Here is a 67,853-nt window from a genome sequence, read left to right as displayed (position 1 = left end):
ACTTAGTTAAACAGGTTCACAAAAAGGCTAAGGAAAATCTTGAGGCCCGGACGAAGCTGTATGAGAAGTATGCGAACAAAGGGCGTAAAGAGGTCATCTTCAATGAGGGTGATCAAGTGTGGGTTCATCTTAGGAAGGAGCGTTTCCCGGAGGAGCGAGCATCCAAACTAATGCCAAGGATTGATGGACCGTTCAAAGTGCTCAAAAGAATCAACAACAATGCCTACCAACCTCGACCTCCAAGGTAAGTACAAAGTTAGTGGCAGTTTCAACGTTTTTGATCTTCTTCCTTATTGTGCAGATAATTCGGATTTGAGGTCAAATCCTTTTCAAGTGGGAGAGGATGATGAGACAATGGAAAGCTCTACCAAAGAACATGGACATGAGGAGCAGCTTGAACCAGAGGAAGCATTGGAGGAGCAGCTTGAACCAAAGGAAGCACCGGAGGAGCAGCTTGTACCAGCGGAAGCAGCGGAGGAAGCATTGATCGTCCCGGCGGGTCCTCTAACAAGGTCACGGTCCAAGAGGTTCAACCAAGCTATCAATGGACTTCTCAAGGAGTTGGACAAGAAGCAGGACGATGTGGTTCAAACTATTTGGACGTTGCTCACAGCTCAAGGTGTTCGGTAAAGGGTTAAGTGTTACTTATGCACTCTTTTTCCCTTGTCCNATGGTCAAACTGAAGTTGTCAATAGAACCTTGTCTACATTATTGCGTGTGCTCATTAAAAAGAATCTTAAGACTTGGGAAGATTGCTTGCCGCATGTTGAATTTGCTTATAATCATTCTATGCATTCTGCGACTAAGTTTTCTCCTTTTAAAATTGTTTATGGGTTCAACCCCACATCTCCTTTGGATCTAATGCCTTTACCTTTGATTGAGAGATCAAGTCTTCATGGCAAGAAAAAAGCCGATATAGTAAAGCAGGTTCACAAAAAGGCTAAGGAAAATCTTGAGGCCCGGATGAAGCTTTATGAGAAGTATGCGAACAAAGGACGAAAAAAAGTCATCTTCAATGAGGGTGATCAAGTGTGGGTTCATCTTTGGAAGGAACGTTTCCCGGAGGAGCGAGCATCCAAACTAATGCCGAGGATTGATGGACCATTCAAAGTGCTCAAAATAATCAACAACAATGTCTACCAACTCGATCACCAAGGTAAGTACAAAGTTAGTGGCAGTTTCAATGTTTCTGATCTTCTTCCTTATTGTGCAGATAATTCGGATTTGAGGTCAAATCCTTTTCAAGTGGGAGAGGATGATGAGACCATGGAAAGCTCAACCAAAGAACATGGACATAAGGAGCATCTTGAACCAGAGGAAACAATGGAGGAGCAGCTTGAACCAGAGGAAGCATTGGAGGAGCAGCTTGTACCAGCGGACGCATTGGAGGAGGCATTGATCGTTCCGGCGGGTCCTCTTACCAGATCAAAATCCAGGAGGTTCAACCAAGCTATCAATGGACTAATCAAGGAGCTGGACAAGAAGCAGGAAGATGTGGTTCAAACCATTTGGACGTTGCTCACAGCTCAAGGTGTTCGGTAAAGGGTTAAGTGTTACTTATGCACTCTTTTTCCCTTGTCCAGTTTTGTCCCAATGGGTTTTCTTGACAAGGTTTTTAATGAGACATAAGTAGCACTTCCCTTTGCCAACCCAATTCGTGGTCCAAGGCCCATCTCTTTGTCTTGGCCCATTTTCTATCTTTTCTCTCTTATTCAAACTAGCATTTATTGCTTTGTAATTTCCTAGACATTATGCATGAGCTTGACCTTGTTAAAGCTCTTGCATGATTTCCTAGGCTTTTAATTCTCTTCTCCTTTGTCCCCCTTCTCCTATATAAAGACAATGTAGTTCTCATTTTCTAATCATCAAACATTTTTCATCAAAAACCTTTTTTTTACCTTTTTGATCATAGAAGTGTGTAGTATCTTCTCAACTTGTTTACTTCTTAGTGTGTCATATCTAAGTTGTAATCAAGACTGTAGTCTAAGAGATCTCCATCTCTCTTAGAAGTACACTTCCTTCTCCCCTTCAATCCGCTGCAAATCCACCTCTTCACCCTTTCCGCCGTTCATCTCTCCATTCCGCTGCATCTTTCACCCATCCTTCATCATCATTTCGTTCATCCCTCTTCAAGACCTTGCAAAGTGTGTCCTTGGGCATAAATCCTCATCCAGGAGTCTATCAGTTTCCTTGCTTGTTGGGGTAGTCGGGGCGGGGATAGTTAGAATGCATGTCTAGGAAAAGGGGGTACCCAGGCTCACTGAGTAATCTTAGATTACTCATGATAAATTTTTGTCTTGCAGGAAGTCTAGGAAGAGTCTAGAGCTGGAGCAAACTTTAGGGTACCAGATAGGGATTTTCTGTGTTGTTGTAAAATCCTATATTTTCCTATGATGTATTCTATGAAAGTATCCGACTATTTATGTATATTCCTTTGATAACTTATTTTTCAATGTAATAATTTATTAAAGTAATATATTCGGTTTTGGGGTAACATGGCAAGTTGCATTTGATACATTGGCCTTGTCCAGGCCAACACAACGCGCCAGGCGACGCGAGGATTGCAAAGCCTAAGCAAAACCTCGGCCGCGGGCAGATTCGCGTCCAGGGACGACTGTTCGGGAGGCTGCAGCTTCTGTCCCTCGGCCAGATCACCCGGGTGTGCAATTCCCACAGTAACGCTTCCTGCGGCTGTCCTTTTCCCTTGTCTGGGGCCTAAGGCGGTTCGGGGACATTACAACGATGGTATCAGAGCGGTGTTTAGAACCCGCGGGCACTTGTGCTTTTCAATGTTTTATCGAGTAAATGCATCGCAAAAACACAATTTGATTCCAGTTGTTTTCTTGTCTAGTTTTGAGTGTAAACCTTAGAACTGTCTAGGAACTTACCTACCCTTGTGTACGTTTAGATGTCTTCAGGTGAATCAGATTGCGGGGATGGTTCAGGAGGAGGGTGTCCGAGACATGGGGATGGTTCACGAGGAGAGTGGCCGAGACATGGGGATCACGACAATCATAACGGTTATTTGTCGACCGAGTCAGAGAGCAGTAACAAGCCTATTGACCCAGAAACTTGGAGCATATACGGATTACTGGGTGAAGATGACGCGAACCCTTCAGTTGAAACTGATCCATCAGAATGGTTAGAGGAGATGGAGGTGAACCAGGACGATCAGTCAGTGGTGTTAGAGATTGGCAAACCGAGTCGTATCCAAGTCAGGATGGACGCAAAAGGAAACTTTCAAACTGTCCCACTTGGAGACCATGGGGAAGAGGACGTGGAGATCGCTGATAAGTTGCAACATCTGCTGTTGGACCTTGAAGAAGATCATATTGACGACACCAATGCCTTGCACTATATGAGAGAACACCCAGAGGCGATCGATAGAATTCTCAACTTTTTGTCCGAGGTATACCCAACAAACGAAGCTGGTAGTGACGAAGTGGTACCAGAGACCGAGAATGAAAGACACTCAAACGATGGGTACTCTAAGTCCTATGAACCAACGTCGTCAGAGGAGGAACACGTGGAGGTGATCGAAGTGTCATCGGAGGAAGAACATGTGGAGGTGATTGTAGTATCGTCGGATGATGAGGATGGCATACCGACCTTAGTGGTCGAAGTGAGGAGTAACCAAGACAGGATGCCGCGAGACCAAGAACAAGGAACTGAAGAGAGTAGGGAACCAAGGGAGAACGCTAATCCAAGGAGCAGTCCAGACCAAGTTTTGCCGAGTCCAAACAGTCCGATTCGAGCCATACCATTGCGGATGGTTGCCGCAGCCAGAAACCGATCAAGAGGAAGGAGAGCTGCCGAGACGTGGAAGGTGGGATCCGAAGATGTTGAAGGCGGAACTAAGCAATGAGACGTCGCTGAACCTCTTGAGGGAGGTAGAGGAGGTACCAAGGGACCCGATGATGGAGATGATCGATCGATTGGATGAAGAAAGGAAGCTGATGAAACTTGCTATTTTGTGGTGATGATAATGAAAGAGATGGAATGATATGATGAATGATGATCAGATGGAAGAGGTTTCAATAACTTTTATGCAGATGTAGTATAAGAGATGTCAATCCTAAATGAGTGTGTTGCAAGCAGATTGGATGTGAATACTTGTCTAAGTTAAGCCAATTATGAAGGATGTTTGTCACTAACAACCTAATGATGATTATGAAATGCAGAATGTAAAGCTACCTAAACAGGACACTAAATGCAAGGTAAACTAAATGATCACAGCAGTAATGAAATGAGACAAGAACAGGAACTATAGTAAAGCAAACTAAGCAATGACACAGGATTAACAGAAACTAAATGAAATGCAGCAGGACAATGCAACTATAATGAAACAGGGAATGAAACAAGAAGATGCAGAACATAAAACAGGAACTCTGGAAGGAGCTCGAGCAAGCACTCGATCGGATGCTCGATCAAGTGGATGGTCGAGTTGATGAGCGAATGTCAGAAACAGAGCAAATATTGAAACAGAGCAAGCAGCAATCAATTAACAATACTTAAATAGGAAATCAATAAACAAGGAAAGGTCTTAAGGATGGATTCATGGGATGGACTCAAGCTATGGCTATCTAAATTGGCCAACAAACCTCAATCAACAATGAGCTATCTCTAGACAATGATCTTCTAATACATGTTAATCCATTCTCATAACAATAACAATCAAGCCAAGATACTTCTTAGACCTAGTTCTCACTAGCTATTACATATCAAAGCAGGCATTAAACAACCAGATCATTAATGTCAAAAATCAAAAAAACATCTAATCTCTTAGCATGCTTCATGATAATCTCTAGTATTAGCTTTATCTAACAACTTAGACATTGGTGTGATGCTAAGAAGCTTAAGATCTACCCTTACCCTCTCAGTATAAGAATAGCATAGAGCATATCTAACCCAGAAGAGATATTAAGCAATCAATCTTGACCAATCCAAACAACCATAACCTTTATCCACCCTAATCCATCCTCAAGATCCTAAGCCACTACTCACAATCACAAAACATGATGAACAAAGTCATAAACCCAAAAATCAATGAAACTTTCATGATTATAAAGATAATATGAAGATCTACAATATTGAAGAAGAAATCAAACTCAAATTCTTAATACTTTGAAAGTTATAGAACCAACAAGTACCAAAGATTTCTTAAAAATAAGCAAAAGTGGCTAAAAGATCTAAGCAATCAAAAGCAAAAACAGGAATAATTCCCAAAAAGGTAAATACTAGGTCTAGGATTGTACTCTAAAAAGTCTCTCTTTTTGGTGGCTGCACGTACAAGGCCTTTTATAGGAAAAGGAAGGGAAGCCCTAGAAATGCTAAAAGACAAAATAAGTGGGCGGCTCGGTCAACTCGACCAGGTGCTCGGTCGAGTGCTGGTCGAGTGACCCCTTCCTCTGCTTCTCCCATCCGGTCGAGTCCTTCTCCGTACACGGTCGAGTGTCTGGTCGAGTGGGCGATCGAGTGGACTTCCGGACCTTGATTCTTCAGCTCCAAACCCCTTGTTTCCTTCTCTTGACAGCCCCAATCTTCCTCAGCATCACTTCCATGCTCCTTAGGATCCAAAATCACCTGTTTATGCAAGAAACTATGCAAATGCAATGCAAATCTACTCTAATGCATAAACAGTTCTAAAACTATGCAATAATGGACAAATGAGATAGAAAATTATGCAAAAGATGTGAATATACTAAGGGAAAACAAGGTAAAATATATGAACATCAGCTGAGAAGGGAGTTGGTTAAGTTCGAAGAAGGAGAAAGCAGTACTAAGAAGCCAAGGACGACCGACCAAGAGGCGCAGTCTAGAGCGCAGCCGGACGCGCAGTTCGTGACTCTGCAACCGAGAGGCCGACTAAGGACCAGGGCCACTGCTCGGAAGAGGGTGACTTACCCAGATCGCGTTCACTTCAGGAACCGATCTTACTATGACTTGTGCGAAGGAATAGGACACCAAACCAAGGATTGCTGGAGAACATCACTTCAACGAATGTTATCCCCGGAACATGCCGTGTGTATTGAGTGTCGGACACCTGGACACTGTGCTTATCGATGTCCAAACCGAGTTGTCCAAGCGGAAGTGAATCCGTTAGACCAAGTCGTGCGTACGGGAGAGGACCCGTCAGGTCAGGATGTTAGAGCCAAGAACCAGTCGAACCAAGCCGGAACCTATCATCTGCTGCCCCTGCCTCAACCGAATCTCCCGCTGAACCGCAACCTGAGGAGCTGGCTAGGATGTGTGTGTTTCCTTGTGAGGAGTGTAGGAAGCATCGCAGCCAGTAAGATAGTTGGGGAAAAAGGTAAGTATTTCTTTTGGGTTATGTGTAAGGGTCGGATAGGTTTTTCTTTTTGGTTTAACCTCTAGACTTAACCTCTTCGAGTTGTATTTTGGCTAGGTAGATCTGAACCCTGTAAGGTAGATATAAGGCTAGGTGGAGGAAGAACTCATCTATTTTCCCTTTTGGTGTAAAATATTTGTGTTATTTTCTAGTCGCGGTTATCTGCTTGTCTATGTGTTGCTTGCTAATCTTTGCTTGTTTAATTGCTTGCTTTGATTGCTTTAGCATCTTGTAGGTTTGCATAGTTAATTTTTAGAATTAGCTTGCAATGGATTAGCATGATTGATTGAGGATTCATGTAAGACACCAAAGACAAAGTGCGATCAGACAAGTGAAGAAGCTCGAGGAAATTTGACCAGGGAGAGGCGAACCAGTTCAGTTTGAGAAAGAGCAAGTGAGAGCAACGATGAAAAGGATTAGGGCAAATCCTTAGAAAAATTAAACAAAGGGCGAGATCAAACAAAAAGGAGCATTGCAAATCAATCAAAAATAGCAAAGCGAGTTGTGAAGAAAATCCAACAAAGTGCGAGCAAGAGAGTGCAAGAAGATAATGCATGGCCAAAGAAATCCACTAAGAATGGACAAAGAGGGTGCAAGAAAATAATGGTTGGCAAAGAAGATAAAGCATTTGTATGCTAAGTGGCCAAATGATACTAGGATTTTTGTATGTCATAGTAGGTTCAATTAACCTTATGCAGTTGTAATACTTGAGGTATCAATCCAGTTGGGAAACTCTACTAACAATTGAGATGCAATCAAAGTATCATAAGTTAAGCCAATTCAAAAAGAGTGTTTTTCTAACAATCCTAAAATGGTCAGAATGCAAAACGAAAATGGGCTACAGGACTGTATGAAAAGAAGCGAAAATGAATGAAAACAGAAAACGAGTCTAAGCAAGAATTAAATAGCAAGAAGCGAAACAGTCTCAAGAATGGAATAAAAATCAGAAAGATAGAAGTCCTAAGGATGGGAGTAATTGATGTCGGTGGAGTATCCTAGTCTACAAAGTGTTTAACATGCCACAAGCAAACTATCCCTAAACAATGAACATCACAACCTAGCTCTCGCTAGAGAAACATGATCAAGCATGGCATGACAAACAAGTTCATTCATGTCAACAAACATCCTAGACAACTAATCTCTTAGGCTAGGAATGTAAGTCTCTGGCACTAGTTGGTTAGACATTTCATCGAACACCTTTTGGGTGTCGAAATGTCTAAGACCTAGTTCCAATTGATCAGAGAGAAACTAGTATTTCTAACCCTAGTCCAGAAGTAATCATATGAATCTAAGCTTAAACACCCTACATACTAAGATCCTCCACCTAATCTATCCCATCCTCAAGAACAATCACACTACTCAGATCCAAAAATCATCATCAAAGATACAAATTCGGAAAACATTGAATCAAGCATAGTAAGATAGATAAAAATGAGATGAACAACTTTGCAGAAAAAATCAAATGCAAAAACTCAATAAACTAAAAGATATTGGGATACAAAGGTTGAGAATGTTTTAGGTCGCTAGATAAAGCCTTAAGAACACAAACGAGAAATAAGATGTCTTCAGCCAAGACTTAACAAAATGTATTTATAGTAAAAACATGTAAATCCCTAAAACATAAAACGACAAGGTGAAGAGTCGGTTTGGGAATCTCCTGAAGCGTGTAAGACAGAACGTCTTCCTGACATGTGCGAACGAGTCGGTGTGCGTCCAGTGGCTCGACCCAGATGGCTCGAGTGAGGTCGAGTGATGCGTGGTGAGTCTGGCTCGAGTGAGGTCGACTGGGTGGAGTGGAGGGGTGTTGCTCGAACCAGAGTGGTTTTGGCTCGAGCTGGGTGTATATGCATCCACTAAAACAATGATAACTCTTTAACCACACCTCCGATTGGCTTGAAATAAATGGCGTTGGAAAGATGACTCAATTACCTATACTTTTTATGTAGACGTCGAAAGCTAAATCCCACTCGAGTGGAACGGCTCGAACGGGGTGGCTCGATCGAGCGGATGAGACTGGCTCGAGAGAGTGGCTCGATCGGGGTTGTGAGATTGGCTTGAGAGACGGTTCCGGGAGTGTTATGCAGCGGATGGGTCAAGTGATGCGTTCCCAATGTCTCCTAGATACCTGAAATACTCCGAAATGCACAATGTGGCTCGATCGAGCGGATGAGACTGGCTCGAGAGAGTGGCTCGATTGGGGTTGTGAGATTGGCTCGAGAGACAGTTCCGGGAGTGTTATGCAGCGGATGGGTCAAGTGATGCGTTTCCGATGTCTCCTAGATACCTGAAATACTCCGAAATGCACAATGTATGCAAGGATGATGCAAGAACTACCTAGACATGCAAAGTGTATAGAAAGGACTAGAAAATGATGCAAAACAATGGGTTATCCTAGCTAAATGCATGATAAATATATGCTAGGGAGATGTATGCAAGGATGTATGCAATTATGATGCAAGAACTACCTAGACATGCAAAGTGTATAGAAAGGACTAGAAAATGATGCAAAACAATGGGTTATCCTAGCTAAATGCATGATAAATATATACTAGGGAGAGACAAAATATAGACATATCACCAAACTAGTGAGGTTCTATCGGACCAAACTAGTAGGTGGACGAAGGAGTTAGACAAAGTCTAGAGAAGGACCAAGGAGCTCAGAGGTGGAGACAAACGATGAAGAAGAAGAAGTCGTTGACTTCTACCAAGATCATTTGATCAAGTCCAAGATAAAGTTAATCAAGGACATGGAGGTTATAAAGTGAGGAGATGGAGATCAAGTAGACCGAAGGAGACAAGTTATCGGACAAGGACATAAAAGCTAAAGGAGCCGGAGAAGGTAAGTCGTATGGAGTACAAAATTAAAGGAGCCGGAGAAGTAGTTATATGGAGTGCGGAGCCAATAAACCAGAGAATGCAAAATCGCATGTTGAACGTACCAAGAAGTCGGAGTGAACCAAGTTATACGAGAAAGAAAAGAAGTCAAGAACAAGCTGAAGAAAGAGAAGGATTGATACAAGGAGTTTAAGGAAGTAGACGAGTCGCGGTACATCAAGAGAGCAATCTTAGTACCAAAGAAGCTAGAATGTGGAGAACCAAGCGCTAGCCTTTTCAGAGCGCTAGCCAATGGCGCGAAATGATCAAGTACATGACACAATGAGCAGAAGCCAAAGAAGTCGACGAAGTCAAATAGCGGTATGAGAAGTAGCAAAGACTAGTAGCAAGTCAAGGAGATTATTAAAGACCAAAGAAAGGAGAAGAAGTTCAAGTTTTCCTGGAGCTTTGCAGAGAAAGGAATGATATAACGATGATAACGGTGGTAGTAATATAAAAACGCAGATGACAAGAAGCATCAACACCATACCAAGAGGAGGAGAAGAATTTAGAATTCGGGGACGAATTTTTATAAGGGGGGGTGAATGTAGTAACCCTGGGGTGAATGTAGTAACCCTCACTAAGGGTAAAAATCCAAATAAAAATTTTGGAGATAAAAACCCGGAAAGGACTTAGCAAGAAGAAGAAGAGAAAACTAAGAAGAACGACCGAAGGAAGTCCGAAGGAAAAATCAACAAGTCGGAAGATGGCCAATGGCCGGTGGTCAAGAGACTAAGTCCCATAGGAAGTTGAAGAAGAAGAATGGCCAAGTCAAAAACCACCAAAAGGTCAAGGTACGGACACATCAGACGTACACAGACGGAGACGGTACGCACAGGTCGGACGTACACGGACAAAGACGTCATGGACCGAGTAAATACGGAAAGGTCGGACGCATGCGGAATGAGACGGCATGGACGAGAAGTTGCGGTACTGACGGAGAGTTGCGGTACAGACAGAGAAGCTACAGAAGAGATCGAGAATTTGTGGACGTAGCGGACGGGGCGCACGGCAAAACGCAATAATTGCGCGGAACCGCGGTATTGACCAGACAGCGGTCCGGATTTTGCGGAGCGATTGTCTGTCGGCGCAAACGAGAATTTTTCTCATGAAATCAACCAATAGAATTTCATGCAACCTTGAGGATTAATCATTGTGTTGTTAAAACACAAAGAAGGAACATAATCATTATTTCCTAAGGAGTTGGCAAATAAGAATTCATGCACCAAAAGTAGGAGACAAGAGAAGATTTTCTCTTAGGAATCAACCAATCCGAACTCATGCAAGAGAAAAGGAGATTCCTTGGACTAGAGTGACTTGCGCGCCAAATGTTCGCCCAAAGGAGTTGAGAGGAAGCAAGGCATGTGCCCGCCATGCATTGGCGAGTGGCACCGCCCAAAAGCCCTATATAAGGAAGCTTAATCTCTCATTTTCGACACACCTTGCTCAAGAGAGAAAAACAACAAAAACTCTCTAAGTGTTGCTCTCTCTCGAAGACGAAGAGAGACACAGTTTGAAGACGAAGAGAGACGTTGTTCAAAGACGAAGAGAGGCGCTGTTTGGAAGCAGTTGGAAGCTGTTGGACGTGAGATCGACGTTGTCTGATCCGTGGTGTCGTGAAGTCCGATCATCAATCTGCTGAATCACTGTGAGTTCTGTGGTAGTTTGTGTGGGGTGCTGCATGGATCCTATGGACCATGTATGTACCCATTGCTTGCTGCATTTAGACTAGGATTCATGCTAGAATCAGTTAAATGTTGCACGCGTAAATTGGTAGGATTCATGCTAGAATTCATGTTAATCACATAGAATTATGCTAGGAATCACCATGCATGTTGAAAATTGGAGAATTGAACCGCATATTTTCATGATGAACTTGATGCATTTTTTTTAGCAATTCTGCTTACTTAAAATTTGGACCATGGACTTGTATGCATGATTAAATTGCTAGATTTTTATTTGCAATATTAACTTGCTTAAAAATCGAATAGGTTGGTTGCATGCATGTAGAACAATCTAGGTTGCTTGAATTTTTATTCTTGTTGCCTGTTGATTGTTGCTTGATTTCTTGCTTGCTTTGCTTGATTTTCTTGCTTGAATTGCTTGTGTTGTAGTACTAGATTCTTAGAGTTATTTATACTAACACTTTGAATTTGTAGTACTTATTTTTAGCTAGTCTCTTGAATTATATTTGTTATCTTTCTCGAGTCGTTGCTAGAATAGAGTAGTCGATCTTCTCTTCCACGTGTAGAAGGATTGTCTAGTGGGAAGTTCCCAACGACCACTTACACGGAACAAAGTCGGCGTCTAGCTAGCGACTAGAGCGACAGCTACAAGATGTTGTAGCATTTGTTGGCTCATGCTGGTTAACATTGTGGTTTTAGCATGGGAAGTAGTTTGGAACATAACAGATTATCGAGGGCCCATAGGTGAAAGAGTCTAGGGTAGTCGAGTAATCCTTGATTATTCTAGTCGTCTTTGTTTGTCGCGTAGGCGAAAGAGTCTAGAGTATCCAAGTTACCCTTGTTGTATTCTAGTCGTCTTTGTTTGTCGCGTAGGAGTAAAAAGTCTAGGTTAATTGAGTCAAGTCTTGATTGAACAAACCTTCTTTGCTTGCTTGCTTGTTTATTGCTTCCGCTATTGTTCCCGTTGCGTACCTTTGATTGCTTGCTTGTTTGTTTCCTTGCTTGTTGGGGTAGTCGGGTGGGGATAGTTAGAATGCATGTCTAGGAAAAGGGGGTTCCCAGGCTCACTAAGTAATCTTAGATTACTCATGATAAATTTTTGTCTTGCAGGAAGTCTAGGAAGAGTCTAGAGCTGGAGCAAACTTTAGGGTACTGGATAGGGATTTTCTGTGTTTTTATAAAACCCTATATTTTCCTAAGATGTATTCTATGAAAGTATCCGACAATTTATGTATATTGCTTTGATAACTTATTTTTCAATATAATAATTTATTAAAGTAATATATTCGGTTTTGGGGAAACATGGCAAGTTGCATTTGATACATTGGCCTTGTGTGGGCCAACACAACGCGCCAGGCGACGCAAGGGTCGCAAATCCTAAGCGAAACCTCGGCCACGGGCGGAGTCGCGTCCAGGGAGGACAGGTCGGGAAGCTGCAGCTTCCGTCCCTCGGCCGGACCACCCGGGTGTGTGATTCCCATAGTAACGCTTCTCGCAGCTGTCCTTGTCCCTCGTCCGGGGCCTAGGGCGATTCGGGGGCGTTACAATGTACCCAAGCAGATATAGGGAGTTTTGATTTCATTAGTAATGGTCTAGCAATCAGCTGAAGGCGCTTGATTAGTGATTCTGCTAAGCCATTCTGTGTGTGAACATGTGCTACAGGATGTTCAACACTTATCCCAATAGACATGCAATAGTCATTAAAAGCTTGAGATGTGAATTCACCAGCATTATCAAGACGAATTGTTTTCAAAGGAAAATCTGGAAAGTGTACTCCTAGTATAACCAACTAGGCAAGTAATCTTGCAAATGCTAGGTTTCGAGTTGATAACAAGGATACATGTGACCGTCGACTAGATGTGTCAATTAAGACCATAAAATACCTAAAGGTTCCACATGATGGGTGAATCGGCCCACATATATATCCATGTATGCGTTCCAGAAATTTAATTTGTTCTAAATTTATCTTTGCTGGCGAAGGTCGTATAATCAACTTGCCTTGTGAACAAGCAACACATGAAAAATCATTAGGAAGAATCTTCGGGTTCTTCAATGAATGACCACATGAATTCGTGATTATCTTTTGCATCATTGTTGTGCCCGGGTGACCTAACCGGTCATGCCAAACTTTTAAAGTTTCCGTGGATTTCTGGTTTACTATAGCATTTGCTTCAATTATATTAATTGTAGTGTAGTAAAACCCAGTGGAAAATGCATGCAGTCTTTCTACAATATTTTTAGAGCCTTGGGTATTATTTGTGATTTGAAGGTATTCAGTGCTACCTTTGCTCATTGTCTCAATATGATATCAATTTTTGTGGATATCTTTGAAACTTAATAAGTTTATTTGAGACTTAAGGGAGTATAATGCATCAACAATTTCTAATTGTGTTACCATAGGCAATGATATATTAGCTCTTCCAGAGCCTTCAATTATCTTTGCACTACCAGTTAAGGTACTTACACTTGCTTCTTTCATTGTTAAACAGGAGAAATAACTTCTATTTTTTAAAAATGGTATGACTAGTTGCACTGTCGGCCAAACATAAATCTCCACTATTCATTATTTTCTTAGCTTATAGAGCGTGCTGATAACGTGTTATAGATAGATAAAAGGGAGGAAGATATTGGTGTCTTATTCCAATAAATGAAAGGTCCTTTATATAGGAGTACAAAGAGAGGGTTTTGCTTGATGAAAAAAGTAATTCTAGAAGATGGGCCTTATAATGGGCATCCATCTATTATTCCTAACATTATGGTTATATTAAAGAAAATACTACTAGAGTTACAAATTTATAATGCTTTGGACTATTAATATACATAGAAACAGAGCAATATCAAATTTCATTTTATGTATAACAAAAGAAAAATAAAAAGATGGTAATCTCTTTGCTCTGTCTTTTTATCATCACCTAAATATTTATTTTTTTTCTTTGAGGAGTAATCGTCCAAATAACAACAGTACCTCATAAAAGTGTAGGTAAGGGTGACTTCGCCTCCCCTGTTCGAGGTATGTCAACCAAGGGGGTTGTATATAAGTCTGTGGCCTCGACATGTGCTTGATGTAAGGCTATCGCCTCACTTTCTGCAAACCTTACAACCTCGAGAGTACTCTCAACCAAATTTATGAAAACTTTTAATTGATAATCTTCCATATATACCATATTATCTAAGGAAATAATGTATGTTGGGCACCGAGTGATGTTTCACATAGGAACAAATCTACATTCTCAAACAAGGACTTTAAGAAATAATGTATGTTTGAAAACCTTTTCTGCCATTTGTTAATATATTACAAAGTTGTACTCTAAGCAAGACAAACCGAGTTATGATAATCTTGCTTAGCTTCTTAGGATTCTTCTTTATAATATAGTAATGTATGAAGAAAAAAACAAAAATCCAATCATATTGTAGACGGTGTGGGACTATTAATATAAACAGAAAACAGAGGATATTAATTTCATTTTTCTATGTAACGAAATAAAAGAAACAAAAAATATGGTAATCTCTTTGCTCTGTGTTTGTATCATCACCTTCGCTTCGTTGATCTTTATCAGCAAGAAGATCAAACGCTCTAAATGGAACCTTCCTCCTAGCCCTCCAACGTTACCAGTTATCTGAAACTTACACCAAGTTGGAGAATTGCCTCACAAGTTATTTCAGCGTCTAGCCGAAAGAACAGGACATGTTATGCTTCTTCACTTAGGGTTTGTTCCTGTGACTGTTATCTCATCGAGAGAAGCAGTTGAAGAGATGTTAAGAACTCATGACCTTGCAGCAAGGCTAAGCTTGTTGGTTCGAGGCTAACCTCTCGGGGTTTTAAAGATGTCGCTTTTACACCGTATGGTGAGAGTGGAAGGAGCGGCGCAAGTTTTTGGTGTGTGAGCTTTTCTGTCTGAAAAAGGTATAGTCTTCCGGGTATTATTAGAGAGGAAAAATGTAACTTTCTTGTCAAGAAACAGTCGGAATCAGCGGTGGATCGATCTCCGGTCGATTTAAGCAAAAGCCTTGTCTGGCTAACCGCGAGTATCCTGTTTAGAGTTGATTTTGGACAAAGGTTCCACGAGAATGAGTTTATCAATAAAGATAAGGTGGAAGAGCTTGTGTCTGAAGCCGAGAGAGCTCAGGGTAGTTTCACTTGCTCTGATTTCTTTCCTATTGCCAACAACTACGCCAACAAGCCTGCTAGGTTAACATCTCATCAGGGGTTCAACATACTGCGACCCCCGAACCTGGAAGTTTAGCAACACCGGCCAACCCGGCGCCTACACCACCCATACCGACTTCATCAGCGCCTACGGTTCTATCGGCACCACCACCGGCCACACTCGTGGATCGCTCCTAGAATGTTTGTGACTCGTCGACGCCCTCTACTGTCACACTCTGGTCCATGGTGTCGCTAACAACTTGGCCTCTACCCCTACCACGACCACGTCCGCGTCCACATCCACGTCCACGACCAGCAACATCACCACATCTAATCATCTGTACTACCATGAACAGAATGCTAAGTAAACAATTCAAAACCGTATACATAAATCACAATGTACCATGGAATCCCACATAAGGCTCGAAGAGGATGTTCTAGGACCTCATTCCACACACAGTCGACTACCTCACATGATCAATCAAATGCTTGCAAATCCAAAACATCAACAACAGAAACATAGTGAACACGTACCTAGAATCGTAAGGACTCTGATACCAAACTGAAACAACCCGACCCATTTTTTTTTCTTTTTAAAATCACATACTCACTAACAACCTAACCTCAATCAAACAACAGCGGATAACCTAGAATGATACCATTAATCTAATAACCAAATATCAATTCATCATCAACAGTAACAAACCATCCAACAAGTCATTAACATTTAACCAGCAACCTAGCAACATTTTAACAATTTGACTCTAACAACTTAACAGAAGCCAGACAACACATCAACGAGCCACTAGAACATTCTCCTTTTCATTGTCTTGATTCCATGATCACATTTTGCCTTTACTTGCACCACAAACACAAATGAGATGCGTGAGTATTATCATAAATGCTCTGTGAGACGATCCTTCCATCTATTGGATACACAAGCAAAAAGACAAGCACAATCAAATACAAAAAGAAACAAGCAAACCAGACAACTCTGAACACACGCGTCGAATCTATGCACTTGCGTCGATCGATGCAATTCTCCAAATCCCTAGATGCATCAACCGATGCACTCCTTGCATCGACCAATGCAATTCTTCGTGTCTCCGTCAAATCCCTAACTGTGTCACTCCTTGCATCGATCAATGCAGTCGCGCGATGCATCGCCAAAAATGATCTCCTCCGACTCTCCTCGGCTCTGTGATGCCAGAAACGCCTTCCAAAGGCCACAAACATCACGCCAAACACTCACAAGCAAGCATGCAGGCAATCAACAACCAAAATTACACAAAAATAAATATCTAATCGCTTATATCAGCCATGATCACACACTCACCTTTGAGAATGACGAATCTGATTCTAAAACCCACGAAAACAGTCTCTTAGCAAGATTCTACCACGTTCTTAGCTTCATATGTTCACTCCAAAGGAAAGATCTCTCAAGAAATGGACAACATTAAGAAATTTTAGTGGACAATAATAATTACCCAAATCTATTGGACAAGTTTACTATTGACCTTCCTAAATATATAAATTGATTTTTATTATGGAAATTTTAGTTAACTTATCCACAAGATGTGAGAATGGACATTATTGTTCGTTAATCTTATCCATGATTTGATTAAAATTATCCACTGAATGTATTAAATGTAGATAACTTAGTTACGTAATTGGTATATATCATGTAAACCTATATTTATTAAATATATTATGCTTAAGTTTACAATAAAGAAAATATATATATGTTTAATGTCTATTACCTCTCATCACATCATCCATCAAGTATTATTAAATATTATAGTTTTTTATTATGTAAGGGTAGAACAGTCCATTTCTTATTCTGCAAAAGCAGAGATATGATAGTTTTGGAAAAGATTTTAGAATGTGGTATTTGGAAAAATTTTGTTACGAAATGTGATAGTTTCCACTAAATTCTCTTAAAATAATTCGCGGTAGTTATCCCGTAAAAGTGGAGGTAAGGGTGCCTTCACCGACCCTCATTCGAGGTACGATGACTACGGGGGTTACATATAAGTTTGTGACCTCAACATGTGTCTGATGTCAGGCTATCGCCTCACTTTCCACCAACCTTATAACCTCAAGAGGACTCTCATCCATGTACTTATCCATATATATTAGATTTATTTTAATAAATTTTACTTTTCTTAGCTTCACAAAATTCCTACTTCATAATATCTTATATAATATAACAAGGTTCTTCTTTACTTTTCATGAGAAGATGACATTTGGCGCTCTATTTCATGACATCTCACAAATGGCAGAAAAAAAAATTCAATCAAAATGTAAGCAGTGTGAGATCAAAATTACTTGACCTAGTTATAGCACTTTGGACTATTAATATACAAAGAAACAGAGCAAAATAAATTTCATTTTTTCTATAGAAAAAAAAAAGAAAAAAATAAAAAATCAATTATTATTAACATTTATGTCTTGCTTAGCTTCATAGGCTTCTTCTTTATATATTAACAGATGAAAAAAAAAACAAAAAACCAATCAAAATGTAAGCAGTGTAAGATGTTAAAATAACTCAACCTAGTTATAGCGCTTTAGACTATTAGAAGCAGAGCATATCAATTTCATTTTTCTGTATGACAAAAGAATATATTTTATCATAATATAGTTTTTGGTACATAATATAATTACGTAATATATATTACATTTATTTTAGCTTCATAGGATTCCTACTTTGTAGTATATTAATTAACATAGGATAATCAGTATGAGATGAAAATAACTCAAGGTAGTTATCCCGTAAAAGTGGAGGTAAGGGTGCCTTCACCTACCCTCGTTCTAGATACGACGACCAAGGGGGCTGCTTGTAAGTTTGTGTCATCGACATGTGTCTGATACCAAGTTATCCCTCACTTTCCGCCAACCTTACAATCTCAAGAGGACTCTCATCCAAATTTACCAGACCGATCCATAAAGAGTAAGAAAAATATACATAAATACTCCAATGAATAAATAAATTTATCAAACATTTTCAATGATTTTTTTCTATGTCGTGAAAATGTGAAAATGATAACCTGATAAACATTTTTAATTTGAACAACAAATATGATAACCTGCAAAAAAAATTAAAAAATTATTCAAGATTACCTATTGAAATTTGGAAAGTTTAAAGTAATATAATTATTCATAGGAATCTAATGACTGAAATTTAATTATAATAACTGAAAAATTGTGTTAAAAAGGAGAGTAGTTAGGTCTAAATTACAAACAACAAAGAAAATGTGTGTTAGATAGATAACACGTCAAGTGTCATCTCCCTAGCAAAAGTTAAGAAAAACCTTCTCATATTAACATTTATTACTAATATTTATTATTATCATTTATGCCAATTATTAATCAATAGTATATTAACATAGTATATTATCAATAGTATATTAACATAGGATAATCGGTGAGATTAAAATAACTCAAGTTAGTTATCCCATAAAAGTGGAGGTAAGGATGCCTTCACCTACCCTCGTTCTAGATACGATGACCAAGGGTGCTGCATGTAAGTTTATGTCCTCGACATGTATCTGATGTCAGGCTATCCCCTCACTTTCCGCATGAAACGACCGACCATTTTTTAATATAATAATTAACTAGTGGTCTCATATCCACTAGCCACCAAACCACAATCAAACCAAACAGTGGAAATAACCAAAATATATCATTAATCAACAACCAATAACCAATAAATAATAAACCAATAATAGTGTTAATTCAACCAAGTCATAAAACATAAAACCAGTAACATAGCAATATTCTACTGATTCAACTCTAGCAACCTAACAGAAGCCAGACAACACATCAACGAGCCACTAAAACATCCTCCTCTTCATCGCCTTGATTTCACAATCACAATTTGCCTTTACCTGCACCACAACACATATGAGATCATGAGTATTCTATAAACACTCAGTTAGGCAATCCTCCCATCTACTGGACTATACACACAAAAATTGAGATAACTATAACCAACAAACAAAACAGGACAACTACATCAACCGACACCAACCAATGCATCAACCGACACCAACTGGGGTTGCATCGACCGACGCAAGCCTGCATTGACCGACACCAACACTACATCGACCGATGCATGCTCAAAATTTCACGAAATCTCTAATTGCATCGATCGAAACCTCCACATGGCATCGACCGATGCTCCTAGGTCAAATCGCGTCGTCCTCGCATTGGCTCGATCGACGCACATGTCGAGCATCATCTTCCCCAAGCTCCTCGCCAAATCTCTGTTCCTAAATCACAAAAAAAAAACATGATTCAATGCACAAAGAAGCCTCACAAAGCTCCAAGTGACTCATAAATACTCTAATAAGCCAAGCAATCAACCACATAACACATAAACATGCAAATCAGAGAAATTTCAAGCTTAGACAAGTCATGGTCATGCACTCAACTTTGCCAAAGAAGATTCTGACTCTAAACCGACGGATCTACACTCCTAGCAAGCTCTTACAGCGATCCCAGCTACAGATCTCCCAAAGAAGTGGCACAAATCACTAAAACTCTCAACAATGCTTAAGAACTTCTTTCTCTCTTTCTTTTTCTCTCAAAAACGGTTAAATTCCACTAATGACGACACAAACTCGACTTAAGAGTTTTTCCTAACCCCAAACGCAGCCAAACACGCGTTTAACTTAAGTCGTCTCGCTACAAACCGGCCTTGCATCGATCGATGTACGCGGATGTTACACCGCCAACCTTAAAATCTCAAGAGGACTCTCATCCAAATTTTCAGAAACTTTTTTATTTCTAATCATTTCTAACCTTCCATATATTGGTAACCAGGTGAAGTTTCACCTAGAAAAAAATCCATATTCTCAAACAAGGACTCCGTTGGAAAAAAATTGGGATCAAGTGGTATTTGAGATAAAGCTCATGTATGTTGTTCTGGCGGGCAATCAAAAATAACATGATTAATTGTCTCCTCCTGGGCTACACATCTAGTACAACTTAGGCCACAATTGATTCCCTGACAAGTTAGGTTAGCGTGACCGAAACCCGCCTTGTTTTCACTTACCACATAAAATGGTAAATTTTTTGTGGGCATCGTATTTTCCAAATTCTAGCCTGAAGCGGTGTTATATCTGGACCACAAACTCTATCATTAAAAAACCTTAGATCCATCATTCCGGCTATATGGTATCCTGATTTAACGGTGTATAGTGTACTTATTCATATCTATTATTTATTTAAATAAATTTTGCCTTTCTTAGCTTCGTAAGATTTCTACTTTGTAATATCCCCTATATATTAATAAAGAAGCACATTTGAGAAAAAGCTGATCTGTCGCCGCCAGAGAGCTCATGACACTTTTAAGCAAAATACCCTTAATTTTTCTAATTAATTACAGCTCTATGCCATTGTATTTATTTTAAAAACAATAACTGAATAATAATTAGATATGTCATCATTTCTCACACAAATTTAATAGTAAAGCAAAATTTCACTAAAATTTACTTACAAATATACAAGTCAAAATTATATTGATTTCTTAAAATTAATATAAATATTGATTTCTTAAAATCAATATAAGTAACATATTCTAAAAAGGCTATAAAAACATATCAATTAATATAAAGTTAATAAAAATAAAGAGCATATAACTTATTAAACATATAACTTATTAACATAATCATATAAAAACGAAATGTTATATGTTAGTATTATTACCATAATAATTTATATAACAAGCTTTCGATAGTTATTAAAATCGATTATAAAAGGAAGTATATTACCCCTGAAATATCACTAACTCATTAAAAAAAACTTAATTCCCAATAAATATATATTTATATATATATTCATAAATAAATAAAAATGACAACAAATTAGGGGATATCATGATGTGTAATTATTTATATATATCTAAGTATGTAAACTAATTAATCTAAACATTTAGTGTGATTATTTATTAAAAAATAGAAATATTGATAACTGAATAGGAATATACGTTTTAATTGTATATTCATTTATGTGCTATTAAAAATGAATGAGACAATAACCCTTATCATTATAAATAAACTTAGTATCAAAAAAATCATAATATATTTAAAATAAGTGATTATTAGATTATGCAAAATTGTTATAGTTACTCGATAAACCATAAGTATAAATTTGAATTTTAAAACACACAAAAATATATATTGCCATAAATTGTAACATTTTATAAATATTTTCTTTACCACGTTCACATATTTCACAGGTGAAATGTATTCTCACAAGAATACGTTGATTTTGGAATTTCATTAATTTTTTCATAATAGCTTTTTTGGTAATGATCTGTCATTTATAGAAAATATTAACAAATCGACTAACTCAAAAGATTTAAATAGAATCAAAAATATTAAATCAATAAATTAGATTATCTTCAGAAAATTTAGTTTAGAATCTCATTGTTACTAACATATAATAAAATTGAATAATTAAACTACCAAGTAATTTAGTATATGTTGTTATGGTTACATAAGAAACATGCAAAATTGTTATGATTACAAAATAAAACATAAGAAGATATGAATTTGATTTTTAAACCACACAAAAGATATGTTGCAATAAATAGTAATATTTTATCAATATTTTCTCTACCAGAAATTTTTTTACACATTCAAAGATTTTACCGGTGAAACATATTTTTTACACGAAAAAACGCAGCTTTGAATAAATAAGTAAAAAACTTAAGTTACATATTATGTTTGACACAAACAGATATTAGTTCTAAGATAATAATTTTACTTATAATAATTTTCTTTAAATCGATTTATCTCGCATATAGTGCGGGTTGTTACCTAGTCTTATATAATATGATAAGGTTCTTTTTAACTTTTCATGAGACGATGACATTTGGCACTGTAACATCCGCGAACCAATTATTTGGTTTTCTGGGATGGGTGTCGATCGACACCATGGTGGTGTCGGTCGACACCAACATTCTCTGGTTCGACCAGTTCGATTTAATTATCGTTTTGGACCGATTTGGTTTAGAGAAGACCATTTAACCGAGGTTTAAAAGGGGGAAAACGACCTAAGTTCGTGTTTTTGTTGTCTTACGCCGTTTGAGAGTGAGAGAAAGAGGAGAAAACAGTTTCTAAAGGTTCTTGAGAGAGTTTGTGAGATTTCAAGGTGTTTTTGGTGAGATCTTGTTGTGGGAGTGAGGATCTAGGGCCAGGAACGTGTTAGAAGGTTGCTGGGAGTGTAGGATTCGTTGATGTTGGTCCAAATCTTCCTGCAAAGAGGTGAGTGCATGACCATGGCTAATCTAAGCCTTTGATTTCCTTGTTCTTGCTTGTGTGTTGTTGCTTTGTGTGTTTTCTTGCTGGGGATTGGTTGCTACAGGTTTCTAAGGATGTTTCCGGCTTGGATTTTGAGTATTGGGCGATTTGGAGGAGGTTGGGAGCGAGATTCAACTCTCGGCTTCGAGCGGATCGCGACTGCAGAGGGAGTGTCGATCGACACCACTTGGTGTCGGTAGACACCAGCAAATTGGGCATCGATCGACACTGTGGGGTAGTGTTGGTCGACACCAAGGCAAGTGTCGGTCGACACTTGGCTGATGTCGGTCGACACTTGGCTGGTGTCGGTCGACACCTCCCTTCCAGCGAGACATGTCTGATTTCCTGGTTTGTATGTCTTGTTTGTTGATTGTTTGGAAAATTGATATCATTGATGCTTGTGTGTATAGCCCAGTAGATGGGAGGATTGCCTCACTGAGTGTTTATCAAATACTCATCCATCTCAATATGTGTTTGTGGTGCAGGTAAAGGCAAAGTGTGATCGTGGAATCAAGGCGATGAAGAGGAGGATATTCTAGGGACTTGATTGTATGTTGTATGGCGTTGCTAGGTTGTTAGAGTTGAGTCTTTAGAAACATTGTTAGGTTGCCGGTTTCATCTTTCATGATGTTTGGTTATTGAATTGTTTTTATGGTTTGATATTGGTTATTTATTTGTTGGATATTATTGGATATTGGTATTTTTGTTATTTTGTTGTTGGTTGTGATTGTGGTTAGGTAGCTAGTGGGTATGGAACCACTAGCTGTAGATTATTAATTATTATTATTATATTTATTATTTATTTATTATTTTAAAAATATATATATCAGATTGTTTTAGGCACTCTATTTTCATGACATATGTCCTCACATTCCTTTCAGTTATTATTAACACTTAGAATCCATCACACAAAATTTTGGTCTTGTTTAGATTTCTACTTTGTAATATATTAATAGGTCATAGAAAAAAAAATTCAAACAAAATTTATAGCGCTTTAAACTGTTAATATACACAGAAACAAATCAATATAAATTCCTACTTTGTAATATATTAACAGATGGCAGAAAAAAAAATCAAAATTTAAGCGGTGTAAAGTTACTTGACCTAGTTATAACACTTTGGACTATTAATATACACAAAAACAAAACAATAAAAATTCCATGTTTTCTATAACAACATTTCATTTTTCCTATAACAACATAAACAAAACATAATTAATTATTATTAACATTTAGAATCCATCACATATAAACAACTTTCCTCCCAATTGGCTCTTTTAAGCTAATATTTTGTTGTCCAAAAATACCACATATAATTTTGAGCCAATTTGTTGTATAACCAAAATCACTAACATATTTAAGAATATAGCAGTCTATTTGAAAAAAATAAGAAACTAACATAGAGGGTAAGGGAAATTACCATTTTAGTGTTTTTCTAATAAAATAATTTGTTACCCCATCATATTCTTTTGGATCATTTCTACTATTTTTAAAATAATTCAAAATTTCAAATCTATCTTAAAAAAATGAATATTTTTTTCTTCATAAGACATAATTTGATTTTTTTAAAATCAGATATAAAAAATTTATATTAGCAAATAGTGTTTGTAGTTAGATACAAATTATACTATATAGAACATATATAAATAGAATGGTATACTATACTATTTTCTTTTGGAAACATAAATTAATCAAAAATAATAATAAAATAAAAAATGTTTATAACTACAAACACATAAAATGGAATAGTATAAACAACATGAAAAATATAAAACAAGTTGTTTCCTAAGAAATATACAACATATAAAACCTAAATAGAACACATAAATAAAATAGTATAAAATGAAATGAAATGTATGAAACAAGTCGTTTACTAAGAAAAGTACGACATATGAAACATAACATATATACTGAGTTCAATATTTTCCTTAAAAAAAACTAAAACTATACCTTAAGAGATACAACATAGAGAACCCAAACAATCGAGTCAAACACATATCCAATAAAAAAAATTATACCTTAAGGATAAATTATTATCAATCCAAACAACTAAGTTAAACGCTAAAAAAATATAATAAGTAAAATCGACATAAATTATTTTTCGATAAAATTATTGAAAATAATTGTTTGCATTCTATGCAGAAGAACAAAAAAATCTTGAAACATAATCAAATTATTTCTAGAATACTATTTATAAATTACGTGTAATATAGTACAATTTATATACTGAATGATATGATCTAAATTACTATTGTATTTTATTTAATATTTAAACTAAAAATTGTTTATTTATTTTCAGAAATTTAGTTAAATCTATTTTTCATAATGTGAATCATGGTATGTGTGGAATATCTATTTTTTTATAAAATAATTTGCAAATTTAATTTAGTTTTTGTAAATATATATGATAGGGAAGGGAAATAATTAAAAAAATAAAAACAAAACATACACAAACATGGAGTAGTAGGTGACCGTACATGTGTAAGAAAAGAAGAGAGGGAAGTCAATTATTCTTATGACATGGGGGACAAAAATGTCATTATTATAGATGATACATGGTATATGATAGATTGATTGGTCAGTATTGTTAGTTAGTTAAATATAGTTTTTTTTGGGTTATTTTTGCCAAATTCTCTAGAATTTTTGTGTTAGCTTCATAGGATTCTTTTTTATAATATATTAACATATGAAGAAAAATACAAAATCTAATCAGTAAGCGGTGTGAGATGTTAAAATAACATGACCTAGTTGTGCTTTCGACTATTAATATACACATAAACGGAGGATATCAATTTCATTTTTTTGTATGACAAAAGAAACAAAAAAAAGAAATGGTAATCTCTTTGCTCTGTCTTTTAATCATCACCTTCGCTTCGTTGATCATTATCAGCAAGAAGATCAAACGCTCTAAATGGAACCTTCCTCCTAGCCCTCCAACGTTACCAGTCATCGGAAACTTACACCAAGTTGGAGAATTGCCTCACATGTTATTTCAACGTCTAGCCGAAAGAACAGGACATGTTATGCTTCTTCACTTAGGGTTTGTCCCTGTAACTGTTATCTCATCGAGAGAAGCAGCTGAAGAGGTGTGTAGAACTCATGACCTAGACTGCTGCAGCAGGCCTAAGCTTGTTGGTTCAAGGCTAACCTCTCGGGGTTTTAAAGATGTCGCTTTTACACCGTACGGTGACGAGTGGAAGGAGCGGCGCAAGTTCTTGGTGCGTGAGTTTTTCTGTTTGAAAAAGGTTCAGTCTTCCGGGTATATCAGAGAGGAAGAATGTAACTTTCTTGTCAAGAAACTGTCGGAATCAGCGGTGGATCGATCTCCGGTCGATTTGAGCAAAACCCTTTTCTGGCTAACCGCGAGTATCCTGTTTAGAGTTGCTTTTGGACAAAGGTTCCACGAGAATGAGCTTATCGATAAAGACAAGATCGAAGAGCTTGTGTCTGAAGCCGAGAGAGCTCAGGGTAGTTTCACTTGCTCTGATTTCTTTCCTATTGCCGGACTTGGATGGCTCGTTGACTGTATTTCCGGGCAACACAAGAGGCTCAAAGATGTTTTCGTCAAGCTCGATACTCTGTTTCAAGGTGTGATCGATGATCATTTACATCCTGGAAAAATATCAAAAGATCACAGAGTTATCGTCGATGTTATGTTGGATGGGATCGATGATCATAAACAAGGCAAAGATGATTCCTTGAAGCTCACGATAGATCACATCAAGGCATTACTAACGGTAAGAAAAGAACAAGATTTGTTTTTTTTTGGTAACAACAAGATTTGTTTCAAAACATTTGCATATTGAAACTGAATCTGCATGTTTACAATTATTTTTTTTCTGTTTGCTAGAATTTGTTTCTAGGAGGAGTAGACACGGCAGCTATTACCATGATATGGGCAATGACAGAACTCGTTAAAACCCCCGAAGTGATGAAGAAAGTTCAAGGCGAGATCCGAGACCGTCTTGGCAACAATAGGGAGAGAATCACAGAAGAAGATCTCGACAAAGTTCCTTTCTTGAACATGGTAATCAAGGAAACATTCAGATTACACCCAGCTGCTCCTCTTCTGCTCCCAAGGGAAACAATGGCTCACATCAAGGTCCAAGGCTATGATATACCTCCAAAGAGACAGATCTTGGTGAACGCTTGGGCGATAGGAAGAGATCCGAAATACTGGACAAACCCGGAAGAGTTTAACCCGGAGAGGTTTATCGATAGTCCTGTGGATTATAAAGGAAGACACTTCGAGCTCTTACCGTTTGGGTCTGGTCGAAGGATATGTCCCGGTATAGCAATGGGGGTAGCTACTGTGGAATTAGGACTCTTGAACTTACTTTACTACTTCGATTGGAGAGCACCTGATGGTATGACACATGAAGACATCGATAAAGAAGAGGCTGGTACCCTTAGAGTCGTCAAGAAAGTACCTCTCAAGCTCGTCCCAGTTCGAGTTCAGTGAGTTCACCAATCTATATAGTTCTAGACTTTGTACAAGTTATGAATAAAACTTCCTCTCTACATCATGTAATATAAACTGAAACGAAGCAAGTATATGTAAGATGATGTTATAAAGAACATAATCCTGGTTTGCTATGAATAAAAAAGTTACATCGCAAAGGAAAGATTTCGATAAGGCTGTGCTTAGTCTCATGATTGCTCCTCTTTTGAATCAAGTCCGGACAGATTTGATTTCAGGGGAAAGAAAAGCTACAATGGGTTTATTACATTTTTCTAAACGGTTAAGAAAAATCTATAGAATGATTCGATAAGGATCTAACTCCAGAGAACACAAGATACTGTTGGGGCAATGTAAGGTGAAACAACAAAAGCTGAGATCAGAAGAGAGATATGTAACCTAAGGTTGGAGACATCCTATGGAAACATTGATCAAACCACCAGAGAAACTGAAAGAGAGAGAGAGGAATAGAGATCAAACCACCGCCATCGTCGAGACAGTACAGCGGCTGACGCGGCGTCACAAAATAAGTTGATCAGCAAATTAAAGATAAATTGCAATATCAACCTTTGATCTAAAACAAAAAGTCAATATAAACCTTCATTATTTTTTTTGTTTACATCTCCTCCATTTATTTTAAGAATTATCAATTTGATCCTTCATTTTTTTTTTCTGGCTTTGATAAATTTACACAACTAATTGTGCTACTAAAATTTCTAGAATTATCATTGCTAGAATAGAGATTACATATGTTTGAATTTTAACCAATCAGATATTTGAGGTAGAGAAATCTTATCACAAAGGTTTAAGAGGAAAAATGGAAAAGTCACATGACATATCTCAAAGTCGTCTTCACTAAGAGATATATTTGTCCTAACACATCACCATGTACCATTTGGTTTCAATATGTGTTATTTGTCTAATTCATACACTCTTCTAAGATTTTTTTTCACCCAACTTCTCAAATTCAGTAGACAAGACAGCTAAAGTTTCCGTTGATTGTACATATTCTTTTCTTTTTTTATGGAAAAGGTTCAACCGTTACTAGTATGATCCTCTTGCTTTTCGGATCGACGTGAGTGACTTGACTTGGATCCAATTACTAAGATAAAATTTAATTAGAAGTTATGATGGCTTTGACGCCATTGTTAGATTAGATCATTAACATAAGCGATCAATCCTACCGGTTTCTAAGTTGTGTTGTGTCTTTGAACCCTTAAAGTTGCCAACTTTATCTCATGATACAATGCTTGTTTTCCTCCCAACTCACGAAAGAGCTTATTAGCCTAAATACCACAGGTCCACAACTTTACTTCTAAAGCATTTACTTGGTCCGCAGGATACACGTACAAATGTGGGAGTATTAGAGAAGCAAGATGTGTATTTTGTGGACCAAGTAATATAGACCGTAAAGCCCGTTAATGAAGTGAAGCCCAATCCGAAGAATATTCGAGATCTTGATATTATTTATTGTACAAGTTATTTCCTGTGTTTTAAGAAAGTTTACATTATATTGTGTTAGCAATATGTCACAGCTAATCACTATATATATGTATATATATATATATATATATCTTAATCTTATGAGACACAACACAATAAATTATTCTATTTCTATAATATTTGACACATTTCTCTATATATATAGTCTCTTCGACAATGATTCACCAACACCTAACAAAAAAACACAAACACCCCCAAACTTTTCTAAATACATTTAACATGAAGACAACAAAAGAGCTAAAACGTATGTTTTGCTTCATCATCTTCTTCTCATTCTTCTCCTTCATCACAAACAACATGGCCTTTCCTCTCTCTACAAAATCTCGTTGGATCATCGACGTAAAAGGGCAAAGAGTGAAGCTGGCGTGTGTGAATTGGCCATCACATTTGCAGCCGGTGGTGGCGGAAGGGCTGAGCAAGCAACGGGTAGATGACTTGGCCGAGAAGATACTTGAAATGGGTTTCAATTGTGTTAGATTAACTTGGCCACTTGATCTGGCTACTAATGAGACATTGGCTAATAACGTTACTGTGAGACAATCTTTTCAAAGGCTTGGTCTTACTGATGACATTTCTGGTTTCCAAACCAAGAACCCATCCATGATTGATCTTCCCCTCATTGAAGCTTACAAGGTATGATAGTATCAAATTTCTTGGATTAATTTATTCGGATAGAAAAAAAGAATTAAAAAAATCTAATCATCTATATTCTTTACTTACTAATTACAGTGGTATATAATATACTAGCTAAAAAATTTAGCCCAACAAAAGAAATAAAAATATTTAGTTTTCTATTCATAAAGGTAAAATCTAATGGTTGGGAGACCCATCCAAAACCTCAAATTAGAATATAATAGGTCATAAAATACACAAATGACTCTACTAAAATAAAAATATCAAAAGTAATGGAATAAATTTTTACAAACAAAATTTTTATTATATACGTGGATACTTTTAAGACTGTGGTTTTCAAAACTAATTTAATTATATATTTTTTTACCGAAATCTCTTATCATGTATACTTTTATTTTTAGTTTTTTACCCGCAAATATCTCATTTCCTTTGAAAACATGATTCTTTTGTTTCTCGTTTTTGCAGAAGGTGGTAGCTAAATTGGGAGACAAAAATGTGATGGTGATATTAGACAACCATGTGACCAAGCCAGGATGGTGTTGTGGCTACGACGACGGCAACGGTTTCTTTGGCGACACTTTCTTTGACCCTGCCACGTGGATCGCCGGTCTGACCAAGATAGCCACGACTTTCAAAGGTACCTCGAATGTCGTTGGCATGAGCCTCAGAAACGAGCTTAGAGGACCTAAACAAAACGTCGACGCTTGGTTCAAGTACGTGTACATTTTATACGAGATAACATGCATATTCGCACTTGACTATAATTTCTTTATTTATTTATTTTGAGTTTATTTTTATTTAATTGGTTTTGTTTGAAATGAATTTCTCTGATAAATTAATGGTTGGTTACAATAGAAAAAGAAACGAAAAAAAGATTATACAACTAGCGGCATCTTTTGCACGTATTATCTTTAAGTGCCTTTTTTTATGTTTGTCCATTTGCTGCATGCATGTGTATGTGTATGTGTAAGACAGTAAGAGAACGCTATTTAATATAGATTCTGTAATATTGAAATCAGTTTTTTACCTCTAATGGCATACTTTACATTAAAAGTTTGTCTTTTAACGAAAAAGGTACAACTATAAGGAGAAAATATGGACACTGGTTACAGTAAGCCACGTGTAAATGGTTAAATGATTTATGGGGGTACATAATTAACATGCATGTATGGTTTAGTTAAAGTATGTCACTTATAAATGTTAAAGTGGCTTATGGGTGGTGTACATGCTTGCATGTAGGATCCTTGCAAAGTAGGATTTAATTTTTATTTTTATATGCATGCATGTAGGTACATGCAACAAGGAGCCGAAGCAGTTCACGAAGCAAACCCTGAAGTACTTGTTATCCTTTCTGGCCTCAGCTACGACACCGACCTCTCATTTGTCCGATCACGACCGGTGAACCTAACTTTTACTAGGAAACTCGTGTTCGAGATCCATCGATACTCCTTCACTAACACAAACACATGGAGTTCCAAAAACCCTAACGAGGCATGCGGCGAGATTCTGAAAAGCATCGAGGACGGAGGCGGTTTCAATCTCCGTGACTTCCCGGTGTTTCTTAGTGAGTTTGGAATCGATTTGAGAGGCCAAAACGTTAACGAAAATAGGTATATCGGATGTATATTAGGTTGGGCGGCGGAGAACGACGTAGATTGGTCGATTTGGACACTTCAAGGAAGTTATTATCTCAGAGAAGGTGTTGTTGGAATGAGCGAGTATTACGGTGTGTTGGACTCGGATTGGGATCGTGTTCGAAGCCGGATTTTCTTGCAAAGGTTGTCTCTGATTCAATCCCCGCTTCAAGGTATTTATTCTATATTACTGTCTTCGGAGACTAATTTTAGAATTTACAATCGTCACCAAGTATTAAAACAATATTTGGCCTACAATTCATACGAATACACTAGCAAAATATTAAATGTAAGTTATGATATAAGTTAGCAACCATTAGATTAGAAACTCTATCAATCATTAAATTTACAACAAATATAATGTAGATATCTTAAAATGACAATTGTAACATTATATGTAATTCATATTTTAGAATGACATTTCACAATTGCGTAAAATATTATGTACAAAGATATTTATTATTAGATATCATAACTCTATTTATTTAGGTGTTCGCTATATGCAATATTTTTTAACATAGAATTTGCTTAATTATGCTTGTTCATTAGATATAGTTAAGCATCTCATTATTCCTAACTTGGTTAAGCAGGACCGGGATCTCAACCCAAAGTCTACAATCTTGTTTTTCACCCGTTAACCGGACTTTGCATGCTACAAAGTATCTTGGATCCAACCAAGGTCACTCTCGGTCTATGTAATGAATCTCGACCATGGAGCTACACTCCTGACAACACCCTGAAACTCAAAGAAAAATCTCTATGCTTAGAGAGCACCGGGTCGAATGCGCCGGTTAAGCTGAGTAAGATGAGTTGCTCGAGCCCTAACTTGTCAAAATGGCAGACTATATCAGCCTCTAATATGCTCTTAGCTGCGAAGTCAAGCAATAACTCGCTTTGTCTTGACGTGGATGAATCCAATAACCTCATGGCTAGTGACTGCAAGTGCGTGAAGGGCGAAGACAACTCGTGTGATCCCACAAGCCAGTGGTTTAAGATTGTCAAAGTTAGTATATAATGAGGTTTAATATAGATTATATCATATATAAATAATGATGCAGTAACCTCATAAAGTTGTAAACTTCGTTTCTTATAAGTTAAATCTAATATAATATGATGCTATTTTACGCTATCAAGATAACTAATAATCAATGTTAAACGTCAAACCCAAATAAAATAAACACTGTATGACTTTTTCAATAAAATAGTCATTAGTGATTGATTTGATTAAAGTTACATTTAACAAGTCATTAGTTAGACATTAATTTGGATGTTCAGTGTTGTGATCTACTCGCTAATAATTTTTTTCTTAGTATATAGACTATAGAGGATCATCATTCAACTTCTTACAAAACAGAGAGATAGCACATGAGTTCCAATGGGAAGACTCTTCTTCATCTCTGTCTTTCTTCTTCCATACGTCATCATCAACATCATCACCTTCGCTCTCCCTCTCTCCACCGACTCACGCTGGATCGTCGACGACGGCATCAACAAAGGTCGGCGCGTGAAGCTCACGTGCGTCAACTGGCCGTCCCATCTTGAAACAGCGGTGGCTGAAGGACTGAGCAAGCAGCCACTGGATTCGATCGCCGAGATGATCGTCTCAATGGGTTTCAATTGCGTTAGATTGACTTGGCCTCTCTACTTAGCCACCGATGAATCTTTCTCTGATATCACGACTGTGAGACAATCTCTTCTCAAGCTTCGTCTCTTTCAAGCTGTTTCTGGTTTTCAAGTTCACAATCCCACGATTCTTGATCTCCCCCTTATCAAAGCTTTCCAGGTAAAGTTTTGACCTTTTTCCAAGAAAGATTTTGACTTTAGTGGGATTCTTGAAATTCTTGTTTAGTTTTGTAATCTATCAATTAGGATTTCAAGATTAAGAAAGATGAGAACTTTGTTTGTTCTTTCTCCTAACACAGGAAGTAGTGTCTTGTCTTGGAAAACATAAAGTAATGGTGATCTTAGACAATCACATAAGCCAACCTGGTTGGTGTTGTAGTGACAATGATGGAAACGGGTTTTTCGGCGATAAGCATTTAAACCCTCAAGTTTGGATCAAAGGGTTAAAGAAGATGGCATCAATGTTTGCTAATAACGTTTCATCAAATGTGGTTGGTATGAGTCTAAGGAACGAACTTAGAGGTCCTAAACAGAACACTAAAGATTGGTATACGTATATGAGAAAAGGCGCTGAAGCGGTCCACTCCGTTAATCCGAATGTTCTTGTTATTGTCTCGGGTTTAAATTACGCTACTGACTTATCTTTCCTCCGAGACAGACCCTTTGAAGTTAGCTTTAGGAGGAAACTTGTGTTTGAGATACATTGGTATGGATTTTGGAGTTCTTGGGAAGGAGATAACTTGAACAAGATTTGCGGGAGAGAAACCGAGAAGATAATGAAAATGTCGGGTTTTTTGCTCAAGAAAGGGATTCCATTGTTTGTAAGCGAGTTTGGGGTTGATCAAAGAGGGAACAATGTGAATGACAATAAGTTTCTAAGTTGTTTTATGGCTTTAGCAGCTGATCTTGATCTAGACTGGGCACTATGGACACTTGCAGGAAGCTATTACATAAGGGGAAAAACCATTGGATCGGATGAAACTTATGGAGTTTTGGATTGGAATTGGTTAAACGTAAGGAACTCAACCATTTTGCAGATGGTTTCTGCAATTCAGACTCCTTTTACAGGTACACTAATTTGTTTTTTCAAACTTACTTTTGAGCTATATCTGATCACTTGATTAATGACACAAGTTTAAACAACTTTGCAATAACCAGGACCAGGTCTAATGGAAACTCAACCAAAGAAAATAATGTTCCACCCTTTGAGTGGACTTTGTATCGTAAGAAAACCATTGTTTCGACTAAAGCTTGGTTCTTGTAAAAGATCAGAAAGCTGGAGACTTTCTTCTCATCGAGTTTTATCATTAGCAGAAGAACGAATCCTCTGTTTAAAAGCTTATGAGAAAGGAAACCCTGTGAAGCTGCGTTTGTTTTTCACTGAGTTTCAGTGTTCAAAATGGAGACTTTTGTCTGACTCGAAGATGCAACTCTCGTCCATAACAAAGAATGGAGCATTTGTTTGTTTGGATGTGGATTCACGCAGTAACAAGATTGTGACGAGAAGATGTAAATGTTTACAAGGAAACTCGAGTTGTGATCCGAGAAGCCAGTGGTTTAAGCTTGTTACTAGCACGAGAAGGCGGTCTATATCAAAACCTTTTCTTCAAATTAGTTCATACTCCAAGATATCTCTTCAGAAGGCTGTGTCAGTCTAACAAGGTAATCAAGTGAAGGTTCCAACAGCTTTACTGCTTTAGGATGTCTAATCCGGTTTGGTTTTTGGATCGGCTTTACTCCTACCCTGCACAGTGCTGAGATGTGAACTGACAATTCAGTTATACACATTGCGTTGTATAACATTCGTGATCTGCATTACACATAATACACACACTGTACATTTTACTAACAAATATTATTTATGTGCCTAAACTAATTTAGAAGGGTGAAGATCTTACATATATATAAACAACTATTTCAGTAATAACTTCACAATATAGCTGTATTTTCTTCTATATTTATGAATCTTGCTTCTTCTCCTCCAGAGGTCTCGGTGTGATCCTGACCTTAAGACCATGTTTCATATACAAAGTCGTTGTTACTCGCGGAACAAAAATATGATCGGGATCAACCTTGATTGAGTAAGTCAACAAGATGGAAGCAGCCACCATTTTCATCTGCAAGTATGCAAATGTTTTCCCTAAACAAAGTCTTGGACCTGCGTTGAACACGACGTATTTAAACTGATCATCACTAACAAATTGCCCTCCTTGTATCCATCTCTCTGGTTTGAACATTTCACAGTCTTTTCCCCAAATCGATTCCATCCTTCCCATCGCATAGACCGAGAAGTAAACCCGTGAACCTTTTCTCAAGAAAGTGCCATCAGGAAACACGTCTTCTTCAGTCGCTTGTTTCATTTCCATAGGAATTGGTGGATAGAGTCTAAGAGATTCCGACAATGCTGCTTGTAGATACACCATATCGTTTAGTTCTTTGACTGTGAAGTGACAAAAACTCTCTGTTTCTCCAGTTTCAAGATTCTTGTTGTGCTTCTCTCTTTGGCTCAAGATTTGTCTGATTTCAGAGAGGATCTTGGTTTCGACTTCCGGGTGATTTGTTAACAACCAGAAGAACCAAGTAAGTGCGACGGAACTCGTGTCTCGTCCCGCTAAGATGAAGCTTGTGCAGAACTGTCTGAAAAACTTGACGGTGAACCGATCATTTTCATCGCCTCTTTTGTGACTCTCGTTCTGGATTAGCCTCGAGAGGACATCGGATTTGCTATTAGCTAATGTTCCTTCTTCCTTAAGCATCGTGATTCGTTCGAGAACCATCTCGTCTATAAACTTGTGAACCGTCTCAACCGCTTTCCTCAGGCCTTTCTCATACCCTACATCGAAAAACTTCATCGGTTTCCACAAAAACGGCGGTATCATGAACCGAAACAGAGTAGACTCTGTTGCTTCTTCAAACGCTTTAGCGAATGGAACGTGGGGAAGATCATCATCCAAAGTCCCCGGGTCATCTCCGAGACCCGCGATGCAGATATTATCAAACGTTAACCGTAAAAGAATCTCTTGAAGATCAAAAGCTTCTTGTGAATTTGAGAAACTCTCCATCACTTTCAAGAGCTTCCTCTGTATCAAATCTCTCGTCGTCTGAAAAGAATGATCCACGAAGCGAGTCGAATGCATCTCAGTTATGATGATCCGTCTCTGTTCTTTCCAAGATTCGTCATCCGCGTTGAAAATACCATCTTCTAGCAAATCGCGAAATCTCTCTTTGTAAAAATCTCCTTTAGGGAAGTTCTTGAAATTGGTTTTGAGCATGTATTCGATGTTTGCGGGAACACTAGTCATGGCTCCATAAGATCCACTAAACCAGATCCCCTGGTATGGAAACGTTCCTCGGCTTTTCGTCAAACACCGGGTGACCCATCCGAAGACATCGTGAACATGAAGGAAGAACTCGGGAGTGATCCCAAACACAGGCCATTGCACTGGTCCGCCTTTGTTGGTTAGCTTGGCTTGCAAGCAACCGAAAAGGAATAGACCTAACAACGCAATTGATACATCTTGAAGACAAAGATAAGCAGAGATGCGATCTATCAATGACGACGTTATAGAGTTTTCATTAGACATTTTTGTATAAATATTATTTGCTCAGTAACTATTTTGTAGTAGTTATAAACTTGAGAAAATTGGATTTCAAGGTTTTATGTTTATATTTCGTAAAGATAGGTAAACCAAAGATTCAAAGAGAGGATTCATCATGCTTTTGGTGCTATTTTGCTTAAGGATTCAAGAGACAGTTGAAATGGAATTGGTCTATTTCAAGAACGACTTTTTCTTAACTTACACGAAACGTAAAGTTTGAAAGCAAAGTGCAAAATGTGTGCTTGTTAAGTTAGTGTCGTAGGAACATAGCTACAAATGCAAAATTACACGTCTTTTTTTAACAAACTCATAACCAATGAACCATTTTGATAAGTGAATCTCTCAGACTTTAGAGACTGAATGGGAGTTCTCCCCATTGCGCATCCAAAGGTTTCAATTTTTGTTCGGTTCAGTTTATTACACAATTTATATATCTTTTACACCATTTTTATTGATTTTAGGTTTTTCATTATATAAGTTCAATGAGAGTCCGCAAATTTGGTATGTTTCAATCTTTTCCCCACCATTCTAATAGGACTTCTAACAAAAATAGGCCGATAAATAAATCGAAAGCCCATATGTTTATTTGTACAATTTGGAGGATAACTTCCCCTAATCGACCAAACATATGATTATTGTTAATCTTGTGGCATTATCACAAATCAGAAAGAAAAAAAAAAAACAAAAACGGAAGATTTGAGTTGATTAGAAAACATTTGAAACAAAAAAAATATTAGGTAATGGAGTTAGGGGAATATATGTGAATAAAATATACCAGAAGACAGGTAACACTGTGAAAATAGTAAAATTTAAACACAGAGCTGTTAAAATTCTGGCCAGTTTAATATTTGCTCCGGAAACTTGAACATCTCTCACTAATAATCTAAGAGAGTTCACCATTATGAAGCAAAAATAATTTCCCAATTCCTAAACCAAATCAATTTCGAAATTTCTCAAACGCGATTAACCGATGGATAAAAAACCAAACAAATCGGTCAAAATTAGCCATCGGATCTTAGGTAGTTTTGTTTCATTCGAACGAATCCGAAATCACAAAAATCCCTATCGTTCGGATTGAAGATTGTTTTATTGTACGCTTCCGGTGACACGCCCTTCAGGGTATGTAAAACCCTAAAACGAAGAGCGCAACGCCTTTCGAAAGCGAATAGATATCTCAATTGAAAAAAACAAAAATCAAACACAAACTATGATGAAGATGAAAAAAAGTTAGAAGAAATATGGTGACGGCTACGGAGATTGACTTTCGAGTTTAAGAATTAGTGGTTAGAGGGACTTACTTTTATAGAGAGAACGATGAGTCAAAATTAGGGTAATTGCATCAGTGGGCCTTAACTTTTAAGCCCATTTTGTTATTGGACCATTTACCAACATTTTGGTCAAATTTTGGATCTTTATTATGAGTCAAAAAGTTTGGGCCACTGTTATTAAAATTGTCCAGTTTCGTTACTCGGATATCGGTATTTTTGGTTATTTATTTTATTTTTATGTAAAAAAAAAATGAAAATTAGTTCACGTGGTTTTTTACTTAAAAATAAAAAAAATTGAAAATCAGTGTTTTGGAATGAAAATATTCAGTTTTATTTTTTCTCCCTAAGTCCTGAGAAAAACTAAATACCTTTTATAATAAAAAGGAATTACACAATATTTTTGTAGACTATATAATTTTAATAAATTGGTTACAAATATGTTATAAATTAATTGATATATTAATTAGTTACAGGTTAAATAGTGGGTGCAATGTTAATTATTTTCGGATTATTTTATTATTAGAGTATGTTGTTTCCAAAAATTTTAAAGAGAATATTCTAAAAAATCATTTGATATCATATAACTTATCATATTAATTTCATTTATTAAATTATTCATGAAATAAAATCTTTTGATATCTAATTTAACATATTAATTTATTAATTATCATTATATTTCACTTCTCATTTTTATATATGAGTCTATTTTGTGAAACAAATAAATTATCGTATTATTTATTATAATTAAAAAATAGTTTTATTTCCGGAAATACCATAAGTTGAATTTTTAAAAACAAATATAAATTGTTCAATCTATAAAATATACAAGGTTTAGTAATATTATTCTTTAAAAATAATATCTATTGAATTAAATTTTTTACTAAGTAACATGTCAAAATTTGAATATTTAAATTCAATTTCATATTTTTTTGTTGAATTTTATAATTTTATATAATATAATACACTTTAAATAATTTATTTTGAAATATTTTGAAAATATGGAAACTTGATATAGAAGTTAGAAACTATAAATACTCTAAATTGATTCGTTATAGCAATGTCAATAATATGTCAGTATAATATGAAAGAATTTCAAGAAACCAAGTATATTAAAATAAAAAGCATAACAATATATTAAACTACTCATAATATAATAACTCACTTTTTAAAACTAAATTTACAAAATTATGTCACATTCAAGTCATGATACAGAATATACGTTGTTAAAATAACTTCACATACATAAACTAATACAATATATTAAAAATTTATTTTAAAATATAAAATATACAAAATTTTGTACAAAATAAAATTTAATCAGTATTATTGCACGGGTACTTATCTATAATCATTAACAATATGATTTAATTGCATAATGTTTTATCCAAATTTTTTTTTAAAAAAACAATCACATATATTGTATTTTATATAAAAATTACAATATGAGAGGGACCCTTTATCAATTAAGCCACAGAGGGATTTACGGCAGGGGGACCTTATATCTCCATACCTGTTTATACTTTGTACGGAGGTCCTAATTGCCAACATTAAGAAGGCTGAAAGAGAAAATAGAATCACGGGTATTAAGCTAGCTCGAGATTGTCCCACTATCTCACATTTATTGTTTGCTGATGATAGTTTGTTTTTCTGCAAAGCAGATGGGGCTGAATGTACTACGGTAATGGAAATTATAGGAAACTACGGGAAAGCGTCAGGGCAAGAGGTTAATTTAGAGAAATCATCCATCATGTTTGACAAGAAAGTCCCGCCTGAGTTAAGGTCTCAATTAAAATTTGTAATGGGTATTTCCACAGAAGGTGGTATGGGTTCGTATTTGGGTATTCCTGAAAATCTATAGGGCTCGAAAAATAAGGTTTTTAGTTACGTTAAAGAGCGTTTGGATGTCCGCGTGAATGGTTGGTCTACTAAGTATTTATCGAAAGGTGGAAAGGAAGTTATGATTAAATCGGTAGCATTGGCTCTCCCAACTCATGTTATGTCTTGTTACAAATTACCACAGGAGTTAACGGCTAATTTAACGAATGCTATTTCAACATTTTGGTGGAAGTCTAATGATAAGGCACGAGGCATGCACTGGGTAGCTTATGATAAACTGTGTAAGAAAAAATACGAAGGCGGTTTGGGTTTCCGCGCTTTGGAACAATTTAATGACGCAATGTTGGCTAAGCAGTATTGGCGGTTAATTCATTATCCAACATCTCTGATGGCTCGGGTCTTGCGAGGGAGGTATTTTTGAAATAAACACCCCCTTCAGGCAAAGAAGCCGTATTCCCCTTCGTTTGCTTGGCGGAGTATTTATTCAACTAAGGGCTTGGTGGAACATGGAGCACGGTGGGCAATAGGTTCGGGCTGTGACGTCTCGGTCTGGCGAGATCCCTGGATACCGAATTATCAGCCAAGACCAGCTAATGGTCGAGGAAGATTGTTACATCCCAATTTAATGGTTAACCATTTGATTAATCCAACTACTACGGACTAGCATATGCCAATTCTTAAGGAGTTCATGGATCCGGCGGATATTCAAATTATTCAAACTATGGAGATCAGTAAATTCTATAAACCAGACAAACTAATTTGGCACTATACTAAATCAGGAAAATACTCGGTCAAGTCCGGTTATCACCTCGCACGTGAATTAATTAAAGAGGTTGAATATGGACCGACGTGCACAACCCTTAGGGCACATGCTTGGAATCTAGAAGTTCCCTCGAAGATTCAACACTTTTTCTGGCAAATTGCCTCCGGTTTCCTCCCTGTGATGGAACGTCTTGCTCATCGGGGTGTCCGGTGTGATACTCTATGTAAACGATGTGGTTCGGCGGTGGAGACTATAAATCATGCACTTTTTGAGTGTCCTCATTCGCGTCGGATTTGGGATTTGTCCCCGCTTGATATAAGTCTTGGTGGATTCCCATATGGTTCAGTATTTTCAAATTTAGATTCCTATTTTGGCGGGCGTCATCCTAGTCGGCCGCTCCGGATATAAGTTTTCGCTTATCGTGGCTTGTTTGGTCTATTTGGAAAGATCAGAATAAAAAAAGTTTTTCAGGGTTTTGAGGCAGAGCCAATTGATGTTATTAGTCAGGCGGCTAATGATAAATTGTTATGGGAAGAGGCTAGGTCCTTCCAATCGGACTCCCCAGATCCTTTGCCTTTGGAGACTCGTGATCCTTCTCCCCGGTGTCAGGTTGATGGATCTTGGAAGGCCTTAGATCCTTTTGTAGGTTTAGGCTGGTGGTTTTGCAATAGTGAAGACACAATGTTATTACTGGGAGCACGAAGTCAGCGGCGTAGCCCTTCACCCCTACACTCGGAGCTTCAGGCGTTGATCTGGGCGATGGAATCTTTATTGGCAGCGGGTGTTGACTGTTAGAATTTCGAGACGGACTGTGTAGAACTAGTAGCGATGGTGCAGTTTCCTAAGGAATGGCCCGCTTTCTCCAATCTGTTGGATGAGTTCAGTTTACTTCGACCATCCTTTCCATCCTTCATGCTTTCGAGGATTCCGCGTACGTCAAATGTTCGGACAAACTGTCTTGCTCGTTCTTCGAGATCTTTATTTTTTGAATTTTTTTTTGTAAATTCTTTTCTTCCGGTTTGGACAACCAACATCGGAGTTATATTCTAATTTAATGTGTGGTTGACAAAAGAAAAAAAAAAGAATTACAATATAAATAATGAAATTTCAACTCGTGCTCTATCTTAATCTAGTAAAATAAGTAATTTGATAGTTTTACAAAGTTCAAGTGTTACTTAAAATTGATAGAGTGTGATTGATTAAGGTTTTAAACGAAGATAAATTTCTGTAAATAATTGCTACAACATTCAAAGTTAAAGCTTAATTGTCATTGGACCTTATCTACAACTACAACTATTTAAAGTAAATTAAACCCTACGAAAAGAATATGATTTTGAAATGTTGTAAAAGCTTTCTGTACCAGTCGTCACATCCTAATCTTTCAATTAATACCCTAGGAAGGGGATTTAAATGCAAGCAGTGGTTTAATTGTTTTCATAATCCTGAAGAAAGAAAAAAAAAACACTGAAAATTAAAACTAGAGACATCTCTAACATCAGCAAGATTAAAGTTGTAGTCAACGATCACTATCAACACTGCCATGCACCAAATAAGGTGGATATCAAACCACGTGTCAGTGCCCCATGAATCAGAGGGAGATACAGAATGTGATCATCACTAGCACAGAGTCCTCTATTGTCCCTTTCACATGTCACTGAATAAGACAGCTAACACACTAGAACAAAGATAGTATTGCCTGAAAACCAACTTTTACCCGATTTTAGATCTCCTACCTAGATTTTCACAGTCTCTAGTTTAAAAAATAATAACATAAATCCAAATATCACTTGCTTTCTTTGAAGCTTTGAAGTAAAGAAAAAGAGGATTAAGATGTGACGTTTTACTACTTTTCATAAGTCATTATTAAATTCATGTTGACACCCAAAAGAACTTAGCGTGAGTAATTATTGATAACCAAAAAGAAGTTTAGATTAAGACAAACAAAAGGGTACAAATTCTAACCAAGATCATGTCTACTTACATTTTTTATACTATATCTTATCATACACACAATACAAACAACATACACCTAGAAAGATGTTTCTCCTTCCACGGCGATACTCCGGCCTCCGTCTACGCTACTGCCGGAAAATCCATCTTCATGACTGTTATCATGGTCACTGTCACAACATGACCCACTCTCAGAGTGATCTTGACCGTCCATTTGCTCAATACGACTATGATTGAGTTTAATGCAGCCGTTAATGTTGATAGAGACGGGTTCTGGTAACTGCTTCCCGTCTCGGGGCGGCGAGAAGACCACCGGAAGGTAAAGCTCAGCCTCGCATGGAAACTTCGAGCTCTTGAAGTGTTCCTTTAAATCCTCCAGACCCTGTTATTGACCACCAAAATAAACGCATTGTGACCAAAACAAATTATCAAATCTATAAAAAACAAAAATCAAGACTTTGGTTTAGCCCATAGCTTAAGTTTTGGTATATATAGATATTGCAACTTCCATAGATTTGGAGGGTTAACTCGAGCGTATATATATTAGGTTTATGTAGTTTGCGATTTCAAAACACTGTATATATATACCTGAACTCTCGCATATGTGATTTGGCAAATCTTACGCGAATTAAAAACCTCCCAACGTTGATGATTAAACGCCTTGTAAAACCTCCAAGCTGCTTCCGGAGATGTCATGTTCACAAACCCATAACCAACATTGCACTTGTTGCTAATACACACAACATAGAAATTAGTTAACATTTTAGTTATAAATATAACCGATTTACTATATATAATCAATGGATTTCAATGTTTGATTACTTGAAATCCATCGGGAGATACACGAAATCATAAGAAGAAAAGGGCTGATGAAGAGACTCATGTTCACGGTGCTCCTCAGCGATCGCTTCGTTGATGTGGATGCAATGCTTGTCCAGCATATCCAACAGTAGCTTTTGACTATATAAAACAAAAAAAAAATGAATCTCATAAACAAAAAACCAATAGGAATCTGTAATATAAGAGCATCCGGGAAAATTTTAGTCAATTAAGGTAGGATAAAACAAGAATATAACTAAAAGCTTGATGGAACATAACATTGGAGAATTTTATCTAGAATATAAACCTTTGAATATAGGCTACATAGCACACGAATCCATGTGAATATTTTAATGAAAGATCTAAATCTTAAACCATCCTAGAGTTTGAAAAAGCTTCCAACTTTAAATCCATATAATCACTTTATTGAGAGATTAGAAAATTTTTAGTTTTTTTAAACCATCTTAGTTTCCATGAGAATATTAGAAAAATACTTCTAACTTTAGATTATAAAAAGTAGTATTTAGTAATCTATTAATACTAAGTAAATTAGATTATATAAAGCCCAACCTGTACTTGTTTGGTATGTTCTTGATCATCAAAGTGGTACGTGGATCTCTGCAACTTGGATCTTCCATGGTTTCTTCACTGATAAGAAACTGACTTAGTTCCATGTTCTTCATCTGTCTTTTCTTCCCCCACTTAGCCATGTTCTTGCTTTTTGTCTCCGCGCATTCAGATTCCGCTCCTCGGGTCTTATTATCGACGTCATCAATAATAGATAACGAATGCATAGAAGCATTAGCAGCAATAACACCATTACTAGGGCTCACAATCTTGTTTTTATCATTCATAAGAGTTACAGACTGCCTCAGATTAGGAGGATTTAGAATCGGTGGTGGTTGAAGCGGTTGAAACGGTAGCTGTGGTAGCCTAGATGACCTGAACCTGTTCTTAAGTCCACCTGGACGACTAAATTCGATCACAACTTGCTTACCACCGATCTCTTCACCATTCATTCGATCAAATGCTCTCGCCGCATCTCTTACATCATAAAACTCAACGAACCTTTGATGTTTCTTGTACGGCGTCTCTCTCAACNTAGTTCCATGTTCTTCATCTGTCTTTTCTTCCCCCACTTAGCCATGTTCTTGCTTTTTGTCTCCGCGCATTCGGATTCCGCTCCTCGGGTCTTATTATCGACGTCATCAATGATAGATAACGAACGCATAGAAGCATTAACAGCGATAACACCATTACTAGGGCTCACAATCTTGTTTTTATCTTTCATAAGAGTTACAGACTGCCTCAGATAAGGAGGATTTAGAATCGGTGGTGGTTGAAGCGGTTGAAACGGTAGCTGTGGTAGCCTAGATGACCTGAACCTGTTCTTAAGTCCACCTGGACGACTAAATTCGATCACAACTTGCTTACCACCGATCTCTTCACCATTCATTCGATCAAATGCTCTCGCCGCATCTCTTACATCATAAAACTCAACGAACCTTTGATGTTTCTTGTACGGCGTCTCTCTCAACTCTTTGATCGGACCTGAAACGAACAAACGGTCCAATATTATCTATATTCAAAAGATAAAATGATGTTCATAACATGCAAACAATTAATCCATGATTCATGTAAATAATATTGTAATTTATATATCATAGCCTAACATTATTACTTTAAAAATGTTTTAATTCCTGACATATCCACAAATCGAGGAAACAAACTAAATCTAATGGTAAAGTAAATCAAGACATAGAAACTCGTAAAAGAACCGTACCGTAAACTTGGAAAATCTGTCTGAGATCAATGGAAGAGACCTCAAAGTCTAAATTAAATATCACCAACGTTCCTTGGTTGCAACCTCCGGGAACAGCACTAGTCGCCGGAACTACGAACTGAGCCCATACAGGTCTGCCGGAAACAAACCCACGCGCCGATGAAGAAGAAGAAGGTGAGCTCCAAACGTTTCCACCTCCACCTCCGCCGCCGCTGCCACCACTGAGTCTAGCTTCGTGCTGCATGTGTCTACCGCAAACATCACGAACCGCTCTTTTAGCGTCACGGATATCGTAGAAATGTACGGTCACGATTCCTTCTGAGATTCTCTCCATTTGCACGCCACGGACGTCGCCGAAGACCTCTAAGTCACGTCTCACCGTGGACTCGGTTACGTCACGCGGTACGAATATCAAAGAGAGCGACCGCGTCGGAGAATTTGACGGTATAGTAGGCCTTTGAGCTGCCGAAACGCCGCTGAAACACGGACGCGGTGGTGGTAGTGGTTGTGGTTGTGGTGGAGGAGGAGAAGAGAACATCATCGGATGTGGTGGAAGATTAAAGAACGTGAAAACTCTTGGCTCCGTCGGAGATAATCCGTACGAAGATGGAGGCAAAGGCGGAGGAAGCGGCGGCGGAGGAGGAGAAGTGTACGGAAAGTAAAAATGAGAAGAGATAGGGTTCAGTGGTATGAACTCTTGAGCACGAGGGTCTAAGTTTCCGGCGAACGGGAAAATTCTAGAGTCCTCCATTAATGCCGGAGAAATGATATTTTTTCCGGCGAATGATGAAAGATTTCTTGATCGTGTGAGAGAGAGATACTGTAACGTCGTCTGTCTCTCTCTCTTTACTTCTCTACAGACAAGACAGTGGAAGAGAACAAATGTTTATTTTTATTTTATTTTTTATGTTGTAAGCATTTAAGTTTCTCGAAAATGACTGTTTTTAAGTCGGTTTTATTATTTGTTACTATCGTTTTTGTTGAGGTTACGTTAATACCCCTACGCACTTTTTGGTGTAGGTTTTAGGTTCTTTGGTTTTACGAGGCGTATATAGTATTTGATTTGAGACAGATTAAAGTCCCTACGCGACACGAATACTGAGTACGTGGAAATGTTCATCCTTTTTTTTTTTTTGGTCAAACAGGAAAATGTTCATCCTTTAAATTTTCGGTTTTGTAGTAGAATATTGAAACAGTGAGTGAAGAGTAATGTATTATTGACAATGAAGAATTGGGTATGGTGATCTCGGGTGATTGTTGTGGGAGAGAGCCTTTTTGGACCTATCAGAGAGGTTACTATTTAGTATTTTCTTTTTGTCTTACTCTTGATTCGCAAAACGTTTTATATCGTTGTATTATTGTATACCATATTAACAGTGTACAGCACTACAGTTAAAACATATATTCTAGCTCTGTAGACACCGTAGACGTCGTCGGAAGGCGTAATAATAGTCAGAGTCGGACTTAGACCCATGCAAGAGAGGTTTGAGATTTAATGTCAATGTTTATATCAATTTAACTATCTATTCTATTAGAGTCTACACATCTCCACAAGGCATAACACAAGCATGAATCTACAGCTCTAGAGATTGAGGACAGAATTAATTTATAGAGTCTACATATCTCGGTTTAGCTATACTGGTTATTGTGTTTGATAAAATAAAATAAAAAGCTATACTCGTTATTGTTGGTTTACTTTTATAGTACTTGATTTAATTGAATGAAAAAAAAAAACTTTTCTCTTTCATCCCTATCTATCTTTATGGGAAAAACTAATATGGTATCAGAATTTAATCTAGATTATCAACAAAATCTTAAAAATTTTGAAAAAGACATTTGGAACGTTTTTCATATTCTTGCTTGGGAGCTTTCTAAAATGGAGGCCTAGCTAGTCAATAATAATAGCTGGATTTGGTGGCAATGGCATTAGGTTTTATAAGAGTTTATTTGCTCTCCACTTATTATTTCTTGAACCCTCATTATTCTTATAACCGCCTTTTAGATAGTGACGTCCATGAAAATGAAGCTAAATACTCCATACGGCTTGCTTTTAGTTAGAACTTTATTTTTTCCATTACACCTTATCCTAATGTTTCTTCTCTTTTTTTCTGTCCGGTTTATCGTCACATATCGAGTGCCAGTGGTTTGTGATCGGTCGGAAGTCGGTACAATTGCTAGGAGTCGGATCCAAACCGAATCCATAAAAACCTATGTATAGAAGAAACACACTACAAAACAAAAGCTAATGTATTTCAAAAATGACATGGTATTTATCTTTTTTTTTTTTCAGTTGTTATTTTCTTATATTAGTGGAAAATGGAAATATATATATCTATGAAACAAATTCTGATTTGATTTTGACTTAAAAAAAAAAATTGAAATAGATACTTAAAGTCCGATAACAATAGTGAATTACTTTTATCAGTATCCTTCGTATGAGTATATTTTTAAATACCAATATAGATGGCGTGTGTTCGTGTTTTTCATTTGGTTAATTATAACAAACGAAATATCTCATATCTCATATGTTTAGTATAAGTTTACATTACAACGTACAATGTCTGATCTCCAAAATATCTGAAGTCGGCAATACTCTCCAATCAGCTAGAGTCTTAAGTCTTAAGGATGGATCACATACATTGTTTTCGCGAGTCCAAGGTTACATTACAAAGTCACATTAAACTTAAATTAAATAAAAAAGTTAGTTTACAAAAAGCTTATATGATACTACTTGTATGATACTATCAGAATGAAAGATCTTTAGAAGGAATACTAGTATTGTTTAACGTGGATATTATAGTAGGGTAGTGAAGAAAGTGTTTGTTAAACACGAAGTAGTGACCCAAACGCACGTGCACATGAAAAATCTCGGTTCGAGAAGAAGACTCCCCAAAACCAACGACCAAAAACCATAATCTTGGTTTGCGTTTTTTTATATTTTCCTTTTCCTCAGATAAAATCAATCATAAAACAAATATTTTACTTAATACCACTTCTTGCTTACCACGTTTGCTTCTGTTTTTTTTCCGCATTTTCTTATACTAAAGATATTTTAAATTTCTTATTTGGTGTATGATTCGTTTTGGTAACCGTACATGGAATACCACCAATTTTACTCATGGCCGAATCTAATAAGAAATATTTTCATCCACTCGTTGGTTTTCGTTTAATGATTTCATTATTCTAATAATCTAATATGATTCTGAATATAATAGAGGTAGATATTTTATTTGAACTCTGAACTAAGTCATATTGACCGAACCTCTAAACATGAAAATCTTCGATTAGAGTTTAGTCCATCTCTTAAACCATTCATATACTATAATTAGGGTATGAATCGTGATAGTGGTTAGTACGAACAAATCGGTCCGCGGATTAATTCGTCCTAAAAATCGGATGGACAACAAATCGCTGCGGATCAACTCTATTTGTACACAAAACGGTTTGCAATTAGTCCGCAGCGGTTTTTCTCTATTATCCCTATACGACATCACTGCAAACTCTATTTAATGAATGGTAAATAAAAAACGGTCTAATCCGTTGATAGATTTGTCCACCTTAAACGCTGTCACCATTCAGACTCTGATTGGGAGAGACTTTAAAGACTTTAAAATTAATTTAAAGTCTTAGAAGCCAAAATTTTACCAATGATTTTTATTATCTTTAAAAGTTTTAAAAGTCTAACTGCCCATTTTTTTAGTTTGTACCTACAAATTTTTAAAGCCACAAATGTGAGACTTTTTTGGCTGTTAAAAAATAAATAAATAAAAAAGTGGTAGTTATTTTTTCTCTTTCTTATTTTTTTATGATGATTGAAATAATAATAAAGCTCTCCACAAGTTTATATATATATTTTACATATTTTATATAAAATAATTATTCTTATATTTTTCTGTTTCTTTTAAGATCTATTTCAATAATAATTATTTTTATTTTTATTATCATCATTAATATCATCATTTCAATATTTTTAATAATAAAATTAACAGTTATAGATTTAAAAGTGTTTGTTACCGATCAAATTTTAACAGTTAAAGTTTATACAGTCAAAACATTTACAACTAAATTCTCAACAACTAAAATTTTAAAGTTAAAATCTTTACAGCCATAAGTAACAGCCGTTACCAATCGGAGCCTCGAACCCTTAGAATCCATGACTACCAATTGCACCAAAAAACTCGTCCTAGCCTCCTACGTGAATGGTGGTGATGGTGTAACTAGACACTTTTAACAAATTTTAGTAACTTATTGAATAAATTAATTATTAAATAGTTTACATTACATAAATATTTTTTTTACATAATACATAAGTATTTTTAAAACTTTGTAAAAAAAATTAAAATGTTTTCGTCAATTGTTTTACAGCTTTCTTAGTTCACTCAACAAACTTAAGACATTCAAAAACCTATCATTTATTATATTATTTAAATATTATACGAGACGATTGATCCAAAACTAAAAACGTTCTTCCGAGATGATTAATGAAGTCATATGTTAAAATCATACGGGGAAATGATTCAATTGTACCAATATAGGTGAGACAAAAACCTAACTTATATATATTTACAATTCACAACAATTGATTTTTAATATATTAATATATATATATATGTTAATTAACTATATACTGATAAATGATACATGATTAGAATTATATTAATAAGTGAATAGAAATTGAAAATAGTTAAATAATAACTTTATGTGAATTATTTATTTTAAAAGGAGTGCAAAATAAAAATAAAATAGGAAATACGCTATATATCTTAAGATTATGATGGCAAAGAAAATATAAAACTATACATCATGATATTCATAATATAGGAATAATATATATATGCAATACTAATATTCCAAAAAATTTAAGAACAGAGACAATTTAGATGACCGAAAAATTAAATATTTCATCGTATTTTAAGACAAAATATCATATCTTACATATATATATCTTACACACATGTTGAACGTAATGATGTACATGTATATGTTCAAAAAAATTCACATGTATCAGTTATTCCTATTACATGGGAAACCAAAAATTAATGTAGTTTTCTTGCAAAAATACAAAAGTTGGCATATTTTTGAGAATTTTCCCCTTCTTTTTTAGTCGAATTATCATTTATCTAAATTATTTTTGTTTATACGTACATGCATTTCAATTTTAAATGTACATAACATTTTTATATAAAATACTGTATTTTATATATCGTAGTTATGTACATAAATGTTAGTCACAATTTATATTTGATTATTTGCTAGCATTTTTGTCAACAATTTAGTTGTAAATCTTTGTGCTTAAACATTAAACTACATTTTTAAATATTAAACTAAAATTTCTTTATTTCGCACGGCTCTGAGGCCTGCTAAAACTGAACCCAAAACGAAAAAATTGGAGTTATACAAAAACATCTTTGGACTGCTCCGAGTCTTGGAAATTGTATCCTAATCTTTCAAGTTAGTGAAGCAAGATTTGTATCTTTGAGCAAGACCAAACATCCCTAGAGTGCCTCCAGTGTGAAGCATCACTACAATGCTCGATTTCTCATCCTGCACAAGCTCTGCGGCTATCTCCCAAGCAGCTAAAGTATACATCGGATCCACTAAAACACCCGTCTCCTGTGCAATTTTCTGACACTTCTCCACTTCTCCATCCAAGACCTTCCCAAATCTGCAAGAACGAAAGGAGATTGATAACTGATCTATCTAAGAAGTATCAATCAAACCACTTTATCAAGCTTCAAACTTGGTGTGAAAGGAAGAAGTTGCATGCGTACTTTCTCGGATGTTGACGATCTACCCATTTGATCATATGATTCATATCCAAGCTGCTGCAGACGACCGATGCAGGAAACTGCCTTGTAAATTCTGCTATCAAGCGATCTTCATGTCTTTTGTAATTTTCGAGTGTATCAGCTAGCATCACCGCATTGATCTCCCATGGAAGCCTGAAAAGAATGTTAAGTGAGATAGTAATCAAGATGCTTAAAGCTTAGGTGCACGAGAAACATACAGACACAAAGTCTATATATCGATAAATCTTGTGAACAAAGCCTAACCCTAAACACATAGCTGCAACTCCTAAGCCCACAGTAGTTGTTCCAGTACCAGCATCAACTACAAATCTGACCGGCTTTGTCTTTCCGAGTACATGATCTTGTGACAAGTACTGCACTAACCGAAACATACCTGCGTTGTGACAAAGTCCCTTGTTAAACGATAATCTTGGTCAGTTCTTCCACAGTGATTTGGTCCACTACCTAAAACCATATCCAAAATCGATCTTTACCAAGTAATGCAAGAGCATCTCCAGCGCCTTCATTGACAATCAAAACCTTTCTACCAGAATTTTTGGAACTCAACAGATCATCCATTTTTGCAACATCCACAGCCTCAAGTCCCTCAACAATGTCTTTAGCCCATAAGACAGAACCATCTTCCCCAGAAACCAGATCCGCGTAAGTTCTCAGCATTTCCTCTCTATTGGCATACCTCGATCTTGGAACATACTGAACATTTCCATACATAGTTGAAACAAGATTATAACCAGTCAAAACCTCAGGCTGTTCTCCACGTAGTAGCAAATGTGATCTTAGACCTCTCTCGGCACAAGAAACAGCTGCAAGATACAAAACACCTGATTTCTATTTCAATCTAAAAACTAATTCGATTTAGTTCTCTAAAAAGATTCAAAACATTTACCAACTGCAGCTGTATGTGCACTTTGACAACCTCCACATGTAACCTAATAATACACAACCCAAAAAGTTCTAAGCTTTAAAAAAAAAAAAAAAAACCAATTAATTGAGAGATATTGAAAGAGATCACATTTCTCACCACATCAGTGAATTTATAATCTTCAAGAAGTGGTAACAAAGCATCAAGCTTTCTAGCTTTGTTACCATTCACAAGAGGATGTAAAAGATCATCTCTAAGAATGTAAAAAGACGAATCTTGATTTCTCTTTAACATCTCATCACCGAGATGTGGACGAGTGTTGTTGGAAAAAGAGAATTTTTCAATTCCTTTGTCAGAAGAAACACCTATCTCCTGAATTGGAGATGCAGGACTCTGTAATCCCCATTTTCTATCGAGTAATCTGGACACAAACTCTCGTGACTCGTGCTCAGAAGAAATGGGTACTCTCTGAAATCGAATTAAACACACAGTGAAAACATCATCCCCAAAACGCAATTGAAAAAAAGTTCAGATTTTTATTTTTATTTTATTTTGTGAAGACACAGAGAACAGAGAGGATGACCTGAGAAGACGAGTGAAAGTGATGCAGATTTGATTTTGTAGTCACAGCGAAAAAGGTTGACCGTTGGACGACCTTCATCGACGCTCGCTACTCTGCAAAACTCTTACTTGTATCGGCTAAAAGAGTGTTTACGGAGAAGATGACGCATCATCCACGCGCGTCTGATTCGCACGTGCTTACTCACACGTGACTTGGTTTAGGCCTGGGTTAAGGCCCATTTGTTATGGGCTACTTCGTAAATCTATAAGCAGTACAACAAAGCTTTACATTTCTCGAATTCAGTTACGATATTTTCTGATCTCATCAACTCCTCACTTTTGAATGCTTTTGGTAAAAACTAAAACTAACTACGGGACGACTAGGGTTGAAGGCAGTGTTCTACTCTCCGCCATGAAAACACGGCGGCAGCATGACTCTGAGGAAGCTCTAACCATTTCCCGTCGCAATACACAATCTCCAAACGGAAGAGCAAACTCAGAGACGATCCCAACAGATATCATTTTCGAAATACTCTTGAAACTGCCGACGAAAACTATAGCAAGATGTCGCTGTGTGTCGAAGCTCTGGTCCTTGGTACTTGTCCGTCCAGATTTCACAGAGCTGTTCTTGACCAGATCTTCAACTCGCCTGCAACTACTGTTTGCCTGCGAGAAAACAAGGTGAGTTGTTCTTCTTCACATCACCACAGTTTCAAAACCCAGATGAGAACTCGTCTCTAGTGTCCCCTAGTTATCAGATGAAAGTTCCCTTTGAAGGTTTTTATACCTCTCAAATCTGTGGTCCTGTCGGCAGTTTGGTCTGTCTTACACATCAACGGGTCTTAAAGGGAAGGAAGGAAACAGTACCAATGATATGCAACCCCAGCACTGGACAAGCCTTACCTTTACCCAAAGTGAAGACAAGGAGGGTTAATGTGAGAACCTTTTTTGTTTATGATCCCATTGGTAAACTATTCAAGTTATTGTCCATGACCCGGGCATGTTATGGAAACGACAAGAAGAATTGTGAGGAGTATCAGGTTCTGACGTTAGGTACTCAAACACTATCTTGGAGAATGGTTGATTGTTGTAAACCCCATCATCCTGCACACGATGGGATATGCATTGATGGTTGTTTGTATTACCAAGCTATGGTCGGTCTAGGTTCAGATGTTTCTACTATAGTTTGCTTTGATGTTAGCTCTGAAACGTTTAGATTTGTTAAGAAAGCTAGGGGCATGGCCCTGTATGGTGATTCAGCTATGGTAAACTATGAGGGTAGATTAGGTGCAATTCAGTCAGATGGGGCTTATGGAGAAGTTTTTTGCCACACTAGACGTCTTGAGTTGTGGGTTCTAGTAGACGCTGAGAAACATGAATGGTCGAAGCTTGTATATGCATTGCCTCCTATGTGGAAGAATGTTGTTGCACAGACTCAGTTATACATTGTTGGAAGGACCAGTACTAATGATATTGTGTTGTCGCGGCGCTGCACATCGGATGTTTTCTACTACAATTCGGAGAGGAACACAATGATAAGAGTTGAATTCCAAGGAATGGATGTGTTTAACCATCTTAGATCTAGAGTCCACACCTTTCTGAACCATGTGGAGGACGTGAAGCTTATGCAACTGTAACAGATCATGGGCTCTTAGTGTTCATTTGTCTCTTACGACACTATGTTTATTCCTTCTGCAGTAATGGTTCATACATTGAGGAATGGTTGTTAAGTTTAAGCCTTTTTAATACTCTCTTATTCATGAGTAAGCCACTTTGTGACTTATTGATGAGTTCTTATGTTAGTCATCCGTAGGTTGAAGACCACATCTAAGGTCTCTAAATCTCTAGCATGTCCCATTTTTATTTATGTAATAAGATATTTGTTATGCTACCTTGAATACAAGCAGAGTGGCTACTTTCTTTTTTTTTGAATCTAATGTTAAATTATATTCAAAAGAAAAATAAAAACGTTTTTACAACTTGTGCAACATAGTTTGAAAGTAAAGAGCTGATTGAAAAACCAGTTCAATCCTTAGGTTAAGCTCTAGATTGTAACCACATTTGGAAAGCCTCCTCATACCGCCTATCTCCCATGTAGCCTATGGCAAGAAGCTGGTCTCGCACTTGCCTATCCACCCACGCAATGATAGTAGCTGCAGGCTTCGGATCCTCACCATGCCTGCGACCATTGCTTTCTCTCCAAATCGTGTAGATAACTGCTTGAAAGACATAGCAAAGAAGAAAACCCTCCACCCGCGGTAGTTGAGAGCTAGAGATGTGATCAAGAAGGGAACCCCAATCAGTGGTGAACCGGCTTTTTAATAGTCCCTTGGCAAGAGCAGACCAAATAGGGGAGACAAAATCACAGCTGAAGAACAGATGGTCTTTGGTTTCCATGGTTAGGTTACAGAGCACACAAGTACCCGCAGTCCTCCCATTCCACGCAACCATACGCACACCCGTCGAGAGACGATCTAGAACAGCCAACCAAGCGCAGAAAGAGAACTTAGGTGTTGCGTGACCAAACCATACGCCCCTATGCCATGACACCGTAGTGGACGTCGTCCTAATGTGATTCCAAGTATACCGGGTTGAAATTTTTTGCCTGAAAACATAATTTCTTCCTCTCCAGAGCACTCTATCAGCATATTGCTTACGGTGTTCCCATTGCAACAACATGGCGTCCTCAATCGCATTCAAATGATCAGCACGGTGTCTTCTCCGACGACGGCGAGCCCACACTGCTGCCACAGAGCTCTGCCAATTGATCCCCATATCAAAAACACCATGATCGCCTACAACATCAACGAGTGCACCCATATTTGACCAGTTATCGAACCAAAAAGAGGTATTCTCCCCATTCCCCACTTCAACTTTACAAAATGTTTTTGCCAAATCCCGATGCTTAAGAAGTTTGGGCCAAATCCAAGAACCCAAGCTAGTTGTACTCTTAAGCGACCAAAAGGAAGCTTACTTTAGTAGAGTTGTGTGAACCCATTGCACCCATAGGGAGTCACCCTTAGACACAATCCTCCATATCAATTTTAAACAACACACGACATTAGCCTCATGCAGAGACCTCAGACCAAGACCTCCCTCACACTTGGGTCGACAAACAACCTCCCAAGCCACCTTAGCTTTCCTAGTGCTCATCTCTGTCCCCGACCAGAGAAATGCAGAGCACATGGAATTTATCTCATCTAAACACTCCCTAGGTAACCAGTAAGCTGCCAGCCAAAAATTGCAAACACTCCACAAAACAGAAGAGATTAAGTTAAAACGTCCTGCAAAGGAGAGGTAACGAGCCGTCCATGATTTAATCCGTTTCCGAATCTGCTCCAACAAAGGGGAAGAGTCCCCAGTTGTAAGACGTTTGGTAACTAAAGGTAGTCCCAAATAGCGAACCGGTAGCGTACCTATGGCAAATGGGAACGAGGCAGAGTCTAGGGGATGGGCTATGTCCCCAGCCAAATATAGTGTGGATTTCTCCATGCTTATCGTGAGACCTGAGAGCTTCGCAAAGTGGTTAAAAACATCAACAATACCCTCAATAGATCGAGTCTTGCCATCAGAGAGAACCATGAGTCCCCAGAGTGGCTACTTTCATTTTTCCTTGTTTCCTATTCTATCATCTTATCTCCTTGATATTCATTTAAAAAGCTACATCTCTTGTGGCAGATTCAGCAAGGGGATGCTAGATAGTCTTATTATTGCAGACTCTTTAAATACTAATCCAAAAACAGAGGATTCTAAATTTTGATATTCTTATGCTAGACAAAGATGGTAGAGTTTTAGATCTAAAAAATTATCATAATATTGCTATTTAAGTTAAGATCACTTAAGCTTAATTGCCAAAAAAGAGGTTGTGAAGCTAGTTTTGTTCCATATTGATTGTATCAAGAGTTGAAAACTTCTCGAGAAAACTAAGAAGCTTAAATAAATCAAATGCTGCCTACCCATATTCCTGGACGAACTGATAATGAGATATGTAGCAACGGTGCTCGTATTATAGACCTTTGGTCAACATGGATTCCAATTTTTTTATGATAGTTGGGTTTGATGTTAGGTCTAAAACGTTCAGCTTCGTCAAATTCATGAAAGAGAATTTTAATATAAAACTATATCCTAAATGTGAAATTGAGAACCCAAATCTAATGTGTGCTATAATTGTCCATAAAATTTGTTTTAGTGCTATTTTAGGGTATTTCTCTTTAATAAACTATACAGAAAAATTAGGTTCAGTGACGCAATTGTCTAAATTATATAGTGGAATAAGTATAGATTTTGAGTTATGGGTTCTGGAAGACGCGGGAAGATATAAATGGTCACAACTTATATACATATGGGTATTGTTTAGGCAAAAATAATCGATTCGTTTAGAGTCTACGAAACAAGAAATAGTTGTTGAATAGTCGTTTTTATTGATCAATGTATTGAGCTCAAATACAAGAGTTTAAGGCACAGCGAGTCAATTTAGGAACCCTAGCAATGCTTTGGAATTGAGTCGTGTGGTTGTGTTTTAGGTCTCTTGTTTTGCTCTCAATTTCGCTCCGTATTGTGTCGATATCGCTCCCTTTTTATAGAGAAGTCTCTTTACCCTAATCTTCATGGGATTAGGGTTTGTGTAACCGCCTCTAGATGAGATAAGGTCGTTTCGAATATTCTCTACACGAGATTGAGTCAAATATTTTCTTGATAATGTCGTAGCAAACCAGAGTCGGTCACAAAGTCCAATTACAGCCCGTATTGGCTCGTTAATTGTTGTGTCGGCCCGTATCGGCTTGACGGTTGCCATTACGGCCTGTATTGGCTTGATGTTTGCCGTTACGGCCCATATTGGCTTGATGCTGGTCATTACGGCCCGCGTTGGCTTGATGCTTACCGTTACGGCTGGTATTGACTTAATGTTTACCGTTACGGTCGGTATTAACTCAATGTTCTAGAGAATGCATAATTCTCTATTATTTATAGAATATATCACAATTATAATAGAATTTATTTATTATAATTTATATGATTAAAATTATGCCCAACAGTTTTTCCTACACTCTCTATTTTCTTAGTAAGAATTTAGAGAGTAGTATAGACAAATGGTATCATTTTAATAAACTATAAATATTAAGCTAAATATTTGTATAAGTCATGACATACCTTTAGATGTAGCTGTTTTCTCGCACTTGATTAATTCGCTGCCTTCCATTAACGATGTCGTGATCCATATCGTGATTTTGTAGTTTTGTAGTTTTGGGACGATGTTTACCCCATGGCAAGACCTGTGACAATGTTTGTCATCAACGGTTTATCAAATTGACTGTGCATTGGCTTTATATTGACAATTTTGTCATAGCCAATTTAAGGAATTGGTTTCACATTGACTCAACAATGACAATTTTGTCATAGCCAATTACATTGACTCAACAATGACAATTTTGTCATAGCCAATTTAGTGAATTGTCTTCCCATCGGCTCTAAAACGATATAGTTGTCGTAACCAATTTCTTGAATTGGCTACACACTGAACCCACATTGGTTCTAAAACCAAAATGCTGTCATAACCAATTTCTGGAATTGGTTACATATTGGTTCCGCATTGGCTCCAATTTGTCGGTCTTGCCTTCGCCAATTTGGTGAATTGCCTTCACATCGGCTCTAAAACGATAAAGTTATCATAACCAAAGTTACTTGAACTGGCCACAACTTGACTTTGCATTGGTTCCAATTCTTTTAATTGGATACACAATTGACTCAATGTTGGTCTAAGTCGATATTTGGCTATATCCACTTCATTGAATTGGCCTCACATTGACCCCGGATTGGCTCTAAAACGTCAATGTGGTCTTAGCCAATTTCTTGAATTGGCTTTACATTGATTCCACATTGGTTCAGAAACGACAGTGCAGCCATAACCAATTTCTTGAATTTGCTACATATTGATGCATCAGCTATAAATAGAGAATGTGGTTCCTAACCAATTTCTTGAATTGGCTACACATTGACTATACATTGGTTTTCAATAGACAATGTGGTTCCTAACCATACATTGGCTTTAAATAGACAATATGGTCTCTAACCAATTTCTTGAATTGGCTACACATTGACCCTACATTGTCTTTTAAATGACAATGTGGTTCCTAACCAATTTCTTGAATTGGCTTTATCTTGACTCTGCATTGGCTAAAACGACAATGCGGCCATGAACAATTTCCTGAATTGGCTATATCTTGACTCTACATTGGCTAAAAATGACAATGCGGCCATGACCAATTTCCTGAATTGGCTATATCTTGACTCTTCATTGGCTAAAAATGACAATGCGGCCATGACCAATTTCTCGAATTGGCTACATACTTACTATGTATTGGCTTTAAATAGACAATGTGCCTTGAACCAATTACATGAATTAGCTGGAGACTCACCATGTATCGCTTTTAAATAGACAATGTGGCTTTAACCAATTACATGAATTGGCTACACATCGACTCTACATCGGCTATTACATAACAATGTGGTACCTAACCAATTTCTTGACTTGGTTACACATTGAGTCTACATTGGCTTTTAAAATTACAATGTGGTTCCTAGCCAATTTCTTGAATTGGCTACACATTGATTCTACATTGGTTTTTAAATGACAACTGGCCATAGCAATTTCATGGGATGAATTATAATTGCTCTCCCATTGGCGATTTTGTCATAGCCAAATACTTTATGCTCGTGACATAATCCGGGTTTGTGACCCAATTAAAGCGTTTCGTAGCTCATTTACTGTTAGCAAGTGTTTTGCTGTCAAGTTTGCTAAGCTTGGACCCGACCATCAGGTGGATTCCAGATTTGTTACGTTCCTAAAGCGACGTCTCGCTAATAGGCAGTTGTAGCGAATGTTTCGCATTTCAGGTGATTCCCTATTTTCTGCAGAGAGCCTATTGTTCACGTATTCGTGTATCAATGGCCTCACTACTATATGAACAACTTTAGGACCATGTCATGTGTTGTAAGTTATGTTTATCTTGTATCGTGACAAGCTTCACATCGAATGACATGATTTTATTGTCTTGCAACAAGATTTATGGCGCATGTTCATGACATGAGTTCTAAGTTTTAGTAGAGAACATCTTGAAGATTTGTGCATCAAGTGTCTCACCATAAGATTCTTGTTAACGAGTGTTTCGTTGTCAAGGTTTTGCATCCAGTGATTCATCACATAATTTGCTCGCGCCTGCTTCCGCAACTGGTTAGCAGTGACTATCATATTGAAAAATTGCTTCCTCGATGGGTAAGCATCCATAAATTTTTCAATTTTGTCGATTATCTAGCATTGGTTCTCCAAGGGTAAGCACTTTTCTACTGATTTTTGTCATCAACACATGGCTACCAAGTTAACAAAGTATACTCTCATAATGGGTAATGAGTTACTAAAAACTTAGTTATTTTATATCAAAAATCTATCAATGTTAAAAGAAGTAAAACTAGAACTAAAAACGAAAATGAATAATAACTTAAGTTATAAAACCTTTCAATAACCTGATACCACCATGCCTAACCAAATCAAGACGTCGTTGATGTCTTTGTCATTTTGACAATTTGCGCTCCTCACTTTCAGTTTTGTTTAAAGTTTGACAAGGTTCCTCACCATTACTTATGATGCTAGTGTATTCGCTTTGATGTCTTTGGTAAGGTTTATCATCTCGTGTTGATTTTTCGTTTCTCACTACGCGAGAGTCAAAATGTGAAGAATGTCGATGTCGATACGATGTATTTTCTTCCTATTTTATTTGTGCCCATGCCCGCGAGAGCACATCTTCCATGGTTCTGCACTGATACTTGGTAAGTTCTTTGTACAAGTCACCATCATAAAGTAAACCTCTTTTGAATGCCGATATGGCAGTAGACATGTTGCAACTTGGTATTGACACCTTCTCCTTGTTGAATCGTCCCACGTAGGCACGTAATGACTCATCTCTCTTGTGTCGCACCTCATACAGATCATCTGCTGCCTTTTCGAGGTTTCTGCTGCTTGCGAATTGTTCATCAAAAAGATCCGTCAATGATGCAAACGAATTTATTGAGCCGTTTGGCAAGTTGATAAACCACTGAAGCGCAGCCCCCGTAAGGCTTGAGCCAAATCCTTTGCACATGGTAGCTTCTTGATATTCTCTTTGGATGGCCGTCGTGAACATTCGTTGTTTGTATTGCGCTATGTGGTTATCCGGGTCGGATGTTCCATCAAACATCTTCATTGTTGGTAGCACAAAATTTCTCGGCATCTCAGTGACTGCGATTTCATTAGAGAATGGTGTGTCAGTATACGAGTGTAATTTGCTCTTCCGAATTGGCTGAGCTACACCTGGTAATCGTTCAATCATAGCTTCCATCTCTCCAAATCGTTTGTTGAACATTACTTCCAAGTGGTCGAATTGTCCATGCTCGATTCCTGTCATGCGCGGTGTGTTAACAACTCCTTGTTGAGCCAAATTTTCTTCTCGAACTAGGCTTTCATGTGTCTGCCTTGTATCAGGGTTTCCTCCGTCGTTCTCTTCCTGTCGAGGAGTTTCCAGTCGTCTGTCTTCCGTTATGGGTGTTCAATTATTGGTTCTAGGCGTTGAGTTAAGGTCTTGCATCTGATTCACTTGCACGCCGCGAAATCTAGTGCTTGCTTCGGTAAAAACTCTCCATGCTGTCACCAGCGAGGCGTTCTCCTCCCGTAGCCTAGCGTTATCTGCCTCGATCTATGTCAGCTTCTGCATTGCTTCGTTCAGCTTAGTAGTCAGGGCTTCAAGCTGAGCAGCGACATTCGCATCGATGTTAGCCGTATCACTTCTGTTTCCTGTCATCTCACGTAGTTTACTCTAGCCCCTCTCTCTAGTGCCAATTGTTTGGGCAAAAATAATCGATTCGTTTAGAGTCTACGGAAACAAGAAATAGTTGTTGAATAGTCGTTTTTATTGATCAAAGTATCGAGCTCAAATACAAGAGTTTAAGGCACAACGAGTCAATTTAGGAACCCTAGCAATGTTTTGGAATTGAGTCGTGTGGCTGTGTTTTAGGTCTCTTGTTTTGCTCTTGATTTCGCCCCGTATTGTGTCGATATCGCTCCCTTTTTATAGAGAAGTCTCTTTACCCTAATCTTCATGGGATTTGGGTTTGAGTAACCGCCTCTAGATGAGATAAAGTCGTTTCGAATATTCTCTACACGAGATTGAGTCAAATATTTCCTTGATAACGTCGTAGCAAATCAGAGTCGGTCACAAAGTCCAATTACAGCCCGTATTGACTTGTTGTTTGTCGTTATAGCCCGTATTGGCTCGTTAATTGTTGTGTCGGCCCGTATCGGCTTGACGGTTGCCATTATGGCCCGTATTGGCTCAATGTTTTGCCGTTACGACCCATATTGGCTTGATGCTGGTCGTTACGGCCCGCGTTGGCTTGATGCTTACCGTTACGGCTGGTATTGACTCAATGTTTACCATTACGATCGGTATTAACTCAATGTTCTAGAGAATGCATAATTCTCTATTATTTATAGAATATCACAATTATAATAGAATTTATCTATTATAATTTATATGATTAAAATTATGCCCAACAAATATGACAAATAAACTAAACTCTACTGTAGCAGTAGCATCGACAGAAAGACAAACATCGAAGTTGAAATCCAAGGGATTCACACCTACTTATACCAAGTAGACGATCGTGAAGCCAGCTTATAAAAGTTTTTAAGGCTTTATAATGGTGCTAGTTTGGTTCTTAAGACGTGACCATGTTATTACGTTACTGGTTTGGAAATAAGTGAACTTAAGCCTTAGTTGGTTTAAACTTAACATCTTCATGGTTAGGGCTTTTGGTGGTTCAATAATCAACCAAAGCAACACATCAACAACACAACACGGTAAAAGGTTTTGGCCGATTACCTTTCTCGGCAACTCTTCTCAAAGTTCTACTCGGCGGCTCGACAGTTAAGGTGGTCCAAACCATAGTGGTTAGATTGCTTCGACAATCCAAAGCAACAAAACATATATATAAATCCCAAATTTGGCTCACGGGTTTACATTTTCGATGAAGACGCTAAGACGGTTCACGCGGTGGCACATCGTAAACATAAGTACACAACAATAGTCTTCCGTGGCTTGGGTGATGTGGAAGCAGAAATGATTATTACTGGATATTAAAAATGAGCCCTATTAATTTAAATGTTTTTATATAGATATCTCTTATATAATAATAAAGAAGTATTTTTAAGAAAATGCTGATGTGTCGTTCCTAGAGAACTCGATATACTAATGAATTTATTGTTCTCATTTTTATGGATATTTACACATAATTGCCAACTTAAATGATTAAGGAATATCCCTTTTCAATTAATTAAAAAAATCAAACATTTCAATATTAAAATATATTTTAATCATTTTTATAACATATTTAATTATTATAACATTATTAGATCTAAAACATATTTAAAACCTAGTGTGAGTTTAATTGATGTGTCATTTCATGTTTACTCCAAAAATCTGATGTGTCATCATAAGAGTGCCGGCGACAGGAGTATGCAAGGTATGCATTTGCACTGGGACCAATTTAGATTAACATAAAAAGTAGTATATTTTAAAGCCTAAAAAGAATTTTCAAAAACAATTTATATGTAACTAAGGCCATTTTTCTAAAATTGAACCGGAGCCATAACAATATTTTCAATATTTACACCGGCCTGAGAAACTCTTTGTTCTTTTGTTGTATTGACACCACACATGTTTATTTACATCTCAAAATCATGAGTTCGACACTTACAATGACTTGCTACTCTACCACCTCACAAGAAGTAGTAAATTGCATCTCATATTCTCCACTAGATCAGATACAAAATATTATAGTACGATCTGGAGGGAGTATAATGGAAGGAGCTAGATATGGTGAAACATCATATTAGCTCCAACCATGTGACTCATCATTTGAAATTTTGGATGGTAGACAAATAAATTCGCAATCATCAACGGTTTAAACTGTCGGAGATATATGATTTGAATGGATATTGTTCACAACATATTATAAAATATAAATAATAAACAAAAAAAACACAAAATATATATTGACATGCAAAAAATCATGTTGTCATTAAGAAAACAAATTTTTGATCATATTTAATATTTTTTGTATCATCCCAGTTATATGATGTACGAAGGGACGGACAAATACTTATACATCTATAAGAAAATATTACAAAATATTAATTTCACGCGCCGATCACAACTCTAGAAAAAGAAGAACGATCCAACAGCTGCAGCAACAACAAAAACAAAACTGGAAGCTACATTGACTTCACTTGCAGAAGTTTTTTCAGGTGGTGGATAGTTAGCATACGAAGAATCGCTTCCAATAGGTCCGGCGACTGCTACCTCTTCATCTCCGGAAGAATCATCACTGGGCGCAAGAGCTGTATCGTCGTCGGCTATTCCAATAGTATTGTCATCTACCGGTACATCACCTTCACTGCCATCACCCGGAGTTGTAGCAGCGGGAGTTGAGGCGGTGGTGGTTGACGGTGGTTTATCAACAGCTGATACAATCACAACGGAAATAGCAACAATAAAAAGAAGGAAAACTAGGTGAAGATGCGCCATTATTTTTAGTTAATTATTTAGTATTCCCTAGAAAAACTTTTTTTTTAAATGTTTTAGGGGTATTGTCTTTTATTTATTTATTTAATATCTAAAATTCTGTGGTGAGGCTCTTTGTTTATATAGTTGCTTGATCAAAGTGCGAAGATAACGCACTAAAAATAAGGTTTGCCATATATATTAACGGCTAGGGAAAATGCTATTTTTTTTTTCTATCACTCTTTTATCTGTGCTCAAACGGGAAAATGCTATTATTCATATATCTTCTACTTCTAATTAAGCTTCTTCTGTTTGTCTCAATTAGTCAATCTTATCAAAAATTATAGCAAAACCATTTAATAAATAGAAATCTTTTGCCCAAGTTTCCTTCTATCGATATTTTTAGTACTCTAATTAAAAACCCAACAAAAATGGAAGAAAAAAAGAAAGTATTTTTAATCATCTCAAACCAAAAGAAAAAAAAAATTAGAAAACATTATATTTAGGCTTTTATAGAAATGAAATACAAAGGATCAGACAATAAATCGATTAAATGAAATTATGTGACAATTATTAACAACATAACCTAAATCATCCATGAACAACAAATTAGAATAATCTAAAACCCTATACAATGAAATGTTAAGACAAGTTCCTTAAATTTCTGTCCCCCCTTTGGTACAACCTTTATAAACATACATAAAAGAAAACGCAAATTTCTTGCGGTCCAAACGCAATTTTTTGCCAACGAAACCGCGCTAGCTGAGATCTATATCCACTTTTTCCGGTAAACACCTTTCTGATTGGTTTCTACCAAGCTCTGTTCCAAGCTGACCCTTATCGCCTGCACCAAACGCGTATAGCTTCCCTGATTCCGTGAGCGCAAACGTATGAGCGTTCCAATATAACGAGTTCGTTAGACTAATCTGAACCATCCGCTCATTCGCTTGTTTCAGCGATGTTACTACCGCTGGACTCAACACGTTTGCAATCCGATTACCCTAACAAGATAAAACAAAGACAAGAGTCAAATGAGCTTTAACGCAGGTTTTACAGACAAATAATAAAACGCTAAAGTGTGTTATAGTCACATTTTATAGTCAAGCCCTAACCTGTTCATCAAAGACAGGATTGTGACCGAGACTAGCGGATTCGCCGCAGCCAAACGAAAAAACATCGCCATCATCCGAGACCACAAAAGTAGTGTAATCTCCTGTTGCAACATGAACTGCCTTTACATGACTTAGCCCTTCAACAACCTTAGGAACTGATTCACATTCCTCGCTACCGTGTCCTAAGCATCCATATCTTCCCCAACCCCAAGTGCACACTCTTCCATCCTGACCTACCACCGCGGCATGCCAAGCACCTGCTGCAACCACCCTTGGTTGAAGATTTAATATCTTAAACTGATCGATTACCTTAGGATACTTCTCATCCGTTCTTGAGCCGTGACCTAGTTTGCCTCCCAAACCGCAACCAACCGAGTAAACCGACCTAAAATAAGCATACATTTCAAAATTATAGAACATGACCTATAATATTGTCGAGCCAGCCTAAAATTAGATAGGTAGCTGAAAAAGAAAGAGTGTATAAGAAGATACTCACATGCCATTTGGTTGACAAGCTAAGGCAAGAAGGTAGCAATAACCAGCAGCAATCTGTACAACGGGTACATTCTCGAGTGGGCCTAACAGAGGATGTGGTTCGACATCCGCAGCCTCGGTTCCATGTCCTAGTATACCTTCTTTGCCCCACGAGAATGTATAAACCGTTCCTTCTCGTGAGAGAACAGCAGTAAAGTAATTACCTATAGCCGCTTGCACAACAAATATGTTCTTCAAAGATGTTACAAGCTGAGGAGTTGTAACCGGTTTAGTCCCTTGCCCTCCATGTTCAGCTTCCCCGAAACAATCTTTTCCACACGCATAAACTTTCCCGTCATCGCTTATTAGCATTGTCCGACCAGCACCAGCAGCTGCTTGGATGATTCGTATCCCCTGCAATGATCTGCACACATCACGATATAACACTCCATCAACCCAAGAGCATATACGTTTCTTCTCTTTTCAGTCTTGATGATGATGAAATTGACCTAACAGGTTGGATTGGAGCTTCTTCCTCGGTATGGCCGTGTCCAAGCTGTCCAGAGTTGTTATAACCGAAGGTATAAACTTGGCCTTTCGATGTGACTGCAATACTATGACCAGGACCAGCAATTGCTTGAGATTTCTCTCTTCGGCAACACGCTTCACCAGCCAGCAAAAACCTAAGGACCAATTTCCATGATCCTCCGCATCTACGTTTCATCTCTTGACGTTCTTCTTCATTCATCCGTTTGAAGATCACCCTTTTATTACACATGTCAAGAGCAGCGAGCTCCGGTAAAGATAAATTACAGTCCGGAGCAAAGTTTGCTGGCTGGCTAAAGAAAGAGCATGTTGCCTAAAAACAGCAACAAAGATTAAAAAGAAATCAGCAGAACAAATCAAATCCTTCAAAAAATTTCAGTAAAGAGTTTTAGAGATTATCGAAACAAAAACCTCTAGATTAGCGAGGTCACGAGGATCCAATCTACATTCAGTGAGAACATGAAGGACAATAGAAGGGTTAGCTGCTAAAGGAAACTCTCCAGGAGTTGAGTCACCAAAACAATGACGTTTTGGCCTCTGAAATGGAGACACTGGAGGAGAAGTAGTAGTCGAAACCGGTTGCTCCGGTAAGTTAATGTACTGTAAACCCGGTATTCCACTCGTTGTAGCATCCATTATTAACAATCTACAGATCACAACTAAGACAAAGTCACACTCTGACTTGTCTGAAATATGTAGAAAACACAGAAAATTCTGTAGTCTCAAGCTATCCGTTCAACAAGATCTAAAATTTTTGATCTACATAAGAAAACAGAAACTAGTAAGGATCCAAATCAAAATCAACTGCGGTAAAACAAAGTAGTCAAGAACAAGCAAAGTTACACAAAAAAAGCTGAAACCTTTGACTAATCAAGAACAAAGAAGAAAGAATCTATGAACAATCAACAGAGAATAAAAGAAGGAAACTTGGAAGAGAAGTGTAGGAATCAACAATGATGAGGATTATTCAATTAAGAAATGGATCTGATACGGAAGATTAAAAAGAAAAGATAACTGTTTGTCACACGCAAAGGACTNTTGATCCTTGTGGTACTTGAGAAGATTGAGGTACTTGAGAAGATTGAGATCCAACCGGTACTTGATGAGGTTGAGATCCTTGTTGTCCTTCATGAGCTCCTCCTTATGGTACTTGAGAAGATACTTGTGGTAATTANGGAAACTCAAAAGTTTTGACCTTTCACCATGATCACAACAACAACAACAACAAAATAAACCCAGAAATCTACTTTGATTGAACAAACACATCAGAAGAGATCAATCAATTTGGGAAAATGTCAACTACAAAATAACATAATCTGATCATTACCCAGATTCGCAATCAAAGTCAAAATCAAAAGGAGCTGGATAAAAGTGATTACTTGTTTAAGTAAAAAAGGAAACTTTCAGCAAACCCATCTGCATCAAACCATCATAAACATCATCATCAACAACAACTCAGAGAAAATTCACGGTGAGATTGCTGTCTGATCAGAGCATAGAAGAAAGAATTGATCGGAGAATGTTCTGTTAAGAGGATTGACGGTGAAGAAAAAGGAAGAGAATTTTTCACAAATTTAAATTCCAAAAAGGAAAGTTTTTTTTTTTCGTTCTTTTTTTTNAAACACAGAAAATTCTGTAGTCTCAAGCTATCCGTTCAACAAGATCTAAAATTTTTGATCTACATAAGAAAACAGAAACTAGTAAGGATCCAAATCAAAATCAACTGCGGTAAAACAAAGTAGTCAAGAACAAGCAAAGTTACACAAAAAAAGCTGAAACCTTTGACTAATCAAGAACAAAGAAGAAAGAATCTATGAACAATCAACAGAGAATAAAAGAAGGAAACTTGGAAGAGAAGTGTAGGAATCAACAATGATGAGGATTATTCAATTAAGAAATGGATCTGATACGGAAGATTAAAAAGAAAAGATAACTGTTTGTCACACGCAAAGGACTTCTCCTTCTCCTCTGCACACGGAAACTCAAAAGTTTTGACCTTTCACCATGATCACAACAACAACAACAACAAAATAAACCCAGAAATCTACTTTGATTGAACAAACACATCAGAAGAGATCAATCAATTTGGGAAAATGTCAACTACAAAATAACATAATCTGATCATTACCCAGATTCACAATCAAAGTCAAAATCAAAAGGAGCTGGATAAAAGTGATTACTTGTTTAAGTAAAAAAGGAAACTTTCAGCAAACCCATCTGCATCAAACCATCATAAACATCATCATCAACAACAACTCAGAGAAAATTCACGGTGAGATTGCTGTCTGATCAGAGCATAGAAGAAAGAATTGATCGGAGAATGTTCTGTTAAGAGGATTGACGGTGAAGAAAAAGGAAGAGAATTTTTCACAAATTTAAATTCCAAAAAGGAAAGTTTTTTTTTTTCGTTCTTTTTTTTTATAATTATGGTCCTGGGAAAGTCTGCAAATTTGGCGTTGAGAGAAGTGAATGAAGAGCAAAGAAAGAGATGCGGTGTCTCTATATGCGGACTTATAAAGCAATATCATTCAGATCTCTCTCTCTCTCTCTAATTAACATTATAACATAAAAAAGTTCTGATAATTGTGATTATGTATGCTATGTGTTTGATTGTAATGGTGTATAACATCATGATCCATACATGTATGCATGTGTATAGACAGACG

At 37.1% G+C, this 67,853-nt stretch overlaps 9 protein-coding genes and 1 pseudogene across 15 annotated transcripts; 5 read left to right on the top strand and 5 right to left on the bottom strand.

Annotated features, from left to right (window-relative positions):
• LOC109132439 lies at window positions 14,399–15,152 on the top strand (annotated as a pseudogene).
• Window positions 25,143–26,997, top strand: LOC104779827 (cytochrome P450 71B17-like). The gene is made up of 2 exons (XM_010504223.2): window positions 25,143–26,098; window positions 26,212–26,997. The coding sequence occupies exons 1-2, from the start codon at window positions 25,193–25,195 to the stop codon at window positions 26,821–26,823; spliced, it is 1,518 nt and encodes a 505-aa protein (XP_010502525.1). The 5' UTR covers window positions 25,143–25,192; the 3' UTR covers window positions 26,824–26,997.
• LOC104779826 (endoglucanase-like) lies at window positions 28,476–31,719 on the top strand. The gene is made up of 4 exons (XM_010504222.2): window positions 28,476–28,956; window positions 29,422–29,669; window positions 30,246–30,763; window positions 31,181–31,719. The coding sequence occupies exons 1-4, from the start codon at window positions 28,480–28,482 to the stop codon at window positions 31,603–31,605; spliced, it is 1,668 nt and encodes a 555-aa protein (XP_010502524.2). The 5' UTR covers window positions 28,476–28,479; the 3' UTR covers window positions 31,606–31,719.
• Window positions 31,876–34,192, top strand: LOC104779823. The gene is made up of 3 exons (XM_010504219.1): window positions 31,876–32,373; window positions 32,513–33,281; window positions 33,372–34,192. The coding sequence occupies exons 1-3, from the start codon at window positions 31,966–31,968 to the stop codon at window positions 33,869–33,871; spliced, it is 1,677 nt and encodes a 558-aa protein (XP_010502521.1). The 5' UTR covers window positions 31,876–31,965; the 3' UTR covers window positions 33,872–34,192.
• Window positions 33,966–35,931, bottom strand: LOC104779824 (cytochrome P450 86B1-like). The gene has a single exon (XM_010504221.1). It carries the CDS (start codon window positions 35,795–35,797, stop codon window positions 34,172–34,174), a length of 1,626 nt encoding a protein of 541 aa, XP_010502523.1. The 5' UTR covers window positions 35,798–35,931; the 3' UTR covers window positions 33,966–34,171.
• Window positions 41,637–45,100, bottom strand: LOC104779822 (protein terminal ear1 homolog). Its single transcript, XM_010504218.2, has 6 exons — window positions 44,232–45,100; window positions 43,632–43,999; window positions 43,019–43,203; window positions 42,452–42,589; window positions 42,218–42,359; window positions 41,637–42,011 (listed from the first exon to the last, which is right to left on the bottom strand). Exons 1-6 carry the CDS (start codon window positions 44,980–44,982, stop codon window positions 41,709–41,711), a joined length of 1,887 nt encoding a protein of 628 aa, XP_010502520.1. The 5' UTR covers window positions 44,983–45,100; the 3' UTR covers window positions 41,637–41,708.
• Window positions 49,524–51,624, bottom strand: LOC104779821 (D-cysteine desulfhydrase 2, mitochondrial-like). Of its 2 annotated transcripts, none has more exons than XM_010504215.2 (7): window positions 51,487–51,624; window positions 51,063–51,371; window positions 50,928–50,970; window positions 50,515–50,862; window positions 50,285–50,414; window positions 50,003–50,173; window positions 49,524–49,896 (listed from the first exon to the last, which is right to left on the bottom strand). In XM_010504215.2, exons 1-7 carry the CDS (start codon window positions 51,562–51,564, stop codon window positions 49,671–49,673), a joined length of 1,305 nt encoding a protein of 434 aa, XP_010502517.1. In that variant the 5' UTR covers window positions 51,565–51,624; the 3' UTR covers window positions 49,524–49,670. The 2 variants fall into 2 exon arrangements, with proteins under 2 accessions (XP_010502517.1, XP_010502518.1); XM_010504216.2 differs by having other exon boundaries at window positions 50,515–50,844; window positions 51,487–51,619.
• Window positions 51,877–53,101, top strand: LOC104783532 (putative F-box protein At2g19630). The gene is made up of 2 exons (XM_019244047.1): window positions 51,877–52,069; window positions 52,146–53,101. The coding sequence occupies exons 1-2, from the start codon at window positions 51,877–51,879 to the stop codon at window positions 53,099–53,101; spliced, it is 1,149 nt and encodes a 382-aa protein (XP_019099592.1).
• Window positions 62,561–63,123, bottom strand: LOC104779820 (anther-specific protein BCP1-like). Its single transcript, XM_010504214.1, has one exon. It carries the CDS (start codon window positions 63,077–63,079, stop codon window positions 62,711–62,713), a length of 369 nt encoding a protein of 122 aa, XP_010502516.1. The 5' UTR covers window positions 63,080–63,123; the 3' UTR covers window positions 62,561–62,710.
• Window positions 63,603–67,726, bottom strand: LOC104779819 (ultraviolet-B receptor UVR8). Of its 6 annotated transcripts, none has more exons than XM_010504213.2 (6): window positions 67,368–67,726; window positions 65,599–65,846; window positions 65,151–65,500; window positions 64,664–65,065; window positions 64,168–64,552; window positions 63,814–64,056 (listed from the first exon to the last, which is right to left on the bottom strand). In XM_010504213.2, exons 2-6 carry the CDS (start codon window positions 65,821–65,823, stop codon window positions 63,814–63,816), a joined length of 1,605 nt encoding a protein of 534 aa, XP_010502515.1. In that variant the 5' UTR covers window positions 65,824–65,846; window positions 67,368–67,726. The 6 variants fall into 6 exon arrangements, with proteins under 6 accessions (XP_019100066.1, XP_010502515.1, XP_010502513.1 ...); XM_010504211.2 differs by having other exon boundaries at window positions 65,599–65,833; XM_010504210.2 differs by lacking the exon at window positions 67,368–67,726 and adding an exon at window positions 66,567–66,805 and having other exon boundaries at window positions 65,599–65,833.

This window comes from Camelina sativa, chromosome 4 (genome assembly GCF_000633955.1).
Source record: "Camelina sativa cultivar DH55 chromosome 4, Cs, whole genome shotgun sequence".
Classification (NCBI taxonomy): Eukaryota; Viridiplantae; Streptophyta; class Magnoliopsida; order Brassicales; family Brassicaceae; genus Camelina; species Camelina sativa.
This window is presented reverse-complemented; position numbering and strand designations above follow the sequence as displayed.

Coding starts and splice junctions, on each gene's coding strand:
- LOC104779827 (XM_010504223.2), top strand. CDS start 25,193: ATGGTAATCTCTTTGCTCTGTCTTTTAATCATCACCTTCGCTTCGTTG. Junction 26,099..26,211: donor ACATCAAGGCATTACTAACG/GTAAGAAAAGAA, acceptor TCTGTTTGCTAG/AATTTGTTTCTAGGAGGAGT.
- LOC104779826 (XM_010504222.2), top strand. CDS start 28,480: ATGATTCACCAACACCTAACAAAAAAACACAAACACCCCCAAACTTTT. Junction 28,957..29,421: donor CCCTCATTGAAGCTTACAAG/GTATGATAGTAT, acceptor TCGTTTTTGCAG/AAGGTGGTAGCTAAATTGGG. Junction 29,670..30,245: donor AACGTCGACGCTTGGTTCAA/GTACGTGTACAT, acceptor GCATGCATGTAG/GTACATGCAACAAGGAGCCG.
- LOC104779823 (XM_010504219.1), top strand. CDS start 31,966: ATGGGAAGACTCTTCTTCATCTCTGTCTTTCTTCTTCCATACGTCATC. Junction 32,374..32,512: donor CCCTTATCAAAGCTTTCCAG/GTAAAGTTTTGA, acceptor CTCCTAACACAG/GAAGTAGTGTCTTGTCTTGG. Junction 33,282..33,371: donor AATTCAGACTCCTTTTACAG/GTACACTAATTT, acceptor TGCAATAACCAG/GACCAGGTCTAATGGAAACT.
- LOC104779824 (XM_010504221.1), bottom strand. CDS start 35,797: ATGTCTAATGAAAACTCTATAACGTCGTCATTGATAGATCGCATCTCT.
- LOC104779822 (XM_010504218.2), bottom strand. CDS start 44,982: ATGGAGGACTCTAGAATTTTCCCGTTCGCCGGAAACTTAGACCCTCGT. Junction 44,000..44,231: donor ACAGATTTTCCAAGTTTACG/GTACGGTTCTTT, acceptor TGTTCGTTTCAG/GTCCGATCAAAGAGTTGAGA. Junction 42,590..43,018: donor AACATACCAAACAAGTACAG/GTTGGGCTTTAT, acceptor TGTTTTATATAG/TCAAAAGCTACTGTTGGATA.
- LOC104779821 (XM_010504215.2), bottom strand. CDS start 51,564: ATGAAGGTCGTCCAACGGTCAACCTTTTTCGCTGTGACTACAAAATCA. Junction 50,863..50,927: donor TGCACATACAGCTGCAGTTG/GTAAATGTTTTG, acceptor AATAGAAATCAG/GTGTTTTGTATCTTGCAGCT. Junction 50,415..50,514: donor AGATGCTCTTGCATTACTTG/GTAAAGATCGAT, acceptor GTCACAACGCAG/GTATGTTTCGGTTAGTGCAG.
- LOC104783532 (XM_019244047.1), top strand. CDS start 51,877: ATGAAAACACGGCGGCAGCATGACTCTGAGGAAGCTCTAACCATTTCC. Junction 52,070..52,145: donor CTGGTCCTTGGTACTTGTCC/GTCCAGATTTCA, acceptor CGAGAAAACAAG/GTGAGTTGTTCTTCTTCACA.
- LOC104779820 (XM_010504214.1), bottom strand. CDS start 63,079: ATGGCGCATCTTCACCTAGTTTTCCTTCTTTTTATTGTTGCTATTTCC.
- LOC104779819 (XM_010504213.2), bottom strand. CDS start 65,823: ATGGATGCTACAACGAGTGGAATACCGGGTTTACAGTACATTAACTTA. Junction 65,501..65,598: donor GTGACCTCGCTAATCTAGAG/GTTTTTGTTTCG, acceptor TGCTGTTTTTAG/GCAACATGCTCTTTCTTTAG. Junction 64,553..64,663: donor GCTTGTCAACCAAATGGCAT/GTGAGTATCTTC, acceptor TGCTTATTTTAG/GTCGGTTTACTCGGTTGGTT.